General features: G+C 35.3%; 8 protein-coding genes across 12 annotated transcripts; 2 read left to right on the forward strand and 6 right to left on the reverse strand.

The window, feature by feature from the left end:
- Positions 1-3,087: 3,087 nt before the first annotated feature.
- On the forward strand, positions 3,088-12,773 carry LOC133309204 (vesicle transport v-SNARE 13-like). Of its 3 annotated transcripts, XM_061509953.1 has the most exons (7): positions 3,088-3,257; positions 3,465-3,582; positions 9,997-10,055; positions 10,150-10,338; positions 11,548-11,718; positions 12,050-12,126; positions 12,517-12,773. In XM_061509953.1, exons 2-7 carry the CDS (start codon positions 3,489-3,491, stop codon positions 12,518-12,520), a joined length of 594 nt encoding a protein of 197 aa, XP_061365937.1. In that variant the 5' UTR covers positions 3,088-3,257; positions 3,465-3,488; the 3' UTR covers positions 12,521-12,773. The 3 variants fall into 3 exon arrangements, with proteins under 3 accessions (XP_061365937.1, XP_061365936.1, XP_061365935.1); XM_061509952.1 differs by lacking the exon at positions 12,517-12,773 and having other exon boundaries at positions 3,465-3,585; positions 12,050-12,423; XM_061509951.1 differs by lacking the exon at positions 12,517-12,773 and having other exon boundaries at positions 12,050-12,412.
- Positions 12,774-13,317: 544 nt separating this feature from the next.
- LOC133309216 (pectinesterase 31-like) lies at positions 13,318-18,486 on the reverse strand. The gene is made up of 6 exons (XM_061509974.1): positions 18,128-18,486; positions 17,885-17,989; positions 17,341-17,418; positions 16,783-16,970; positions 14,124-14,297; positions 13,318-13,631 (listed from the first exon to the last, which is right to left on the reverse strand). The coding sequence occupies exons 1-6, from the start codon at positions 18,368-18,370 to the stop codon at positions 13,469-13,471; spliced, it is 951 nt and encodes a 316-aa protein (XP_061365958.1). The 5' UTR covers positions 18,371-18,486; the 3' UTR covers positions 13,318-13,468.
- An 837-nt stretch (positions 18,487-19,323) lies between these two features.
- Positions 19,324-27,159, forward strand: LOC133309210 (pentatricopeptide repeat-containing protein At2g26790, mitochondrial). 3 transcript variants are annotated; one of them, XM_061509961.1, is made up of 5 exons: positions 19,324-22,256; positions 22,358-22,410; positions 22,589-22,726; positions 23,762-23,835; positions 27,119-27,159. In XM_061509961.1, exon 1 carries the CDS (start codon positions 19,772-19,774, stop codon positions 22,184-22,186), a length of 2,415 nt encoding a protein of 804 aa, XP_061365945.1. In that variant the 5' UTR covers positions 19,324-19,771; the 3' UTR covers positions 22,187-22,256; positions 22,358-22,410; positions 22,589-22,726; positions 23,762-23,835; positions 27,119-27,159. The 3 variants fall into 3 exon arrangements, with proteins under 3 accessions (XP_061365945.1, XP_061365944.1, XP_061365946.1); XM_061509960.1 differs by lacking the exon at positions 27,119-27,159 and adding an exon at positions 24,300-24,446; XM_061509962.1 differs by lacking the exon at positions 27,119-27,159 and adding an exon at positions 24,300-24,446 and having other exon boundaries at positions 22,595-22,726.
- Positions 27,160-31,497: 4,338 nt separating this feature from the next.
- On the reverse strand, positions 31,498-32,560 carry LOC133309259 (uncharacterized). Its single transcript, XM_061510014.1, has 2 exons — positions 32,216-32,560; positions 31,498-32,109 (listed from the first exon to the last, which is right to left on the reverse strand). The coding sequence occupies exons 1-2, from the start codon at positions 32,558-32,560 to the stop codon at positions 31,498-31,500; spliced, it is 957 nt and encodes a 318-aa protein (XP_061365998.1).
- A 295-nt stretch (positions 32,561-32,855) lies between these two features.
- Positions 32,856-33,954, reverse strand: LOC133309260 (protein ALP1-like). Its single transcript, XM_061510015.1, has 3 exons — positions 33,739-33,954; positions 33,410-33,635; positions 32,856-33,265 (listed from the first exon to the last, which is right to left on the reverse strand). Exons 1-3 carry the CDS (start codon positions 33,952-33,954, stop codon positions 32,856-32,858), a joined length of 852 nt encoding a protein of 283 aa, XP_061365999.1.
- A 9,465-nt stretch (positions 33,955-43,419) lies between these two features.
- Positions 43,420-44,973, reverse strand: LOC133309211 (pentatricopeptide repeat-containing protein At2g20540-like). Its single transcript, XM_061509963.1, has one exon. It carries the CDS (start codon positions 44,931-44,933, stop codon positions 43,464-43,466), a length of 1,470 nt encoding a protein of 489 aa, XP_061365947.1. The 5' UTR covers positions 44,934-44,973; the 3' UTR covers positions 43,420-43,463.
- Positions 44,974-48,195: 3,222 nt separating this feature from the next.
- On the reverse strand, positions 48,196-51,304 carry LOC133309212 (transmembrane emp24 domain-containing protein p24delta9-like). Its single transcript, XM_061509964.1, has 4 exons — positions 50,932-51,304; positions 50,262-50,474; positions 49,298-49,374; positions 48,196-48,474 (listed from the first exon to the last, which is right to left on the reverse strand). The coding sequence occupies exons 1-4, from the start codon at positions 51,136-51,138 to the stop codon at positions 48,330-48,332; spliced, it is 642 nt and encodes a 213-aa protein (XP_061365948.1). The 5' UTR covers positions 51,139-51,304; the 3' UTR covers positions 48,196-48,329.
- Positions 51,305-64,910: 13,606 nt separating this feature from the next.
- LOC133309261 (transcription factor MYB1-like) lies at positions 64,911-66,929 on the reverse strand. Its single transcript, XM_061510016.1, has 3 exons — positions 66,812-66,929; positions 66,556-66,685; positions 64,911-65,409 (listed from the first exon to the last, which is right to left on the reverse strand). Exons 1-3 carry the CDS (start codon positions 66,927-66,929, stop codon positions 64,911-64,913), a joined length of 747 nt encoding a protein of 248 aa, XP_061366000.1.
- Positions 66,930-70,762: the final 3,833 nt, after the last annotated feature.

Genomic DNA, 70,762 nt, shown 5'->3' on the forward strand with positions numbered 1-70,762 from the left:
GCCTTAAGCTCGGCTCGTAAAGACTTGGGCTTACAGCTCTAAAATTGATTGTTGGAACCAGGATTGAACTTGTATAAAAGCTCGTTTAATAAAAAGGCCCTCAGGCTCTAATTGAAAAGCTCGGCCTCAAAGCCTTTCAGGCTGGCCTAGTATACTAACTTTTATTTTTATTTTATATTTTTTATACTATTCATAATAACTCTCTCTCCTCAACCCATTTCACCTCATTTTATTGATTAAACAATTTTTTCGAATATTTTTGTTCTATATTATGCTTTTTGGATATACATTGAATTTATGAATCTTTGTGAAGTTATTAGTGTTGTTGATCATATATTTTGTTTGAATAAATTTTTGTTATCTTATTTTTTTTAAACAGGCTAAATAAGACTTTATGTTTTTATAAATAAGACAGGCCACATGCCGATAATTATATTCATAACAGGTAACGGGCTAGGTCAGGTTGACACATTTAAACATAGGCTTAGCCTTTTAAGACCAAAGCTCAGCTCAGCTCGGCCTGTTAACACCACTAATGTTTATGATTCCTCAGCATTACTATGTCATGTTAAATAAGACATGAGAGTATCCACTCCCATTTTTATAAGACCTAACCTATAAGTTTATAGACCAGCTTATATTATATTATTTATATAAAATAAAATTATTATTTAAATAATATTTTTAATTTTTATTTTTAATTTTTATATGCTTTGAAGATTGGAAAGGCCTTATTCATTTATAAATATAGGTCAGATCAAATCTATAATTTAGCATATATCAAGTAATAGGTTATAAGACCCAAAATATATTACATAAATTTAATCTATTTAGATTAAAATCCAGCCTAATCCAACTCAACTCATTTATGCCTCTATAAAAAAATTATCTATTTTTAAAAGTATTTTTACATATATTGTTTGCTTATTTGATTTTCTGTCCTTTGGTTTAAGATTTTTTTAATATTAGATACTTGAAATTTTTATTTACATATTTTGCTATAACCAGTTTTTTTGTACTTCTATTGTCTATCAAATTGTTCAGTATATGTAGCATTATTGTCATTTTTAATAATAATACAATAATATACTAGCAGTAAGTATTTTGTGTATAAATAAATATTTTTAAATTAAAAATTTTAAAAATGTAAAATGAAATAATTTTTTTAAATTCATAAAATAAATACATATAACTAATGAACATGAAACTTAAAAAATTAGATTATAATTATTTGAAAATTATTAAAAATACATACGATTAATTAAAACATTTTAATCTTAATTTTTTGTAAAAAAGACAGAGATGGCACGTGTTATTTAAAAAAACAGAGATGTTACTTTTATGGGTAAATGATTTCTCGAGGAGATAAGTTCTCTCCTGAGTCTAAAATAATGTCGTTTTGAGACAAAAATTAAGGTATTTTTGTAATTGTAACATATTGTAGGGTTATATTAGTTTTCATTATTATAATTTTTTAATCTTATAACCTCAAAATGACGTCGTTTTGAGCTCACTGGAGATAACTTTATCTCCGGTGACGGGAGAAATACTTTTGCCTACTAATATATATATATATATATATATATATATATATATATATATGTCTATATATATATATATATATATGTGGCAAAATGATTTGTAATGTGACTGCACATAAACATTGGTGCAGTCACCTAAAAAATATGTCATTTTTTGTGGAATAAAAGAAGTTTCACGTTTAAAATTAACGGTAGAAAATAGAAATATTATTTTTTTTTTGGTGAAAAGAAATATTATATTTAATTCTACATTTGTATGGTTATGATTCTCATATTTAATATTTTATATTTATTTTTACTTTTGTATAATTATGATTTCCAATATTTAATGCTTTTACACTATAAAACCACCTAGTTTTATATGACTCCACCAATCCTTAGGTGCAGTCACTGTATAACCGCTAAATCCTATGTATATATATGGTATAGGATTTCTCCAGTCAATGGAGATAAGCTATCTCTAGTGAGCCCAAAACGACGTCGTTTTGGGACGAAAATCAAGGTATTTTTGTAATTATAATATATTGCAGAGTTATATTAGTCTTTATAATTATAATTTTTTAATCTTATAACCTCAAAACGACGTCGTTTTAAGCTCACTGGAGATAACTTTTTCTCCGGTAACTAGAGAAATACTTTTCCCATATATATATATGGGGAAAGATATTGTGACAACTAAGTTGTGTTACTACCAAGTAACTACCAATCAATCTCACCGTTAGATCGATTATGTGGATCCAACGGTTATATTTATTTTCATCTTTGTATGGTCATGATTTCCCATATTTAAAGTGAAAACATTAAATATGGGAAATCATGACCATACAAAGGTGAAAATAAATATAAAGTATTAAATTTGGGAAATCATGACCATAAAAAGATGGAAATAAATATAACCGTTGGATCAATATAATCGATCTAACGGTAAGATTGATTGGTAGTCACTTGGTAGTAACACAACTTGGTTGTCACAATATCCTTCCCTATATATATATATATATATATATATATATATATATATATAGGGCTTAACATTTCTGCAGCCGCCGTAGATAACACTCTCTACAGCTGACAGAGAAAAGTGGGCCGCACGGCGTTTTACAAAATAAAAATAAAAATAAAGATCCGTTGCCGTATCCTAAGATCCGCACACTGATCCTGGCTAGCTGTAGGTACAGCAGCTGCATAAATCATTTTGCCATACAGGGCTTAACATTTCTGCAGTCGCCGTAGATAACACTCTCTACAGCTGACACAGAAAAGTGGGCCTCACGGCGTTTTACAAAAAAAAAAAAAAAACAAGGATCCGTTGCCGTATCCTAAGATCCGCACACTGATCCTGGCTAGCTGTAGGTACAACAGCTGCAGAAATCATTTTGCCATATATATATATATATATATATATATATATATATATATATATATATATATATATATATATATATGAAATAATATTGTAAAAAAACGATACAACGTGGAGACATCAAATATTATTCGTGTCCTCTTGATATGCATTCACAGTGGAAAGCAGCGGGAATAATGCATATTTTGCCACAACGAAAGAACATGCAGTTATCAATATCATCGTCATCGTCCACTACATTGCCTGCGCTGTCGTTTTGATACTTTCAACCAAACGGAAAACAAAACGCCGCTCTTTTGTGTGACTTAGCCACCGTTCTCCGCTCAATTTTCCGGCTGCTCCGGCCATCTCAGGTGCATGCTCAATTTCACCTTTCTCTCTTGTTATTATTCGTGACCGATCATGCATGTGTCCTTATTTTATTCAACGAATTAGGGTTTATCTTTTGCTAATTTTCGATCAGAAGGTTCTAGATTCCTTTTTTCGTTTACTGAATTCGGTACATTTTTAATAATTTTGGTCAGCATTAAAATTTTCGTTGTTGATCGTGAATTGAACAGAGGGCGTAGAAGGTTCAGGAGAAGATGAGTAACGTGTTTGAGGGGTATGAACGCCAGTACTGTGAGCTTTCTGCTAATCTATCAAAAATATGCACTGCAGCTGGTGCTCTCAATGGAGGTAGTTGAAATTCTTCTTTATCTTTTTTTTTTGTACAATTTTAAATTTTCAATGAGATTGGTTATGTGTTGTTGGTGCTTCTCGGTTCAGTCATCTTCTTTCTTTATTTCTATTGTCTAATTCTTAATTTGATAAGCTATGTTGCATATTTAGTCAGTAATTATGATCATTTTCAAACTCATTAACGATGTGTCAGTACATGAGTGGAGAATAAAGTAAATGTTTTACTATGCATCAAAAGTAAATTATTTATTTATTGCGTTATTTAACCTATTTTTGGCTTCTTTTTTTTAAAATGGTCAAAATGTTTTCTATATAAGAGAAATTGATTAATGTTAGTAATCTAAATCATTAATGAGCCTTCATCTAGACAACTTCAGCTTTTGGGAGAGCTAGTATAGTTAAATTGCTCAAATTTGTTAATGCTCCTATGTCTACCATACGAATCAGTTCCCTTTCATCTAATGGCGCATTGCTCTTTTCTACGGAAAACACATTGATGTATCTAGCTCCTGGAGTAGAAATTTCCTTTAAAACATTTTTCCTCATGTACCAAATTAGATTTGGTATGTCAAGCAAGGTTCGGTTCCTCCTCTCCGACACACCATTCTGATGAGGTGTGTATGGAGCCATCAACTCTTAGTGAATCCCTGTTAATTTTCAATGACTCCCACCTCCTACTAGTTTTCTGTGGTCCTGTAGACACGAGTGTCAATTTCTTTTTGTTTTTTGTTGTTTTTTTCTTTAAAAGAAGAAAAGAAAAGGTTCCTGCTAGATGCCTATAAGCAAAAAGTATAAAGTTGGCATAGGAGGCAATGTCTTACTAATGTGTTAAAATTGGAATCTCTATTGTTCCATTTAGTAGTTCATGTAGTTGTTGCTCTTCTGAATTGGAGCAAAACTGAATTCTGTGGGCTTCTAACTTTGAGATATTATATAGGTTATTCTTTCAAATGCATGCTTCTTTTTCTTAATGTTTGATGCCCCTCCTCATTTTTATTCTTTTCGTTAGTTGAATGTGTTAGAATATTAGATATGATATGATTAGATATGATTGGATTCTGTCTTATCTCTAAATAGTCTGACTGTATTCTGACTGTATTAGGATTAGGTTTGGGCCTTACACTTAAGCCCATTAGGGTCTCTATATATTGTAACTCCCTGACACAGGTCAATACACAACGTATTCTTTTACATTTAACTTGGTACCAGAGCTATTTCGTTCTGGGAACCCTCGCTTCCGCTTAGACATCTTGTTCTTCGCTTTAAAACCAAGCCCACTGCTTAGGAGTCATCTTTTCTTTGCCGTGCGTCCTTCCGGCAAGACATCAAGGACTGTAAGTCCTCTCCAGGCATCTTCTGCACGTGTCCACATCCTCAAACAGTCACCGGAGCCACCATCAGCCACCGTCAGCCACTGTTCAGGCTGCCGGAGTACTTTTCCGGCGAGTTTTCAGTCTGGAACGAACGCGAACAGAACCCTCTCCTCCCGGCGACCTGCTCTGTGGAAGTCCGGCCACCATCGGAGTTGTCACGCGCTCTCACGCGCCTCCAGTCTTCTCTGCGCGTGGGCTTCACGCGCCACCTTCTGCCGGTGCGTGAGCACTATTCCGGCGGCTTTTTCCGGCCGGTCTTGGACAGAGAAGCTCGTCTTCTCCTCCTCTTTCTGGATCTGTGGTTGGTTCTTTGTGGGTCTGACTTTTTGTGCGCACCTCTTCTTGATTGGTGATCAGGTTCGTTTCTCTTTATTCGGTTTGTATCTTTGTGATTTAATACTATGGCAGCAAACCCTCCAATTCATTCGGAGGTCAAGTCTCCATCTCCTCCTGTGAGAAATTCTCCCAATATCATCTCTACCAATATTGGGTCCATTACCTCTTCAATATTGAAGGGATCTGTTAATTACAAGAACTGGGCCATCTCTGTTCGAGTTTGGTTATTTGGACAAGGATATGGGAACCATCTCACGACTAAGTCTACTGATGTCCCTAAGGAGGACAAGTCTGATTGGGAAAAGATTGACAACCAGCTTCTGAGTATCCTCTGGCAATCCATTGATCCGATCGTCTTGGATATCTTTTATTCCTTTCAAACTTGCACTGAAGTATGGGAGGAAGCAAAAACCTCTACACTAATGATGTTCAGCAACTCTATTTCATCATCTCCCAGTTTATGGAATTGAGCAAATCATCCAACATTCAGATGAAGACATATATTGGCAAGAGTCGCTCTTTGATGCAGGCATATTTGGATATGCTGCCTTACCCTACTGATGCTACTGCATATCGGAAACAGGTGGAACGTCTCTGTATGGTTGCCACACTTTCTGGCCTTCCCGAAGAATATGATAATGTCCGTGATACTATCTTGACTAGTGGGGAGCCTGATCTATCCATGACGTATCAGCGTCTTCTGAATTTGAATAAGAAATCTGCTCCTGCATCGTCTTCTGCTGTTGATTCTACTGCTCTAGTTTCCCGTACTGATTTTCGCGGGAATATTGGAGGTGGACGTGGTCGTGGTAGAGGCCCAGGAGGCCCAGGAGGTCCAGTCGAACGTGGTCAGCGACCTCGTTGTCATTACTGTCAGCAACTTGGTCATTATGAGGAACGCTGCTACACAAAGTATCCTCACATGCGACCTTCTTTTGCTGCTAATATAGCTCAATCGGATACTGCTTCAAATGGTACAGTCTCTCTCTCCTCTGAAGAATATGTAGCATTCCAAGCCCTTCTCAGGAAGTCTTCTCCTCAATCTCAGGCCTCCGCTTCAGAAACTGGTAATCCTGTTGCTTGTGTTTCTCATTCTGCATCACTTGGTCCTTGGATATTTGACTCATGTGCTACTGATCACCTCTGTGGTAATAAGGAACTCTTTTCTTCCCTTACATATTCTGAAAATTTACCCTCTTTTACTCTTGCTGATGGAACTAAGGCCCCCCCGTTCATGGGATTGGACAAATCTGTCCAACCTCCTCATTGACCTTGACATCTGTCTATTACATTCCTCACATCCCTTATAACTTAATATCGGTTAGTAAATTGATCAATTCTCTTAATTGTATTGTCACATTCTCAAACCAATCTGTTTTTGTGCAGGACCCGGGTACGGGGAAAATGATTGGAGAGGGCCGTGAGTCACGGGGTCTGTTCTACCTTGATGTGCCGAGTCCTTCAGTTGCTTGTTCTCTCACAGAATCTCCACAACTCATCCACAGTCGTCTTGGGCATCCTAGTCTTGCGAAATTGCAGAAGATGGTTCCTCTTTTATCCGGTCTTCAAACTTTAGATTGTCAGTCATGTCAGCAAGGAAAGCACATCCGCTCCTCCTTTGCTAATCGTGTCAATAAGCGAGCTGATGCTCCTTTTTCAATTATTCATTCAGATGTTTGGGGTCCTAGTCGAAGTGTGTCTGTTTTAGGGTTTCGGTATTTTGTTACCTTTATTGATGATTTCTCCCGTTGTACTTGGATTTATTTAATGAAAAACCGTTCTGAGTTGTTTTCTATTGATCAAAGGTTTTCTGCTGAAATTTATACTCAATTTGGTGCTTCTATTCGTATTTTACGTAGTGATAATGCTAAGGAATATATTTCTGTTGACTTTTCTCATTTCTTAGCCACACAGGGTACTTTACTCCAAACCACTTGTCCTCACACTCCACAACAAAATGGAGTAGCTGAACGTAAGAATAGACATCTCATTGAGATTGCCAGGACTCTTCTTATTCACATGCATGTTCCTCTTCACTTCTGGGCTGATGCAGTCCTTGCTTCTTGCTTTCTCATCAACCGCATGCCTTCATCTGTGCTTAATAATGATATTCCTCATAACTTATTGTTTCCGGATGTTCCTCTCTTTCCTCTATCCCCACATGTTTTTGGTTGTACCTGTTTTGTTCATGATCTCACTCCTGGTAAGGATAAGTTAACATCCAAAGCCTTTAAATGCATTTTTCTGGGTTATTCTCGTCTTCAAAAGGGTTATCGCTGTTACTCTCATGATCTCAAGCGTTACTTAGTTTCCGCTGATGTCACCTTTCTTGATCAACAACCCTTTAATTCTATCTCATCTCCATTGTCACAGGTTGATCATGTTCTTCGTGTTCCTTTTCTTAACTTGTCTTTGCCAGATGCAGGTGCTTCTACTCCAGATAAGCAATCACCTATTGCTCCAGTACCTGAGAACCGTCCACTTCTCACTTATCAGCGTCGTAACACAGTACCTCCAGTCGACTCGACCTCTGCTGACTCATTGCCCCCTGCAGTTGATTCTTCCCCTCCGGATCCTTCACCAGAGGCTCTTCCCATTGCTCAAAGAAAAGGTACACGTACTACTCGTAACCCTTATCCTCTTTATACCTTCTTGAGCTATGATCGTCTTTCTCCTCCTCATTTCACCTTTGTTTCTAGTCTTTCTTCTGTTTCTATTCCTAAGACCACAGGTGAAGCACTTTGCCATCCAGGATGGCGCCAAACGATGCTTGATGAGATGACCGCACTTCATACCAATGGCACTTGGGACCTTGTTTCTGCTCCTCCAGAGAAGTCTATAGTTGGTTGTCGCTGGGTGTTTACTGTGAAAGTTGGACCTGATGGCCATGTTGGTCGTCTCAAGGCACGCCTAGTTGCCAAGGGTTTTACTCAAATATTTGGTCTTGATTATAGCGATACATTCTCTCCAGTCGCTAAGATGGCGTCCGTCCGCCTATTTCTTGCCCTTGCTTCTGTTCGTCACTGACCACTCCTTCAACTTGACATCAAAAATGCCTTTCTTCATGGTGATTTACAAGAAGAAGTTTACATGGAGCAACCACCTGGTTTTGTTGCTCAGGGGGAGTCTGGGAAGGTATGTCGTCTTCGAAAATCCTTATATGGTCTCAAGCAGTCTCCTCGAGCATGGTTCAGTCGCTTTAGTTCTGCTGTACAGGCGTTTGGCCTAATTCGCAGTAAAGTTGACCATTATGTATTCTATAGGATTACATCTCCTAACAAGTGCATCTATTTGTTAGTCTATGTTGATGACATCATCATCACCGGAAGTGATCAAGACGGAATCCGTCAGTTAAAACAACATTTATTCAGTGCATTTCAAACAAAAGACCTTGGGAAGCTGCGTTACTTCTTGGGAATTGAGGTGGCGCAATCTAGACAGGGCATTTCTATCTGTCAAAGGAAGTATGCCTTGGATATCCTAGAAGAGACTGGTATGTTGGGGTGTAAACCAGTTGATACACCCATGGATCCTAATGTTAAGTTATTGCCCAGACAAGGGGAGCCGTTATCTGATCCTGGACGTTATCGAAGGCTGATTGGGAAGCTCAATTATCTTACTGTGACTAGGCCAGATATTTCTTTCGCTGTCAGCACGGCTAGTCAGTTCCTTGATTCCCCTTGTAATTCACATTGGGATGCTGCTGTGAGGATCCTCCGATACATCAAAGGAGCACCAGGAAAAGGTTTGTTGTATTCGGATCAGGGAAATACAGAAATTTGTGGTTACTCAGATGCCGATTGGGCAGGATCACCCTCGGACAGACGCTCTACTTCTGGTTATTGTGTCTTCTTCGGAGGAAACTTAATCTCATGGAAAAGCAAGAAACAACCTGTTGTTTCCCGATCTAGTGCAGAAGCTGAGTATCGTGCAATGGCAAATACTACCTGTGAGTTGATCTGGTTAAAGCAGTTGATTCAGGAGCTTCATCTTTGTGAACAGAAACAACCCATGACACTCATCTGTGATAATCAAGTTGCTCTACATATATCCTCTAATCCTGTTTGTCATGAGAGGACCAAACATATAGAGATTGATTGTCACTTCATTCGGGAAAAGATCCAGTCAGGAGAAATCAAGACAGCTTTTGTCAACTCGTCTAATCAACTAGCAGATGTTTTCACTAAAGCTCTTAGAGGTCCTCGGGTTGAATACATTTGTAACAAGCTTGGTGCTCATAATATATACGCACCAGCTTGAGGGGGAGTGTTAGAATATTAGATATGATATGATTAGATATGATTGGATTCTGTCTTATCTGTAAATAGTCTGACTGTATTCTGACTGTATTAGGATTATGTTTGGGCCTTACACTTAAGCCCATTAGGGTCTCTATATATTGTAACTCCCTGACACAGGTCAATACACAACGTATTCTTTTACATTTAACTGAATGGGTACTGGGTGGGGGAGTACTAATAATAATGGAATACTAATACTGATTTTATGAGACAAGGGCGGGCATTTGGCTTACTGGAAAATGCAATGGATCATTTAAATATTCGTCATAGAATGTCTAAACTTAAAAACAACAAACCATTTAATTTTTTATCAAGAAAAGAGAAATTATTGAAGCTTATGATTTCATGCTGGAGCAATATGTACTCTATTGTAATTTGTATCTTTTCTGTTCAAACTGCAGAACAAAAGAAGCAAAAAATTTCAGAAATAAAGGCTGGAATTGATGAGGCAGAAGCTATGGTACCCTCATTACTTTTTTTCTTCTTGTTGTAAAGCTGCCTTCCTTTCTTCTGTATTCTGGGGTTCTGATATGGTTGTGCTTTTTAATTTGTAGATTCGAAAAATGGACCTTGAGGCGAGAAGTTTGCAGCCAAACATTAAGGCTGTGCTTCTTGCTAAATTGCGGGAATACAAATCTGATCTTAACAATATTAAAAGCGAAGTTAAGAAAATTGTATCTGGTAACTTAAACCCTTCTGCACGGGATGAGTTGTTGGAATCAGGAATGGCAGATGCTATGACGGTACATTCAATTTTTATTTTAACAACCTTTACTGATGCTCAAGGACAATTCATTGTCCTGTGAAACCATTACGAGGCAAACATTTGATCTTTCTTTTTCTTTATAGTTATATACCCTTTTTCGTAAAACTAATTGGTTAAATAAAGGCTTACTGTTGCTGACGGAGCTTTTTCTTTTCAAGTAATCCGTGATGTTGCTACATTAACATTACTAATCCTTTAGCTATGGCTAACAAAAGTTCAGTTGAGATCACATTGTAGCTGTTCCATAAATTAAAGAACTGCTTTGAAGCTGTTTGAATGGGATGGACAGAGATGAAATCCAGATTAGAATATGTGGACTGAAATGATACTTAACCCTTATTGACAAATAAGCAATTTGTCCAAATTTATTTATTTTTATGTTTTACATTTTGTTTTTGTTTTTTTTATATTTTCATTTGTTGAATAGGTTGGTGAGTGTGGACTTGCTTGAAATCCAATCTTTATGGAGATACAGCAATATGGATCCCTTTCATTAAGGATGGAACAAAGTGAATGAAGCTTAGGCTATCATCTTCACTGAAATATAAATATAATGCTGTATGGTTTCAACTTTTAAGGCTATAATACCTTCGGAGAGAGAAATAGAAGCAATCTAGTAATGTATATAAATTGTAAATCGCTGGTTGCATTGTATTTTTGCTATTGGATATCTCCTAGTGAAGCAGACAGAACAAAAATATATACCTTTTTAAGGGTAAATGTAAGATTTATTGTCTGGAAAAGAGTATTGACATTTAAGAACAGTAGTCACGGATTAGAATAAATTTTTTGTCTTTTTGTGAATTATATTTAAGTAACTTAACAATTTAAATGAAGAATTACAGCTTAAATACAATTCTAATTTAGATGAGATTAGGATAAGGGTAGGTAGATGATTTTTTTAAATTAATCTTTTAAGAGATATTTCATTAGAAAACATTAAGAATTAAAGTTTTCATACGATGACACATATACCTTTCTGCCACCAACAATAACTGCAACAGGTGTCATTATTTGTTGCACAAAATGGTGATAACTTAAGCCCTAGTTTTGCAAATGGCATTTCTACTTCTGGTTTCCTGATTTTGAGATTGATTGAGTAGATTCAATCTTCATTTCTAAACACTCATGTTTCTTGGATTGTCACTGCCAAATCTGATGCCTACTGGTAATGTGACTACAATAGGCTTCAGCTGATCAAAGAGAAAGGTTAATGATGTCAACTGAGAGGTTGAACAAGTCTGGTGACAGAATCAAGGACAGTAGGAGAACAATGTTGGAAACAGAAGAGCTTGGGGTTTCGATTCTTCAAGATTTGCATTCTCAGCGACAATCTCTACTGCACGGACATGACACAGTAATGTTTTTCTCTTCCTTGCTTAACTTACGATTCACTTTCCTATAATCATAACTTCAGTATGCAGAATCTCTTTGACTTGTACCTTTGGACTTTTGAGTAATGCTGGAAATTGGTTATGGATTTTATCTTTCTAATTTTTCTATACTTTCCAACTCGTGTAGCATTTGTAGATTGTGTTTCTTCTATTTTATGCATTTTCAGCATTTGGGTTTATTGATATCAATTCATTTTGTTCTTGAAAATTTAAATGAAAATGTAAACTGTTTATAATGGTAGTGGTGAAAATATATGCTATTTGGTCTACTCATGGTTATGTTCCCTCATGCAGCTTCATGGAGTCGATGATAATATAGGCAAGAGCAAGAAAATTTTGTCCAACATGTCAAGAAGGATGAACAGGAACAAGTGCGTTACTATCATCATTGTTATGGTCCTAGTTCTTGCTATCATCTTGATTCTGTACTTCAAACTTTTTAAATAGCCAGTAGCAGATCTTTTCTCCTATTGGTTCATAAATATCGTCAAGATACAAGGCTTTTTATATTATTTTCCTTGTTTCCTTGCTTATTTTTTATTCTCTGGTTTGTGCAGTGATGCAAGCTAATTTGACAGTGTTTGCTTCTTTAAATGTGTGGTGTGTCTTATGCTGGCTTTGTTATGTATGAAAATTTGATTTCTTTCTTATGATCAGTTATTGCATGAAGTTTATATGAACTACACTGCCTAGTGGTTATGCTGTTCAATTTTAAATGAAAATTGGCTCTAATCCGTTGGTGTCTACAATCCTCTCTATAGGTAACCCAACTCATCCTTTGGGAACATTGATGTATGGAAATCGCTATCGTATTGTCGTGGACGAAACCTATAACTTCCTTACAGACCGAAAAACATGTTCGACTAAGCTTGGAAGTGTTTTTTATTTTTTATTATATTGTATAACGTTAATTTCATCATCATTTGAAGCCAACAACTTTTGTCTGTAACTTTTGAGACAGAATAGGTAACTGCATATAATTTGATTTCTATCACCTCACTTGCTATTTTCATTGTATGATCTGGTCTGTTATTTCAATACTCTTAAGAAATCTTCTGACAGCGCTAAGATAATGAATCTAACAGCAGTATTAGAATGACACTTTTCGAAAATGTCAAATTCCAAAGCTTATTTTTTCCTCCTTTGTTTCCTCAATTGCCAAATCTGTCCTACTCCTAATTGATACAAAAAAAAAAATGTGCAAAATTATGAAATTATTTTCACTTTCCATCACTTCTATTTTACTGCGTGATAATGTTTCTAGATATTAATACATGGTCACAAAGAAGTGGGTCACAGAATACTACGATGAAGGAAATATTGAATACTATTTCTAAAAACAGTTTTTTTGGTTTAAAATTAAATTTATAAAACATGTCTGAGTTTTTGTTTTACATTATGACTTTTAACTTTCAATTGTTTTACGTTTTGACTTTTAATTTTCAAAATAAAAAAACACAAAAAACACTTATTTCTATGACTATTCTACGAAACAGTCTTAAAAACAAAAAAATCAAAACACAATCAAACGGATCATAATCTCCTACGAAATTTCATACAGGAAAAAGTAAAATTTATTATTTGCGGTTCATCACAAGCATTTAACAGAGACACAAATATAACACCCTTTCATAAGCGGACAGAAAAGACATTAAGCATGGAGGCTGTGTGATTAACTGCATGGAACATTCTCACAAAGTGTCTCAGTAATTTCTAAGCAGAATATGGAATTCTCAAGGCCATTCTTTGAGCAAGCCAAGGTTTATCTGGTTCTGGGTCAATGAAAGGATGCATGAGGAACTGATCTGCTTCTTCATCCACCAATTCTCTAGACCATGTTACTCGTTTGGATGGACAGCAACCAGGTCCAAAACACCTGTAGTTATGATCAAGTTACTTCAAACTTCTTGAACTCAATAAACAGGAAATTTTTCTTGAAGGAAAGTAAAAAGTGTTTCTATTAAATATGTAGGCCAAAAACAGGATTATAAGCTAAACCAACCTGTATTCCTACCCCCAAGTGAAAATTTTAAGGGTAAAAAATGATTTTTTTTAATGGTTTATATATTTATTATTTTAATAGAATATTATTATTTTAATACAAAAAGTAGCACTTTGCTTAGGGGAAGATCAACACCTTGGGGTGGGATAGAAGCTACCACTTAGCATATTCATGATACTAGTACAATTGTAGAACACAATGCATTCAAATCAAACTTCTTAATTTTGTATCTTCTAGCAATATTGAAGCAGTTAAATATCTGAAATCAACCTACATTTTAATGGTTGCAGTAACCTAGAGCTATTTCATACAAAAAAACACCTGCAAAGCATTAAACAGTGAAAAATGGAATCTGACATGAAATACCTGTATTCATAAAAGCAAGCGCTTCTTTCATTCTCAATTTTCCCCCAGTTATCCCAGCCAACATGCCTTATACATGGATCCATATAAGTGTACGCAAAGATCACCCTTCCAAAAGGTCCCCATGGTCGTCCAAGATATGCATATGAATTTCCTCCATTACCTGTGATAACACATCTGCAAATGGCACCGGAGATCATTCAAACGTAAAATACTAAGAAAATAAGGAACCAAAAGGTCCAGAACATAAAGAAAGTTCCCCTGAACAAGGAGGACTACAACTATTAAGTTACAGGAAGTGAAGGCCTACATGATTTTATTTGTAAACCAATTTAAAAAGAAATATAAGAACAGCACATCTATTCATAACTCATAAGTATCCCTATATAACAAAATACCAAGTCTCACAGGACTTGTAAGTTGGAAAAGTATCATCGACACATCAAGCAGACAACATTATGCAAAGGTGAAAAATAAGAAATTGGCTAGGATGCAGTTATGTTGATTAAGAATAGAGAAACAAAATAAGGCAGTATTAAATGATACTAAGGGATTAGTAAGAGATTATAATTTATAAGACTTAAAGGGTGGGGTTATTGATTCTCTCATTTGCCTATTCACATTCTCCATTGACTACTTGTAATTTTAATTTCCTAATTTGCTCTCAATAAAAAAATTTATTCAAGTCAAACCCAATTTATATTCTTATTTATTTATTCACATTTAATTGAGGATAACTTAGAAAATAGAAATTAGAACTAGTCATGACGAGGAGTATGAATATGCTATTCAGAACACTAATAGGTTTGACTTATGCACATTGTTTCTCTTCTCCTCAATAAATTTCTGTTTTACTCTAAAAAAGATTTATTATAAGATTTCCAATAGGTTTCCTGATTTCTTAGATTTCATAAAGGATCAGATCCCTATGCTACGTGGAAAACTGATTCTTGTTCAGATTTATGAATTTTTCAAATTCCTATCTAGTAGAAATCCTCTCAATACAGATAAAAAGCTATGCACATTACTGAGCCTCCCCTCTTATTATCAGCATCAAAGCCACCTCTATTAACACCCACAGGCAGTGCTGCCACCACCGATCCCACCACCATCACCATTGCTGACCCTACACTCACCACCAAATATTGTGAATTCTGTCACTAACTATTTAGGCTATAGCAGTAAGTTCTTTTTGTTTGCATAGATTTATACATAAGACAAATTTGAAGAGAAAGAAATGGAATCCTGTAAGAAAACAAACTTCAGTCAGGATCTAGTAAACTAATCATAGCCCAATCCTAAACAATATTTCATTTTAGAAAGTAATTTTGTAACTTTTATCTCCAGCATCAATTTTTCAGATAAGATTTTTCCCCTCTTTTTCTCTTCCGTACAAAGTGTAACATCCCGAGCGCTGACGAGGGCGGAGAGTGATCGCCGGTGCAAAGAGGCACAGAGAAGGAGCGGCTCCTGACAGGCTTCCAGCGGGGGGTTACATGCACGAATGAATCGACACTCGAAAGAGAGGGATTCTAAAGGCTGAGCAGGTATAAGACTGCACAGTTTGGGATAGCTTATAAGAATTAATTGGTACTACCTATGCTAACAAGATGCATCTGCTTTTCGGTAGCTCGGATCGGAAGAACTCCACAGTTAAGTGTGCTTGACTTGGAGCAATTCTGGGATGGGTGACCTCCTGAGAAGTTTCCCCTGGAAGTGTGCGAGTGAGGAAAAAGCACACTGAAAAGTCTCGTGTTAGTATGTGGGGATAGTCATTGATTCTTGAAGTGGTCGGGCGTTACAAGTGGTATCAGAGCAGGGCCTCTCATCCAATACGGTGTGGTTCGAGGACGAACCAGGCGGAAGCTGGTGGGCATGTAACATCCCGAGCGCTGACAAGGGCGGGGAGTGATCGCCGGTGCAAAAAGGCACGGACAAGGAGCGGCTCCTGACAGGCTTCCAGCGGGGGGTTACATGAACGAATGAATCGAATCGACACCCGAAAGAGAATGATTCCAAAGACTGTGCAGGTATAAGACTGCACAGTTTGTGATAACTTATAAGAATTAATTGGTACTACCTATACTAACAAGATGCATCTGTTTTTCGGTAGCCCGGATCGAAAGAACTCCACAGTTAAGCGTGCTTGACTTGGAGCAATTCTGGGATGGGTGACCTCTTGGGAAGTTTTCTCGGGAAGTGTGCGAGTGAGGAAAAAGCACACTGAAAAGTCTCGTGTTAGTATGTGGGGATAGTCATTGATTCTTGAAGCGGTCGGGCGTTACACAAAGCTCAAGATAAGTTATTTCTTTCCACAGTCCCACCAAGTATGAGACAAGTAGATAAGAGCTACAAAACATATTCTTTAAAGAAAACTCATAAATATGTCAAGCAGCTATAATTGGCTATGGTCCAATTTCAGAAGCACCAAAAATCTTTCATTTCCTAGAAAAAGACATTCGTTTCTTAAGAACTTCTACAGTATTGGTAATTCAGAAAAAGGACAATTCAAATGCCAAACTTTGTATTTATTTTTCTATAAAAGAAATGCAAGAGAAGAAGTATCTTTCCTTGTTGGACATTTTAAGAACTCCTAATGACTAAAACACAGTAATAGCTGGTAGATGAGATCACCAACAATGGACTGTGGTCAGTTACACACCTCAAGAATACATAACCAGTTGTTTCCTGTGAAGATTTTCTTCCCTGTGCAGTTACGAACCCTGGAGACTTGCAGTGGATATGACAGTGTTCCAAAAGAGCAGTGCTATTGCCAAAGATAAAGTCTACACTTCCTTCAATATAGCAATCTTTCAAATATTGTTTTCCGTAATGTAAGTACAGTGTGTCCTGCACCATAATCATGAAAGAAATTTATCCCCTTGGTATCTCACGTAGAATGTCCTCAAATGAAACAGAAGCTGGGGATTGAACGTAAGACCAGCTAGCCTTCCAATCATGGCCCCATGTTAATTTAAGACACTTTTATTTTCAAGAGATCAGGCTAGAAAGGTAACCATCATATCTTATACAACAAACCAATCACTTAACCAATTCATTTTCAACGATCTTCAAAAGCAAAGATAAATTCTTTGAGAGTTTTCAAAAAAATTTGAGCAATTCAACATGCATTTATCACCAACATAAAAACTTTCAAGAAGCCTCAAGCCTATATACACGAATACACGAATACATCATAATGGTGGAGCACTGGAGCTACCTGCCATCCGAGGAACCTACAATTGTAGAAGGCACACCGATCTGCTGTTACTCTAATTGCCACTGCTTGCCCTGAACCCTGCCAGAAAGAGAAGGAAAACGGAAGAAGCACTATGTAAGGTATTTCACAGTTTGTGGCTGTAGATAAATTTTGTCTAAATCAAACTTACGGAGATACACATTGGGATGTTGATGCATAAAGCAATAATACCAAATCATCTAATGAATTTACAACCAGTTCATTGACTAACAACAGAATAAAGTCAATTGATCTCTATCTTCAGCAATCCGGCAGATCCAAAATACCTCAAAAAGGAAAAACTTCAAACTACAATTATTCTCTCAAATAAACACTACATTTGTAAGGCTATGATAGCCAACTACATGTATCAACATATCAACTATCGACAAAGAGAAGGGACCTATGAACTATCCAAATTGCATATGTATATATGAACACACAGAATCTTACAACACAATCGGTATTCTCTACCTACATGCACTTGTGCCCATTTACCAAAACACTGAAATTTTACAATCATTACCTCAGGGGAAGAATTTTCAAAAGTAATATTCTCAGCAATAAAGTCCTCCCCTTCCACAATGGTACTTCCACAACCAAAAGTCCCAGTCCCTATCAACCTAGCGGGCTGCAAAACAAAAATGAACAATTTTGACAAATACCCATTAACCCAAAAGAGGAAAAAATAAAAAAAAATGAACAATTTTGAGTTTTTGACTGATACCCATTAAACCAAAGGAGGAAAACATAAAGAGAATGTGCCTACTTGGTGGTGATCGATTTTGGTGGCAGTGTTGTTCCATGTAAGCACAGTGTCCTCACGGCTCAAACCAGCAAGGGTGATGAAGTTCTTGGTCTTGGGCACGTACACCGGCTGCCGGTAGATTCCAGGCGACACCCGAATCACCGTCCGGCGAGTGTTGCCGAGCGGCACAACGTCGATCGCTTCCTGCACCGTTTGGAAATCACCGGTTCCGTCCGGTGACACCGTGAATATGCAAGATGCCATTCTATAGAGGTGGTTTTGGTGTCAATAGCAAAGAAAACGCACCAAAAAAACAGGGTAGTCACATTCACAGACAATTATGTATCGGTTCGTGTTGCCGAGGTAACAACACATGGATTTGTCTCCGTGATCTTCACGTGTGCTGGTTGTACTTATTAGTTAACAGAACATTTTATCGTATTGTACGAATAATATATACATATTTTATATAAGGTCATATTTTCATATAAAAATATGTCAAACATATTTTTATATGTATAGAAAATAAATTTATTTCATACAATTAAAAAAATATTAAATCTATAAAAGAAGTCGTGTATTATTTTTAATTTAATTTAAAAATCCTAGAATTTAATGTTGAATATTCTCTTATTTACTTATCAAATATAAATTTTACAAATAAGTAACATACTTATCAAATTACAAGATCATAACATCTACATGTAACATGTTGATAAAATTAAGTCTTAATCAAAACAAACAAACAAATAATTTATTTATTTTAATATTATCCATCATTTCTTTAATTATTCGACAAGTCAATTCAAGTTGAGCAGGATCATATGACTGACAAAGCTCTCTTGTTTTTTCTATTACTTGAACCCAACATCACTGGTTAAGTTAAAATAATTCCTTAACAGTTGATCTAAAGTGGTATAATTTTATTTTTCTTTTAATTTCATCTTTAAATATTGATATGACTTATTTCGTATCATTTTTTGAGCATGACCGTAAATGCACAAGGTTCATTTTTTTGGAATATGAGCCCAGCCCAATTAGTTTCGAACCATGCGGGCCCAATCCAGTGTGAGGGAGAGAAAGTGGAGAAGAAATTAGGGTTTTGGGACTTTTGGCATTTCCTTTCTCCATCTAAACCATGAAAGTATTTTAAATAAAAATTTAAAAATTGAAATGAAAAAATTAACCATGTCTATTCTTTCTAAACCCTAAACCAATCATCCATACATAGTTTTGAATCTTCCCATTCCAATGCTGCAATTTGGATTCTGTGACACAATTCATCTCACCCCAGCGTATCAGCACTTGAAGAGATTTCAGAAAATCTTCAATCCCGAAATTTAGTAGAAATTTTTTCCAGTATAGGAGTTCTTCATAAACATTCATTGCCCAAATACTGAGTCACATCATCATCGTGCGGTAAAATCTTATTGTTGCTGAGTGTTAGTTAATAATAAGTTATTTGTTGTGTTTGCACACATCGAAGCTTGGAATTTGGGATGAAAGTTCTGTACTTGAGAACTACCTTCACTTATTTAATTTTTTATTTGTAAGGTAAATCTTTGGTGAAATTAGGGATTTCATTTGCTTTTATTTAAAGGACGAGGCGTGTTGCATTGCATTCTTGCAGTTTGTATGTGAGTATAAAGCCTTTTCTCAATTTCCATGTGGCTTGGATTCAAAATTCCCATCAACTTGTTCTCCAAAACCACACACACCTTAAGGTTTGCATCCACTTCACTTGCCCACTTCAATTCACCCACTTTCTCAGACAGTGAAGCTGAAGAAGAATCATCTTCATTTTGTACCAATAACACCCTTTTATCTAAGCCACACACTTTCCACGTGCTTCAAACACTGAACCGTTTGCACAATCACCCTGCTCTTGCACTCTCTTTTTTCACTCAAGTCAAGCAACAAGGGTTCACTCACAACATCTCAACCTATGCTGCTATCATCAGGATCTTGTGCTACTGGGGCTTGGATAGGAGGTTGGATTCTCTGTTCCTTGATCTCATTGCTCTTTCAAAACAATACCCTTCATTTGAAATCCATGACTTGTTTGAGGCACTCTTGGAGGGTGTTGATGGGAATCACCACTTGCTTAGAGCGTTTGATGTGTTTGTTAAAACTTGTGTTAGTCTTAACATGTTTGATGAGGCTATTGATTTCCTGTTTCAAACTAGAAGGCGTGGGATTGTGCCAAATATCTTTGCTTGTAACTTTCTCATCAACCGGTTGGTTGAACATGGTAAAGTGGATATGGCATTGGCCATTTACAAGCAACTCAAGAGGCTTGGTTTGAGCCCCAATCATTACACGTATGCCATTGTTATCAAGGCACTTTGTAGGAAGGGTGAATTGGAAGAGGTGGTTTATGTGTTTAAAGAAATGGAGGAAACTGGGGTGACTCCTCATTCCTATTGTTACGCAGCTTATATTGAAGGGCTCTGCAACCATCATAGGTCTGATTTGGGATATGAGGTGCTCCAAGAATGCAGAATGAAAAATGCCCCTATAGAGGTTTATGCGTACACTGCTGTTATTCGTGGATTTTGTAATGAAATGAAATTAGATGAAGCTGAGAGTGTCTTTTTTGACATGGAAAGGCAGGGGCTGGTTCCTGATGTGTATATTTATTCGGCATTGATCTATGGGTACTGTAAGAGTCTTAAGAGTCATAATCTGCTTAAAGCTTTAGCCCTACATGATGACATGATTTCGAGGGGCATAAAAACAAATTGTGTGATTGCTAGCTACATCCTCCACTGCTTGGGTGAGATGGGCATGACTTTGGAAGTGATAAATCAGTTTAAAGAATTCAAGGATTCTGGCATGTTTCTTGATGGGGTAACCTACAATATTGTATTTGATGCTTTATGTAAAATGGGTAAAGTGGATGATGCAACAGAAATGCTAGAAGACATGAAAGGTAACCGTATGGTTTTAGATATTAAACACTACACAACCCTTATTAGGGGGTACTGCCTTCAGGGAAAACTTATTAATGCCTCTAGTATGTTTGAAGAAATGAAGGGAAAGGGTTTAAAACCTGATATTGTCTTGTATAATGTACTAGCTGCCGAGTTGTCTAGAAATGGCCATGCTTGTGAGGACCTTTTGGATTATATGGAGTATCAAGGTGTTAAGCCAAACTCTACTACACACAAGATGATCATTGAAGGTTTATGTTCAGGAAGCAAGGTTGTAGAAGCAGAGGAATATTTTAACAGTTTGGAAGATAGGAGTGTTGAAGTCTATTCTGCCATGATGAATGGTTATTGTGAAGCAGGCCTTATCAAAAAATCATATAAACTTTTTCTTAAGCTGTCAAAACAAGGAGATATTGCAAAAGAAGCTTCCTGTTTGAAGCTAATTAGTAAACTCTGTGAGGAAGGTGACATTGACAAAGCTATGGTCTTGCTGAAGACAATGTTGTCGTTGAATGTGGAACCTAGCAAAATAATGTATTCTAAAGTATTGGCTGCTTTGTGCCAGGCTGGGAATATGAAAAGTGCTCGCTCTTTGTTTGATTTTTTCATTGGGAGAGGAATTACACCTGATGCTGTAACTTACACAATTATGATAAATAGTTATTGTAGGATGAATTGCATGCAAGAGGCCCATGATCTCTTCCAGGATATGAACAGGATAGGAATCAAACCTGATGTCATTACCTACACAGTTTTACTTGATGGGAACTTAAAAGAAAATTTAAGAAGGCATTTCTCCCCTCCACATAGTAAAGGAAAGACAGCAACATTGGATGTTTCCACTATCTGGAGAGATATGAAGCAAATGGAAATAAGTCCAGATGTTGTTTGTTACACTGTTTTGATTGATGGACACATAAAGACAGATAACTTTCAAGATGCAATTAGCCTCTTTGATGAAATGATTGATAGAGGACTAGAACCAGATACTGTAACATACACCGCTCTGATTTCTGGCTTGTATAACAGAGGGAACATGGGGAAAGCTGTTATGCTGTTTAATGAAATGTCTTCCAAGGGAATGACACCAAACTCAGCTTTGAAACGTCGTATTCTAAAAGCTAGAAAGATGCAATTTCATAAGTAGTTAGTCAGTTTAGACTGTTAGCGCTTGGATTTATCCCAAGTTCTAAAATCTATACGGTCAATACCTAAAGGTAAAGCATAATCATATATGCTATTGACTAATTTGCTAAGACTTAAGACTGAAACAATGTTATTTAATTATTGCATTGAAAGATTGTGTTTGATTCTACAGGTTGGAAAAAGAAGAGCTATGCAGATTGATGACCAGGATGTTGTTGTATGTAGGTATGGATCTGTGTCACACTGAGTTAAAATGATATGTAATTATGAAAGTGTAACAAGGATAATTGAGCTGACTTCAAGAAAGTTTTTCTTGTTTCTATGTAGAGTAGTTTGAGTTTGTTGTAAAATAAATTTGGTTTGACATCTTTTGTTCTTCTTTTGGTTTATCTACAAAACACAGTAACAGAAGTACCTGCTCGCAAAGCTAGCCATTCCCTATCGGTGGCACTTTCCAGACTTGCCATTTTTCATCCTGATGTGGCCCTGTCTTTGCAATGTAGTATACACATTGTTTTTCTTCTCTCAGAGGATGCCCAAGGTTCGCCACTCAATCCTTACCTACCAAGTAGTGAATATCAAGTAACTGTGCTATATCTTGGATAACCATGTCAAATCAAGAGCTTTCAGTGAATCTGATTTATATTGCACATGATCGTAGCTTCTTTCCCAGCAAAGGGGCAAACCACATCTAATAGACATAACTTATGCAAGAATGTTTGACGCAATGCCTACGAACCCTAAGAAATCAACAATCCAATTATGATCCACACATCAAATTAAACCTCCCATTCCATCTCTTCCTGAATTATAAAAAGCTTTGCCATTAACGTTGAGTTTAATAAAGCCAGGATATGGAGGAGTCCGGACCACCCATCCTATCTCTGTCCCTGGTTGGTTCCACTCTATTAGGACAGGATTATTTGGAATTTTCCAATAAGATTGGGTGAGGTATTAAATCATGGGTCTGCTGGTCTCATTTGTTTGGTTAATGAAATATGTTGACAATACCTTGAAGTTGTATCAATGGAAGAAAAGATGAGAGAATCAGAGAACATAAATTGAGACAGTTTGAATATATTCTTCAAAGACCCTTAGATACTTAGGTAAGAACAAAAAATTGTTAGCGACATAAAGAAAGGAAGAGGTCAACTGAAACTTACTTGAAAAAGTAGTAAAACAAGATTTAATGAAGAAGGAAATAGATACGGTTTGTCTTGGGATGGAGTGGAGGAAAGTCATTTGCATTGGAGGGGTAGATTTCTTTCTATGTTTTTATATATTTATATATATATATATATATTATTTCTTTTCCCTCGATTTTTTCTTGGTTTTAATTTGGTTTATCAGCCACAAACCCCTAACTAGTTTGGGATAAAGGTTATGTTGATGTTATTGCCATACTTCATATGCTTGTCATGGATTGGAGATCTTGACATTGAGATGTTTCTCCTAAAGAACAATCTGGTTTTAGGAGGGAAATAATTGTAATATGACACAGAAATGTATTGAAGTATAACATTATATGGTGCCTTTCTTTTCTCCCCTAACTGTTAGCCGTGTCTGCTTTCTTTAGGTTTATTCTACATCAATGGCAATGCTGCTGACATATTATCAATATTTCTCTTAAACTTCAAACCTACATTGCAGGTAAATTTCCAACTTTGCATTTGTAGCCAATTGTACCTTGGTCTCCCCTCATGCCTAGCTTTTAGGTCAAATCAATTTGTTGTAGAGCATTTTATATTTTAGACACACATATGGACATAATTTTATTATGTTTTTCTATAGAATATGGAAAGATATTTTGCTGTTTCCCTAGTTTAAGAGTCTGTTGGTCTTAAATGTTGTGGAATACTGGAATGTTTATTTTAATTGTTCTTTATAAAAAGTTATTTTGATTTCAAGTGATTTTCAAATGCCTTTTATCTGGATATATTGTATATGATAATATGACATTTCTTCCTCAAGACTATATTGGCCATTCCTTCGTTTTCTACTTTTTCACCAGACTCATGTTCAAGTTAAGTATTGATATGATTGCTTACAACCTTTCACGCTCTTGTTATCAGGCTGTAACTGGATATTAATCCCCTGTTTCTTATTGTATGCAGCTTTTCATGGGCATTATTATTTTAATGATGTCTCTGCAAATGTATTTTGTCCAAGCAAATATACTTGTAGATATGCCATTAACAGTTAAATCATATAAAGAGTAACTCCACAGTATCCATTGATTGAAGAACACATTAATGATGTTATTTGAATTCAATTTTTTGGTATTCAAGTTGGTTTAATCTGGTTTGAGCCCTGTTGGACTCGTATTGGGGACAGCTCTCCCCTATCATTTTTTTTCATTCCCATGACTTGAATTTAAGATTTTTGATTAAGGCAAACAAGTTCCTGGTAGCTTGATGCAATGGTTGTTAGAATATTTTTATTCCTTATATTTAGCAATAACTTAATGAAAAGAAGTTGAAAATGAATAATTTTTGTCCTTCTAATGTACACTGATGTATATTAAACCAATCAAAAGGGAAGGGTAAATGAAAAAGAGGGAGAAGAAACTTTGATAGAGATCCAGGCTCAAACAATATTTAATTATTTTTGGATTAAGAAATCCAAGGACGAGGCGTCTAATATTTTTAAAGGACAAAAAATGAATGGAACTGCCGGATAAAACATGGAAACAGGTTCCGATTATTTGCATTAACGTACAGTTGGAGGTAAATAGGAATGCTACAAAATCTGTTTTTAACACAGAAAATGGACATGAAATTTTAGAAGACACAGCTAAGAGTAAAATGAGAACTTGGATTTTGGCCATTTATGTAGAAGAGAGACCATAGCAAAACTCATTTCCCACAAAATCATCTTTGTTGAGTACACAGTTGCAGATTGTTGATAACGATTACACTTTAACACAACATACTTGCCTGTTCATTGTCCAAGCATCGTACAAGTTGCTTGCACAAATTTCAATTGCAGTGCTTGATGTTAAGATTCAACCTACTACAAAACTCAAACTAACTAGTAATGCTAATTGCATATTTTAGTCACCTGCATACCACATGTTGGTCCGAAATCGTGCTTACTGAAAATATAAATGATTTGCTAACAGGGTGAACACAATTGATTAAGGATTAGGCTCATACCCCACATTTAAGTTTAATTCAAAAATAATAAAATTAAATCAATATTAATAGTATCTGACATTAATTTTAAACCCCGAGTGGTGGACGATTTGTAATATCTTTCAGAAATTCTCAAAGAAAAATTCTCAAAGAGATTGAGAGGTCTGCCTTAATTCTACTTAAACTTTTTATGTACTAAAAATAAATAAATGATCTTATATAAGAAATTAATTTCTTGATAAATTCAGTTAAGACATACATAACAATCACAACTTTAATGCTGTCAAACAGAAATAATAACGGGTTCCGTCTGAGTAAAGAAATACTTGTTAGATCTTGTGTTTGTGAGACAAAATAAAAATAAAAATAGAAACATGGTTTACCCCCCCAAAAAAAAAAAAAAAATAGAAACTGACCAACATGATAAACACTAATTAACGATTTACACCTATCCACCTGGATTATAATAATACATTAAATCAGAATTTAACACATAATAATTGCCATAAAATTGGGACACTGCAATTCAACGGTAATGCATCAGATCAGAATTCAATACATATTTGGCACAAAATGTTATTAGAAAATAATATAAATCATTAAAAAAGTCATCACTTAATATCTTAGAATTTTGGGTTGAAATATTCTTTACATGTTATCATAACTTTAGGGGGCGTTTGGTAGAGGAGATAAATTTTGTTACCAGGGAAATATAATTAGTGGAGAAATGGTCGAAAAATTATATTAGTAGAGAAATATAAAAAAAAGTTGTTTAGTAGATCAGAATATTACTAGGAAAATTAACAAATATTTACTAGACTATGTTTGGTTGTAAGTAAAAGACTTTGTTTATTCAATAGAGCCCTTGTTGCAGTATCGTTGGACACCTGTGATGCAACCAACGTTCGTCATCGTCCATTTCTCTGTTAGTCGCTCCTGTAGAAGTCCATATTGCATCACAAGGTTTTCGTTTTCATGGTTGGGGGGTGGATCCATATTTTATTTTTTTTTATATTTATGGTAAATATGTTTGAAATGTTGAAACACTGGACTTGTAATTAAAAAAAAAAATTGGAAACCTTTTGGTTGTTTTTTTTTTTTCCTCGCACGAATTTTTCTTTTTTAAGTGAATCATTTTCTTTTGCTGGAATCAAATACGTGAATAGGAATGAAAATGACAAAAAATGAAGTGTTGTTGTCCACCAAGGCACTTGATACGAAGTCTCAATTATAAAGATAAGGTCATACAATAGCTTACTTGGCCTACTCTACATGCATGCAACATTCAATTATAATGGACCAGTTTTGCTTGTTTAGACCCCTGACTTTATTAGAAGAAGATATCCTTCTGCCAAATATTGATATGAAGAACAAATATACCAGTCAATTGAAGTTCTAAATTAAGGAAGGCGGGGCTGAGGTAGGTATAAGTTACGTAATAAAAATTGTATTTATTACTTATCATATTATTTACAGAAAAAAAAAATATGAATTTATTTTATCTATATTTAAGATATGAATTTTCTGCATCAAAATTTCAACATAAGACAACAGTTCTCAACATCTTATATCTAAAAGTTGTTTTTGTTCTATAGAACACAGGAGACATGTTCTATAAGATTAGTGTAACTTTTTAAGCTAACAAATATACATATCATTGTACTATTATTTTGGATTTTATCTGTTTATATTTATTATGGTATTAAACTTAGTTATGCTGTATGCTGTTTGCTGTTGAGCCTCCAATTCTTTGCATGTTCTTCACTATACTACTTAGTTATGCCTTGGTTATGCTACAGGGACTACGATTGCAAGTGATGTTGCACATGAAAAGTGGTGGAAGGTGCATGATGCAATGCCTGAGCTCCCTGAAGTTTTGCATGTTCATGTCAAAGCAGAAGGCACAGTTACATTGGCACCCTCGACTGACTAAGATAGCAAAGTACACATCTGGGCATATGAGAACTTGGAAAGTTAAAGATAGGTGCTTGAAGAAATGTATAGATAGCTTGTGGAATTGGAAAAGCATGTTGAGGCATTGGGGAGAGAAAAATTGGACAGATGATGTGTCTTACACGCCAACCAAAAAATTCCAACCAAAAAAGTATAATCAATTGGAAACATCTTTGGAAATGGAAAGGGCCCCTCCGCATAACTATGTTCATGTGGTTAACTCTACATAACAAGCTACCAACTAGAGAATGGGGTAGCAATTGGAGTGGGGGATCAAACTCGTGCCCAGTTTGTCATATTGAAAGAGAATCTACCTTGCATGTCCTTCGAGATTGCAAATATGCTACTTCATTGTGGAAATACTGGTTCAGAAATAGGACCCCTGCAAACTTCTTCATTAACCCCTTAGAAACCTGGATCTGCAATAATATGCTTCGTGGTTACAAGAACCACCAACAGAACTACTGCACCTCCTTCAATGGGATATGGCACATGAAGAGTAGGGTGGGATCAGCCTGGAAAAGGATTCCCATCCTGACTAGAAAATATTTGACTTTTCTGTTTTCTTGGTAGTTTATTTCTGTTTTTTTTTTTTTTTTCCTTCCTTGGGCTTTTAATGCCCTCCAGTTGTACCAAAATAAATAAATAATGATTTTAAGCCATGATGACAGTATGGTTTCTCGTACAAAATTGTTGTCAAAGACAAAATAAAAAATTAAAGCAAATCTATAGACAAATATGAAGAACAATGAATAATTCTCCTTGTATTACTTGAAGGGAAACACTAGTACATAATATATATATATCTCTTACTGAGAAATCCTACATTGCCAAACTAAACCATACTCAAATTAAATGTACCCAGCATATTGAAACTAAACCATTCTTTGCCAACCAAAATCCACTTAATTAACTGAAATCCATATAACCATAGCTCAGTCTAAAAAGTGCCATAATATTCCTTTCTTCGTTTATCTGTAAAAGTCAATCATCATGTGCGTTGTCCAAGCATCACTCCACAAGGTCTCCAATCTCAACCCGGGGAGCAATGATTTTATATACATTAGATGCCTACTGATCACTCCACAAAGTTGTTAGAACTTGGACAGTACTTAGCAAGGCTATTGGTTTTAAGCCAGGAACAGTGCTCCCAATGATCCTTATGATGCAACACTTTTTGTAATATTTCGTTGCAAAAAAATTTAATTAATGCTTTTTAATAAAATAATTACTCATTTATTACAGTTTTGAGAATAATTACAGATTTATTCTACAATGTGACGTCTCTTTTGGGCGTCACATGAGACGCCTCATTTGGTCGACTCACCCTAAGAGAGACGCCCCAATGGGACGTCTCTCATGAGGTGTTGACACGTGTCATTTTTAAAAAAAAATAATAATAATTTAATTATAAAACTTCTGAAGGCCATAACTTTTGACTCGGGTATTCAAATCAGGTAATTCTTTTTTTGATTCCACATAACTTTTCGAGTTCTACGCAATGACATGTCATTTGACATATTTTATTTCTCACAAATACAATTTTAATTTGCAAGAATGGTATTATAAGAGCGGTTAAACTCAGAAGCCTCTGAGTTCTGAGTTTGTGATTTAATATAAAAAAATAAATAAAATTTTGATTTGTGATTTAATTTTTTTTATAATAATTTTTTTTTATAATAATTTTTTTTATTATAACCAAAATTTGGTTTGTGATTTAAATTAAAAATAAAAATCATTATTAATAAGGAAAACAAAATAAAGATTTGATTTGTGATTTAAACTAAAAAATCAATTTGAAAAATCTGTAGAAATAAAGAAAATAATTAAATAAATATTCTAAATCTTTAAGGAGGAAGGATATTATTTTTGAAATTAATGATTAATGCTATGAACTTCTGGATTATTATTTGTGGTCTGAAATTAATGATGGCTTATGAATGTTTTTCAAAAATAAAATTACCTAAATTAAGCGTAATTGCCTCTTGATTGAAACTCAATTTAGACGTGATTGGTAATGTGTCAGGTGTTGACACGTGTCACATTTTTAAACTCAGAAGCCTCTGAGTTCTGCGTTTGTGATTTAATATAAAAAATAAATCAAGATTTGATGTGTGATTTAATTTAAAAAATAATTTTTTATTTTTATTATAAAAAAAATTTAGTTTGTGATTTAAATTAAAAGTTACAATTATTATTAATAAGGAAAACAAAATAAAGATTTGATTTGTGATTTAAACTCAAAAATCAATTTAAAAAACCTGTATTAATAAAGGAAATAATTAAATAAATATTCTAAATCTCTAAGGAAGAAGGATTACCTGATTTAAATTTAAATTATGTTTGTGAGAAATAAAATATATCAAATTAGATGTCATTGCGTAGATCTCGAAAAATTATGTGAAATCAAAAAAAGAATTACCTGAATTGGATACCCGAGTCAAAAGTTATGGCCTTCAGAAGTTTTATGATTAAATTTTTATTTTTTTGAAAAAAAAATGACACGTGTCAACACCTCATGAGAGACGCCCCATTGGGGCGTCTCCCCTTAGGTTGAGACGCCCAAATGAGGCGTCACATTGTGTAATAGATCCGTAATTATTTTTAAAACTGTAATAAATGAGTAATTATTTTATTAAAAAGCATTAATTAAATTTTTTTGCCCATACTTTCTTGTTACTGAAGAGTGGGAGCAGAAATTCTTCCTGCAAAAACATATGAGTACAGTTAAAGGTTAACCATTGTATAAGAAATAGCTGAATGAAACTGGTATACAATTTGACCTCCCTGGTAGACCATTTATAATAACTGAATTGTAGAATTTGCCACACACCTCTTACAAGGCATCTACCTCACTGACTGCAGCAGTACAAAAGCTAAACAGGTATCTGAGTGATATAATCCAGTAACATGTCAAAATATTACTAATTGATATATTAGATGATTTCAATTTAAAAAAAGGGCATTAGGAATAGCATGCCTTACCCCTCCTTATAGACTAAAGTAAAGACTAGGATATATTACCAAAAAAACACTTACACCAACCCACATCAGGTAACAGAACCTTATATTAACTGATATGAAGGGTTAGTACAAGTATGATTGGCAGCCACATGGCGTATAACACAAAAAGTTACATACAAAAAAGGAATCAGCCACAAAGGATTAGGCATATATGCTCCACTTTGGCAGCCTACCCCTGATCTAATATTAACAGTATGGTGGTTACAATTCTGAAAAAGATACCTAACAGAACACAAGAAAAAAACAAAACATTAATAACATTATATGCAGTGTAAAACTTAAAAATAGCAAGACTAATATGTATTGGTGATGTTGTGCCTTCATATTCTCATCCAAAAATAATCCAGCCTTCGTAGGTACAGGTCCTGTAGACATGGTAGCATACACAGATGGCAACCAAAATACATTAACACAACAAATCTTTATATAAACACAAAAAATAAATATGTGACCTAGTATCCTTTGTGGTGTAAGTCACAGACAGCATCCATATAACAGAAAACCGATTGCAGGTGTCACTCCTCCAAATGAACTGAAATATTTTACAAATAAGGTAAGGACAGCATTTTGTCAATTGAATATATATATTAATGGAATCATTGCTGTGGTACTCCTTCTACTGTTATATTGGGTCAGTTGTCACCAGCTATTATCCTTTACATCTGACAACACATTTGCCAATTCACAAAGTTTACAAGCACAATTGAAAGACATTAACTTTCAGGATATACAATGTTCCCATGGACTGCATAATAACTCAATCTTGGTGAAACTTTACCACATGTGTCAACTCAATCATAAACAAAAAAATTTGACACTCCAAGACCCCCTTTCTGCGCCCAAAGCACTAAGATTTGTTAAATCTTGGAGAGTGGCCGTATGAAATGCATCCTGCAAGTATACATGATGATTTAAAAATCAAATAAATCAACTTTACAGATTAACAAAGAAACTGATAGTTGTTTGAAATCACAGATTACCTTCACATTCAGGAACATGTATACTTTGAAGACTAATATATTGGCATCCACAAAAAGGCAAGCAGCCACACTTCTGAAGCATTTACATGAAGGATATACATTGGCAGGAGACCCGACTTCTAATATTAACATCATTGTGGTTACAATTCACAAAAGATAACCATATGCTACAAAAAAATGCCTATCTATCCGCACAACCAAAAAAAGTGATATTGTGTCAGTCACTGATGAGTAGCCAACAATCCAGCCACTATAACAGCTCGTTGCGCGTGACTGCATTGCATGAAGACATCTGTGAGATTGCTATCCCTGCCCAATTGCACAGCAACATCAACCTGTTGTTGCACCGTCAATTCTTCAAATTTCTCCAGTTTAGTCACAATTGACATTCGCCTATGGCTACCCTCAGCTTGATGTTGAAAGCAACCTACCAACTTATCAATACTATCATTTGACTTCCTGTAATTATGACTAAGATCCTTCATAACATCAACAACTTCCACAAGCAATGGATCTTCACTTCTCTGACGTTTTTTACCCCTCGTTGTAGTAGCAGTTGATACAGGAGATGGTGGCATCACCTTCTCTTGTGGGACATCGGGCATTGTAGTATCAACACAAGGTGTGGGGATATAGTCCCCAGTCAGGTCAAGGTAATCGTCAAAACCAGTCCTACTCTCTGCATACATACCACCCTCTTGCTCCATTTGGTTAACCGTATATGTTGGCCCCTCTGCATTAAGTCCAGATGCAACATCTTTTCCTAAGACTGCTCCTAAGCTGTCGTAGTGTGGAAATGGTTTATTGAACAGACCCTTAGCGTTAGGATGGCTCTGCAACAACATTAAACAAAAAGGTTACTGAATATGCAAATAAAATTATTGAATATCACACCCTACATAAATGATACAAGTACAGTAAGTAAGAATCAAAGCTTACCTTCACCCAGTCATTGAATATCTCCCTCTCCACCTCTATCATTTTTTTGGTATCATTCCATCCAAACCCACTTGCACCATTTGGACTGATCATTTCAGCGATCGCATTGTAGTGTTTTTTTAACAACTTAACCCGGGATGTGATGTGAGGGATACCTTTGAGGGTACAACCAGGTATCCTTTGATGCATGAGCTTCTCTATAGCACCGGAAAAACCAGGTTTAAAACCATTATCTCCTTTCCATCTCGACCCTATGTCAATGAGACATTTCACAAGCACTTTATCCTCTTCGGCTATCCACGTATGATTATTCCGTTTTGTTGACTGCTGGCTGTCTTCGGCCATTATGTTCAATGATGAACTAAAAAAATTGCACAATGAGTAAATATACATGGAAGTAATATGTTAAATAAATGTTATATCATCCCTATTAAACAAATCTAACATGAATATACCATGTCGTGATTTGTGTAATACACATGAAGAGCAAACTATAATGACAAAGAAGATATCGAAAAATAAGCCAGCATTCAACATTATTACAAGATAAGAGTTTACTGATCCAGGTTTGTAGTGAAATCTAAGGCGAACCCTAAACAAACATAAACTTTGGACATTTTGAATTGTTACATAGTCCAAATCAAACACGTCTCCTCCAGTTGTTAAACATCTGTTGGGCCATATCGTCCCTAAATTGTGACCATGCATTGGATGACTCCACGTGAGTGATCATATCATTTGCTGCAATCTCGTCTTGAACCGGTAGACCATCCACTTCACGCTCCTCTAATGGGTCAAAGGCCATCTCTCTTCTGATATGATTATGTAGCAAGCAACATGCAGTTTTAATCCTGATTTGTGTTTTAACCGGATAGAATGACTTCGACCTAACAATCGCCCAACGCCCCTTCAACAACCCAAAACAACGTTCTATGACATTCCTTGCAGAAGAATGTTTCATGTTAAAAAATTCCTGTGCTGTTGTTGGTTGTGCCCCGTGTCTCCACTCACTAAGATGATATCTTTGGCCCCTATAAGGTGTCAGGAAACCTTCCCCATTCATGTAACCAGCATCACACAAATAATAGTAACATGAAACAATAAAGATGCCAAACATTAGACATAAATTATCATGTATTCAAGTAAGTGAACAGTAGACGAAATAGGGAAGATAAAGCCAAAAGTTTGAGGTACCTTTTGGAACCCTTAAACCATTACTACGAGATATGGCATCTCTTAGGACCCTCGAATCTACAGCTAATCCTTCCCATTCAGGCAAAACATAAATAAACTGAGCATCTTGTGAACAAACCCCTAGCACATTGGTTGCTATGTCTCCCTTCCGAGTGAGGTATCTCGCCTTATCAACAATCAAAGGATTAACTTTGATGTGTGTCCCATCCAGAGCTCCCAAACAATTCTTAAAAATCAAACCAAAATAATTTTCGTATCAGAGGTGAGTTGCATAGATCTCAATTTCAACAAATATATATTTGTAACAGTAAAATCCAGTGTCAAGTTACCTTGAACCACTTCCACTTTTCATCAGTTGAGTTCTGAGGGACTGGTTCAGGTCGTTTCAGTAAAACTGTATGACAGCGTACGACAGCCAACAGCACATTGGTGAACTGCCTGCTAACTGTTTCACCGGACCTCATGAATTGTCTTTTAATTATCCTATTCTTCACATCATGTGCCAAAATGTGAAGAAATATTGCAACCATCTCTTCTACACCCATATGCTTCGTCGGTTCAAGCCCCCCAACAGTTTTCACTAACTCACACAATTTAAAAAAACACCTTCTATCCATCTTTGTATTCTCTATACAAGCAGTGTCACTTAAGTAAATTATTCTATGGAAATTTACTTCCCTTACCCTAACCCTATTACAAAACTGCCATGTTACTGTCCTCCTTTTGCTTCTCTTTTTTAGAATATCGCGTAATAACAAAGCACACAAACTCATTAACAACATTGTCATTTGATTAATACACTGCAAATGAGTGATGAGTACAACAATGACACTAAACTCCATTCCATTGTTCATTGCAACGATCTAACACAAAGAAGGACAAAACAATTCAGCTTAAACAAAAAAAACAACATATATCAAACCAAATTTCTGCATGCCTTTGATGACATGCAGAAATAAGGAAACTATCTGTACAACCCAAATGAGTTAATGAACATGACTTTCAGGATTAAAAATAACACAATAACAGTTCCCATCAATGTCACATGTGGGAATGGACATACATAACCAAGTAATGCAACCTTTCCCCCTTGAACAGTGAGATTGTTTTAACAAATCAAACCAGTGACAATAAGGCACCAATGTTTACAACTTCACCAAGCTGGTGCTCTAAAAGGAACCCTATTAATAATCCAAGATGTAAGCGTAGCAAAAATTTTCAGCATGATTATTCTTTCATTTTTCAATAAAACAATACAGTGAACTACAAGGAAGAACAGAGTGAGATGAAATTATATAAAATATTATATTGCTTACATACTCAAACCAGTTGCTTACCAAACCACTGATTTAGCTCTTTTAGACAAGATGAGGCTCAAAGCAAGAAATGGTTGAAATCTGAGTAAGCCAAATATATACCATGTACTGCATAAAAAATGACTGAATGCGTCAATGGCAAAACAAATTTAAGAGAAAAAATACAAATAAACTGAAATTAAGAACACAATATAAAAAAAAATATTGCTATGAAAGCATGCAGCACTAAAGTGTAGGGTGTATGTTGTTAACCACCATTTTAAGTCCCTAAGGATAACATGTCCGGTGTGCCCCGCTCAACAAAAACAACCAAGGATTTTTCGGCTAGTTGAAGACGGTTACATGTACCACATCACAACATTTGTGCTATATCAATAAAATATTTTTCTGCACAATGAAATTTTAGAAAAATAGAACGAAATGTTGGAGCTGCTTCAGTAAAAACTCTTTTGTCCTTTTTTTAAGCAAATCAACAACCACAAACGACCATGAGCATGAACACATCCCAAAACAACATATACCGGACACGACATGGGCAGGGGAAAGTCATTAGCACATCTGTTTGCTAAAACCAAGGCTACCGGAAACGACCATGAGCAAATCAACAACATCAATTCCATTCTTTACAGGGGAAAGTAACGCAAATGACTTACCGGAATTGTGAGGTAATTGTGAGGTACAGAGGCGGACCAAAACCTGTAGCAGATGACTCGTCTTTGCTTCAGCTACACTCGTCAATCAGTTCAAGGATGCTACCATGGAGTAATCACGAACACAAAGAAATAGAAAATCACTGGTAGATAGGTTTTCAACCACATGCATGACCCATGGAGCTGTTTAGGAGAGAAGAGCAAAACTCACCAATACTTTCTTCATTCTGTATCGTTCTTGCAAGCGAATACGGACCACAGGTATTAGAGGAGAGAGGTGATTGCAGAGGGGCATTTGCGTAACTAAGTTGGCGTCAAAATCATGACTTTCCTAGCTTTCTCCGGATACCACCTCGAAGAAGGTCTTCCCCAACAGTGCAGAGTGTCCCATTTTACACTGAAACCAGCTTTTGATGGGGAAACGTCATGCTCTCCTTTGTTTCTGAAAAACCTGTATCAAACACGTCATTCTCATTTCCCCACTCTTGCTTACCCATCTATCTCCTCAAAAACCACCTGCCAAACACATCTTTAGTGACCACAAGGTATCCTCGTCACCTCCTCACTTTCTAATGAAATTAAATAAAAAAACACAAAAGATAAACCAAAATATGAGCCTGTGCAATATTCAAGTCCCTGTTGCTTGAGGGGATATGTTAAAAAATAATATAAACTATTAAAAGACCATCATCCAATAGTTTAAAATTTTAAATCGAAATAGTTTTTTAAAAGGAACTATTTGTTGTTACTCAAACCATATCAATTCCTATTTTATTTAAGGGCTTTGCAAAGTCACAGGACAACAAAAGTTTTTCTTACAGACCCAAATAAACGTGGGGTCCACACTTGTTTTTTTTTTCTTTTACTTTTTTCACTGGGATCCATGAATTATTTCTCTCAGTGGCAGGAGGAATCCAGTTTCATGTCACATAATACTTATAAATCTCTTTATTTAATTGAAAGTTTACATCTTTTAGAGAGCCTTGTGCATAAGGATAATTCTTTGATCATTTTGAGCTCCTCCTGTTGATTTGCTTGACATTAATTCTCATGGACCGTAAAAGTCCTGCATTCGGCATAATATATCTTGCAAATTGAAACTCACCTTTTGAACCTGTATAATTATGAATTAGGCATGGTTTAAGGTGCAATGAAATGGATTTAGGGACAGATTGTGGGCATGGCCATTCTCGTCCTTCTTCATATTCTTCAAAGTAGTCGCAATGAAAGAAGTCACAATAAGCCCATTAACAATAGACACTAAATAAAATTAACAAAAATATGTGGAGAAGATAACAACAGAAATCATCCTTAAACTCAGCAAACCTGAAAAATGACAAGTCTTCGAAGCTTGGGACAATGGTTGGTCACTTCTACAACGTAAAACCAATCCTTAACATACTTAAAATAACGGAAAACTTAAAAAAAAAAACCCAAGTTTCCTCAAAATCACTTAACCCCCTCCCCAAAATTTTTAATCATTTATTCCACTACTTAAATTTTTTTTATCACTTACCCCCTAATTTGATTTTACATCCAAAATTTTGTTAACAGAGTTAAATTTTTAAAAAAAATACCAAAATTACCCTTAATAGAAAAAAGAAAAACATAATTTCTTCACCAACGCAATTTTAGACGAACTCACGGAACGTTTTCTTTAAGGTAGCCTTGTTAGAATTAGTAATTATTAAAATTATTTCCTACAAATTCCATTGCTATTAAACACCGCACTCATAATTGTTGGTGTCGTTGATAAAATAAAATGATTAAAAATTTCAGGGAGGGGATTAAGTGATTTTGAGAAAACTTGTAGGAGTTTTTTTTGAAGTTTGTCCTTAAAACTATTACTTTTAAGAGGTGGCAAGTTTTTTTCGTTTTGATAATATTTGATATTGTGAATGATTTACATCTTATGAAATTATTAGTGGACGATTCTATTGAGTATCATGTTGGTTTCTTTGTAATCAACTCGTTGATATTTTTAGCCCATGTATTTGAACAACGACACCACCAATTGTGAGTGCGGTGTTTAATAGCAATGGAATTTGTAGGAAATAATTTTAATAATTACTAATTCTAACAAGGCTACCTTAAAGAAAACATTCTGTGAGTTCGTCTAAAATTGTGTTGGTGAAGAAATTATGTTTTTCTTTTTTCTATTAAGGGTAATTTTGGTATTTTTAAAAAATTTAACTCTGTTAACAAGATTTTGGATGAAAAATCAAATTAGGGGGATAAGTGATAAAAAAAATTTAAGTAGGAGGTAAATGATTAAAAATTTCGGAGATGGGGTTAAGTGATTTTGAGGAAAGTTGTAAAGAGTTTTTTGAAGTTTTCCCTTCAAATAAATGAGTTTAATATAGGTCAAATTGTGAAACACGAGAATAAGATCTTTGACACAGGGTTCTGCTTCCTCTTCATTAATCATATTCATATCCATCTCTTCGTCATTAACCAAATATTCTTCCAGTTGCAAGAGTTACACAATAACAAAATATCAGAAATCTCATTTTTCTCAAAAATAAAAAGTAATCACATATAAATCACATTTTCAGTACATTTTGTATGCACATAAACTCTACAAAGCAAGAATACTTGTCTTCCTTATTGGCATAGACATGATCATCGAAGTCGAGAGTGGGGACAGAGAGAGGATTCCACTTCTTGGAGAGAACACTATGGCAACAACTTGTTTTTTTTTTTGGTACATAACAGGGGCACGCCCCAAAAACAGAAAAATAAACAGAAAGCAAAAAACAAAAGGAAAGGAAACTAGTCAGGAACCCTAGCAAAAGAGGGGACATCAGCATCCTGAAGGACTAACAGAAGCAGCTTTTAAAGATCTTCAGGAGGGGAGGAGAAAAAGGAGAGACCTAGAGGCTTGTCCAAAGCATGTTTGGCCAACCAATCAGCACAAGAATTAAGCTCTCTTTTAGCAAAAACAAACTCAGTAACCCAATTCTTAGTAAGATGTGCTCGAATCCTAACTACCAGGGGCAGTTTTCGAGCGTCATAGGAGGTAAGTAAGTTAATAGCTTGAGAAGAATCACTCTCAACTATAACCTTAGGAAGACCAAGGCTCCAAGCATACTCTATCCCATGAAGGATTTCCCAGAGCTCTGCTTGAAGAGGGGAACAGGATCCCAGAAACACTTGGAACCCACCAATCCAGTTCCCAGAAGAATTTCGGATGAGGCCCCCACCAGCAGCCTTGTTTAGGGAAACAATCCCATCAACATTAACTTTAATCCAGCCACCAGGGGATCGTGTCCAATGATCTTTGAAGGAAATCTGGTTGCTAATTTCAGAACAATTTAAAGGTCTATGGATGGTTAAGTACATGTCTTCAATAACTTTTTCAATCACCTTAATGACACTCTCCGACCTTTTAAGGTCACTGTCATGGATGACATTATTCCTCCACAGCCGAATGAACCATCAAGAGAGAATGTGGCAAAGGACAGCCTCAGTCAAATTGCTAATCCTACCATCAGCCATGGTTATATAACAACAAAAACGCAAAAAATAGAAAAGCAATTTTACAATCATAAGGTAGGTTCTTAAGTAGTGCCTTCCACCAACTCAACAAAATCATTGATAGCCTCTTCAGCTGCTTAAAACAATAACTCACCTCCCATCATGCCCAGTTGGCTGCTGAGCTCACCATCCAATGTGAAGAATTAATGCTCTACTATGTAGCTTGGTTTTCTAGATTCTCCAAAAGTGGAAGAAGAATAACAGGCCAATGGTGAGTTTGTATGAACTCGCCATTCCAATGTGACAGTTACTGATCTTTTGTTAATCACGTGATAATTAAAACTCAAAATTTAAATTATCTTGGAATGACCTTCACACATGAAATTTTTTAGTTTTCAGCAACAACTTTATTTGAAAGAATAATGTGTTATCATTTTTCAAGATATTTCTTTGGTAAATGTTAAGAACATTTTTCCCAATAAGGGAAAAACATTTGATACAGAAATTTTTTCTCGGTCACTCACATAAAAGTGTGGAGACCCCATTTTGAAAAGGAGAGAAAGAAAAAATTAGCAGAATCGATTTACTTTTATATGAGTACAGCAGAAAAAATTTTTACATCTGAAACAAAAATATTAAACCCATTTTTTATTGAAAAAAATATTCCTGCTCAGATTAAAGTGAGTGGATCATATTGTAAAAAAAACAAGAGAGAAAATATTAATAGAACTCTCTCGCATTTACATATGTATATGTGTGTGTGCATTAAAGTGAGTGGATCATATTGTAAATATATATATATATATATATATATATATATATATATATATATATATTAGTAGTCCCTCGCGTTTACGTGTGTGAGTGTGTGTATTAAAGTGAGTGGATCATATTGTAAAAAAAAAAGAGAGAAAATATTAGTAATCTCTCGCGTGCGTGCGTATTAAAGTGAGTGGATCATATTATAAAAAAAGAAAAAGAAAATATTAACAGTCCCTCGCGTTTTCGTGTGTGTGTTAAAGTGAGTGGATCATATTGTAAAAAAAGAAGAAGAAAATATTAGTAGTCCCTTGCATTTACGTGCATGAGTGTGTGTGCGCGTGCAGTTGTGTGTTGGGGGAAGGGGGGCAGATAAACCCTTTTTTATTTGTATTTAACAATAACTTAATGGATTGGAAATGAATACATCTTTGGTTTTTCTAGTGTATATCAAACCAATCACAAGGGAAGGCTAAAAGAAAATGAGTATAGAGATCCAGGGTGAAACAATATTTGGTTTAGACACACATACGAAAATTAGAACATTAATGCTATCAAAAAAATTACAAAGCGTCCTTTTGAGCAAACAACTACTTGTTAGATCTGTGTTTTTGGGCTGTTGAGTGTGGCAGAGAAGAAACAAAAACTGACCAACATGATATTATGATAAACACAACTTCCTGCGCTGGTGGGAATGCATAATAAGATCAGAATTTAACAATTGCCACAAAATGGGTTCAGAACAACACAACTTACAATCATGGATAAAGAAATGAGTCGGATGAATTTGAAAAATTAAAAAAAGTATATGTTCTTAAATAAAGCTACTAATGAAAAGGATGACATCAAAGAAACGTTTGCAGCTACTCAAATCCCATCAAAATATCATTTCATTTAAATGAAAGTTTGCATTTTGCTGAACGCCTTCTGCACAAGCATAATTTTTTGATCATTTTAAGCTTTCGTTGTCGATTTGCAGCAGCATGAGAACAGATTGTCATGTTCTGTAACATTCTTGCATTTCGCATAATATAACTTGCGAATCGAAACTCACCATTAGAACCTTTATAATTATTAACACGACATGTTTTAAGTTGCAATGACACTGATTTAGGAACAGATTGTGGGCATGCCCAATCTCCTCCTTCGTCTTCTTCAAAGAAATCACGATAATCCTATTAACAATAGACGTATAATAAAAATTAATAAAAATATCAGAAGAAAAGATAAAAACAAAATCATCCTTAAAAGGCTTAAACTTAGCACACCTGATTAATGATAAGATTTTGAAGCTTGGGACTATGTCTGAGCACTTCTACGAGATGAAGCCAATCCTTAACATAATCAAAATAGATGAGTTCAATATAGATTAAATTGTGAAACACAGGAATAAAGTTCTTGACACAGTGTTTCGCATCCTCCTCATTAACCATATTCATCTCTTCGTCACCAAACTCATCTTCCACCTGCAAGAGTTACAATAACAAAATATTAGAAATCTCATCTTCCTTAAAAATAAAAAGTAATCACATATAAAATCACATTTCCAGTACCTTAATTATGCGCAGAAATTCTACGTTACTAACTACATCCAATGGAATACGACGCGTAAAAATATATGCTCTGAGCAAATTGGGTAACCTTTTAAACTCTCCCTTAGGTAGAGAGTTTTCAAAATACAAAGCATTTGCTTCCAAATCCTCAAGAACTGGACACCCAGAAAGAAGTTCCGCGAGATATCTGGGTTCTAAGAAACGGATGGAATTCAAATGCAGGATTTTAAGTGAGGGCAAATCAATAGAACAAAGTGTTTTGAGTACTAATCCCCTCAACTTGAGAACAACAAGGGTCTTGTGGCTGAGAATGGCAGAAGGCAAGTTGATGTCCGGTTCATACCTAAACAACGTCAAAGGCGGCAGACAAAGTTCGAGGTGCTCAACTCTGCGATGTAGTGCAGCATTAACCCATATGTTGATATTGGTCGATTCACAAAGAGAAGATTGACAGCAGAGGCGAAATGTTTGGATCGGTTGGTGCAAATGCCGGGAGAGGATAACTGCGTACACTGACTGTACAAAGCGGTAATATGACAGTTTGTTTTTGGGGTAGGTTTTATCGTCGAAGTCAAGAGTGGGGACAGACAGCCAAAGAGGTTTCCACCTCTTTGAGAGAAGACTGGTGGCAACAACTTGTTTGGTTGGAAGAAAAGAGAGAATATGGCATAGGACAGCCTCTGGCAAAGTACTAATCCTATCAGCCATTTGAACATAAACCAATTTTATGTTACAACTATAAAAATAAGTGTATGTTACAAACGCTAAAAACCACCACTAAGATCATCAGACAGAAAGAAGATGATGCTCAGAGAGTTTACCACGACAACGCTCATGAAGAAAATGGAAAAACTATAATGTTTTGTTAACAACCTTATGTTATGTTATGGACTAAATCCATATTCTAATCATATCTCCAATCGAATATCACGATATATTCAAAGAATATCTGAGAGAATCTCAACAATATGATATAAAAAGAATCAAGAGATAAGAACCCTTAATTCCATCAAACAAAGCAGATATAATACTAATTGAAAGATTTTGTGCGGCCCAAGTCCAAGAAATAATTTTTATAAATAAGAGAGCAGGATATATTTATCACTTAAAAAATTTATTACTTTTATAACGAACCTAATCAATTTCCGTCAATCTAACGGTTATAATTTATTAGATTTATTGAGAATTAATAATTAATTAATAAATACGATCCAATAATTTCTAATAAATTATAACCGTTAGATTGACAAAAATCAACGGTTATTAAGTTGGTTGTAAAGATGGTAAACTTTTTTAATGGTAAGTATATTCTTCACCCATAAATAAAAGGCTAAAAATTCCGTGTACATACTTTTAACCTTGACTATATGCCTAATGCGTGCAGTGATTGAAACTTTGGTTTTACGCCAATAAAGTATATCTCTCTCATATACCACTTATGATATATAGATCTACGGTTGTTTAGCACCGAACACCTCCCACAAATCTTCAGATACACAGTCCCAATGCAACCTTGAAAAGCCACCCACTGCCCAAAGCCGCGTCCGATCAATCCAACTTCGCCAATAATCTGGGCCTTGACGACAAAAGCAGACCCAACAGCAACAAGGATCCAACGTCAGAAGAAAAGGCCCAGTTACTTGAAGGATTACAAAAGTTAGAAGGAGAAAGCAGGCCCAACTAGGATTTACTGCAGTAGGATAAGTTGAATTTCAATCATTACATCTTAAGATAAGAATAAAGATGTTTTTGGTGACTAACAAAAAAGACACCATACCCAGTTTCGTTTCTTACAAAAAAAAAAAATCAACTTTTGATCCCTTTACAATTCGAATTCTTTCAAAATGTGATTCTTTAGAAATTCAAAGAAGATCCAATTTAGTCTCTAGAAAAAGATTAATATGAGTATTCTTTTTGTAAGGGACGAAAGTGAGGACCGTACTTTTTTGTTAGGTCGCAAAAGTTCTTTACTCTAAGATCAGATTGCATACTCATCTACTATGGTTAGCATCTATCTTTTATCCTTTGCTTTTTCCGTTATTTTGAATTACGGTAGGATTGTTATAAATTTGGGGAAAATGACCGAATAACACAGGAATTATTTGGTCGCCATCTTGTCCCTATCTTTCTCTTCTCCCCTCCTTTTCATCCCAATTCCCCTGCTGCACCTATCTCCTTCAAATATAGTGACAAAAATCAGAGTTTCCTTGCTGAGAACTCTACAGAAGAAGAGCACAGCCTACACTGAGGGCATAACAATTGCATTGAATGATGATTATTGCGGATGCATGACTAAACTTCATGCTTCCACCCAACTACATCCAGGAGTTTTTCTTGCTCCACTAGCTAACATGGCTTGCCTCATCTCATTGGCTTCTACAGTCCGGCCTGCAGCAACATAGATGTCACGGAGGAGAATATAGTATCCCCCTTCATCTGGTTTCAACTCCAACAACTTCTTTATTACCCTTTCCCCCATGTCAACATCACCATGAATCCTACAGGCTCCAAGAAGTGCTCCCCAAATAACATCATTGCTTGGAATTGGAATGCTTGTGAGCAGATCATACGCCTCCTGTAATCGCCCTGAGCGTCCCAACATATCTACTACGGCACCATAATGCTCAATCCTGGGTTCAACTCCATAGTCCCTTTGCATGCTCTCAAACAATCTAATTCCTTCATCAACCAACCCCTTATGAGCATATGCAACCAGAAGTGCCAGAAGTGTCACCCCATCAGGCACAACCCCACAACGAATCATCCATTCAAACAAATATAATGCATCATCAGCATTCCCATGGTTAGCACAGGCAGTCATCATCGTGTTCCACGTGATCAAGCACTTCCTCCTCATGCCATTGAACACGTGCCATGCCTCCTCCAAGCATCCACACTTCCCATACATGTCAATGAGAGCATTGCACAGTGCAACCATCCATCCAAACCCATTTTTCTCTACATACCGGTGAACCATCCTACCAGTTTCCACATCTCCCAAATTGGCACAAGCCGAGATCACAATCAACATTGTAACCTCATCCGGCCTCACCCCAGCATGCATCATCTCCCCAAACAACTCCAACGCCTCTCTGGGCTGCTTTGCCCGGGTATACCCGGACAACATGGCTGTCCATGAAACCACATCCCTCTGGGGCATTTCATCAAACACCCTTCTTGCAATGTCCAACTCGCCAGCTCTTACGTGTGCAACAAGCAACCCCGACCAGGACACAACATCAATCTCCAAACCCATTTTCACAACATCCTCAAAAACCCTGCGAGCCAACAGGGTCACTCCCCAAGCGGCATACAAGTGTATCAACGCGTTTTGGACATGTAAGTGGTAACAAAACCCGAACTTGAAAACGGCACCGTGTATCTCATCGACCAGTTGTGTGGTCGTTGACCTTGACCGTGATTTGAGCAAGAAGGTGAAGGAATATTCATCCGGGGCGACGCCGTTTTGCCTCATGCGGTTGAACAAGTGGGTGGAGTGGGAAGCGGAGGTGGTGCTTTGAGAGTGTGCACGGATGAGGATGTTGTAGAAGAAGGTGGTTGGATGGGGCATTTGGTCGAACATGCGGTGGGCGTATGGTAAGTCGCCGAAGGGGGATACGGCGGCGAAGCGGAAGAGTTTGCCGAGGACCACCGTGTGTTGGTGGAGGCACGTGCGGAACGCGTGGGCGTGGATAAGCTTCAGGTCTCGCATGGAACTGCACCTCTCGGCGATGTAGACAAGTGTTGATGCAACAGTGGCTGTTCCCATTGGAATCCGAGCAACAAATTTTGAATGAATAAAGTAAAAACATGTCTTTCATTCCATGTTATTAAACCCACCCGTCATTCACCCAATCTAGGACAAGTGACCTTTCATCCACTTTTTTATCTAAAGCCAATAGTATTATTTTTAGAGCAAGTTTGCTACACTCTCCGGTGAATTTGATTTGTTGATGTGGCACGTTTATACTGGACAACAAGTTTGTTAGCGAACTATGTTACAATAAATGCTGACACATTGGAGAAATTTGTTGCCACATGCAGCGAACTAGGTGTACCACTAAGGGTGAAAGTGGGCTGGGCTGAGCCGAGCTTTGCCCCAAAAAGCCCAAGCCTACGTCAAAAAATTTCAATTTGGCCCGGCCCAAGCCTAGTATGAGTCTAACTGTTAGCCTGGTTTGACCCGTTTATGAAAAATAAAAAGGCCTGACTTGGCCCGTTAGCCTGTTAATTTTTAACTTCCAAGCAGAACCATGAATCAACTTTACAAAGTCCTCAAATTCTGTTGCTACACCAAAAATCACAATTTCAACGTCCAAACAGAATCCTGAATCATAACAAAACTAATACAATATGCATTTCAGTCATTTTCAAAAGCAAAATGCTCAAATTAAATAACATATATTTCATCAGATCCAACAAACAAATCCATACTATGTGAATTAAAATAACTACATGAATGTTATCAAAAAAAAAATAACTACATGAATCCAACAACCACATCATGATGCTTGTAGTAAGTATAACCTCTGCCAAAATCTTTTAATATATTCATATACACAATCTAACATGTTGAGATGTTGATTCCTCCTATATAAGAAATAAAGTAAGATTTCTATTAAAATATAATCGAATATGTTTAAGTTATAAATAATTACAATTGATTAAATTTATATCTTTTTTTTCTTCAAGGCATACTTACACTATTTTATTTTATTTGATTTAAAATAAACAATGCAACATAGGCCGGCCTGTAGGCTTATAGGCCCGGCCTTTTTATTAAACAGGTTTTTTTAAGGCTCAAGCCCGGCCTATTATACAAAATATACTAGGTCAGGTCTAGCCTGAAGCAGGCCGAGCCGTAGGCCCCTGTAGGCCGGCCCGTCCCAGTTTCACCCCTATGCAAGGAAGCACGGACACTTGTAAAAACAGGAAGAGTCGGATCTGACACGCTCCGACACGGCAACACGCTCCGACACGGAGTCGGACACGCGGTTGACTTTTTTCGACACGCTCCGACACGGTGTCGGACACACGGTTGACTTTTTTTGACACGTTGACCATTCCGACACGCGAATTTGACCGTGCCCGACACGGTCAAACGGCATTTTCGTAATTTTTTTAATTTTTTTTTAACTTTTTTTTAAAAAAAAATTATTTTTTTAAAAGTTAAAATATATTAATAAAGCTTCCACCTGATCATATCAATTTTATCTTTTTTGTCTTTTTTCCCCTTAAGTAGATAAGAGATCATCTCAGCATCATTGTTGTCAATTCCTATCTCGCTCTTGTTGTACCTCCTTCTCTCTGATCTCTCTCTAATATGATTTGATCTCTCTATCTGATATTATATCTTTCTCATCCCAGTTCTTATTTTTTTATTAAAGCTTTTATCTTTATAACGTGTTGATGTGTATTATTAATTTAGTTTCATTTTGTTGTTAAAGTATTAAATATTAAATGAAATAAACACTATATAAATTAAAAATATTATTTAATATTAAAATGTGTCCCAACGTGTCGAAATCCATAATTTTTTAGGATTGACGTGTCGGAGTGTCGTGTCGTGTCATGTCACGTGTCGCGTGTCGTATCGGTGCTACATAGCCCCTATGTACCACGTGTTTGACATGCACCAAGTTTGCTGAAGGTCCAAGCGAACTAGATGCCACGTGGCACAATCTTGTTGTCTGATCAGAATTAATGTACCAATCACAATTAAAAAAACGAAGAAAAATAGCTATTTAATTAATGTATCAATCAAAATTAATGTAGCAATCATCAATTACAATTAATGTACCAATTACCAATCACATTTAATGTACCAATGGGAATAACTTTTGATTGTACCAATCACAATTAATATATCAATCACCAATCACTTCAGAGGACCATAACTTTTGATTCGGATATCCAAATCAGATATTTTTTATTTTATTTTATATAACTTTTCGAGATCTACTGAATGACACTTCATTTGACATATTTTATCTCTCACAAATATCTTTCGAATTTGTAACAATGGTATCACAAACAATTAATGTATCAATCACCAATCACAGTTAATGTACCAATCAAAATTAATTATGATTGGTACATTAATTATGATTCGTGATTGATACATTAATCGTGATCAGAATTAATCGTGATCGGTGATTAATACATTAATTGTGATTGGTGATTGATATATTAATTGTGATTAGTATATTAATTAAATAGTTATTTTTCTTCGTTTTCTTTTTTGATTGTGATAGGTACATTAATTCTGATCGGTTAAAGAGATTGCGCCACGTCGGACACGAAGTTCGCTACCACTTCCTTCAGTCAACTTTTTATGGGACAATGTGCCACCTTTCACGAAATCATTGGCTACCAAGTTCGCTATCAGTGGTAGCGAACTTTGACATGTAGCAGTCATCTTTTCTTGCGAAAGTGTGCCACGTGTCAAGAAATTATTGACTACTAAGTTCGCTAGTGGTAGCGAACTTCAAAGCGTGACAGTCTAGTAAATTTTACTGTTCGCGTGGCATTTCGGTAAAAAAGTCAATGAACAGTGACATATTAGTCATTGTTCCCCCGATCTAGGTATCTTGTTATTGGATTATTGATTTCAACTAGCAATTAAAAAATTATAACGGAAAGACTGTTATAATTATTAAAATGTTTAATTTTTTGTCCCAAAACAATGTTATTTTAGAGTCAACGTAGATAACTTATCTACATTAACAACAAAAAAAATGAGCCCATAATTTATATTAAAAAAAAATTGTTACTTACTCCTCAATTTTATGTATTTATTCTTGTTGTCTTTTTATAAAGTCCTCACAATCGCATGCTTTTAAGGCCTAACTTTGAATATAAACCTAGCCGAAAAAGAGATTTGAATTTTGCTGTAGAGAAATTTTATGCATGTACCTTGATATGAGCCAAGCACAAGTGTTCATGTTATATAATATATACATGCTGGAATTGCAAGTCTGTTTATTTACTTTCAATTTTTGCAGTTCCATCAATATAATCTATAATTGGCAGCGAGTTCTAATTATCATTATAAATTATCAAAGAAAAACATTATCTAAATCACGTATGAGATACATTAGGAACAGCCGATCAACTGGAAATAAGAACCGAGCTAACCAAATGAACAAAATTGGGGTGAAGGATCTTAGAGGAGCTTCTTCCTCTCAAAGAAAGTCTTCAAATGCCATAGTTGCAAACCAGCCACAGACAAGCAAACCAAAATTGAAAGGAAAGTGAAGGTAAACATCTTGGTGTTAGTCGCTCTGTTAAGATCTTGCATCTCTTCCTCCCTATGTCAGCCCCATGGAGAAAAGGTCATCAAAATTCAGCAAAAACTCTAATTAGATTGGATAAAATTCTAGGCTCCAATAGAGTGCATGATCATGTGAAGTCAAACCTTTCAAAATTTAAACATAAAATAGAACTCTGTCACCAGTCAACTACACCCTTTCCTCCAAGGCTTATCACATTCATGACCCGTACAGAATAACATGTGAGTAAAGAAGTTGATTCACAAAGGTGGAGAACAAGAGAGAAGGACGTTGGTAGCATAAAATATGGAAAACTTCTGATGAACACCAACCCACTGAATGATTAGGGTTATGACATGTTAAAGAAAGACCACGGAATAATCTTTGTTATCCCATGGGAATTAAAAAACCTGTGTCACAAATTTTCTAGAAAGTTTTTTAATTTCTGTTTTGTTGGTTAGGCGTAAGGGTAATTGGTTAAGTGATTTCATTGCTACCTCTCTTTTGGGGATAATAAGACAACAAAATAAACAGTTTTCCATGGCAACATGGATCAGATCACTCATACACGGATTAGAGAATAGCAAAAGTTGATGCAAGGCATTGATATGAGTAAATAACCTATATTCTTTCTTAGTGTGTATGAAAATGCTGGCAAGGACATGCCATAGCCAAACACAGAGATCCGTCTCAAAAAAGTATTCCAATTTCATCTGAGCCAACAAGGATATGTTCCATATATGTTGTATTTAAAAGAAATTTTGAATGAACCTAGTAAAACACCGTTCCCATCAGAAGATCACATGGAGAAACATTGTATATTAAATCAAAGATGCCAACTACGCAGGAAAAACTTTTATACCTTCCACGAAGATAAAACATCTCGTCATGGATTGATGTGACAGTTTCATACAACTTCTTTAACTCAAATTCCATTACCTAAGATGGAAAGAAACAACACTTTAATTAGAATATACACCAGACTAATAATTAGATTTATAAATAAAAAATCCCTGCAGCTTACAAAGGGGAAAGAAATTAGGTTGATGTTTTAGAATCACCTTATAAGTCGTTCATGTTTATCAACTTCTTTCACAAAAAATCTTTCAGGAGTTAGACAGGGAAATATAAAATGACAGACTGGAATTTAGCAATGATATTAAAACATGTGTTCGTGGTTCATACTTTTGGGATTTGACATCTTAATTTAGCAAGAAAGATACATATTCATACGTAAAGAATGGGCTAGCTAAGGTAAAAATTTGGATTAAAAACCACGGCGTAACATTAAATCTGAGTAAATAACCTATATTCTTTCTTATACAGGTTCTGCCAGTTCCTCATTTTCCCTATCCATACAACGTAAATTATTGTCAGAAGTTCCACTGACTTAACCTTTTAGACAAGCATAATTTGTAATTCTATCACAGGAAAAATGGTGAACAAAGAACTAAGATTCTAGAAGAGGATCAAGGAAGGTCCTATTGAAACAAGAAACAGAAATTCAAAAGCTACCGAGTCAGATTATTAACTTCAAAATTCAAGTTAATTCCAGACTTATGAAATATGAATTTAGTAAAAGCTCATAGTGACTCCTCTTCCTCCCTGCATCTTCAAGCCAAGACAAAGCTACTCTTTGTAAGTGCATTCCCATAGAATGAAATTACAGCAGCAGCTAGATCTACATTGCTTAGTTTAATCAGTCATAATATCACAACGAACTAATTATGGTGAATTCCTAGGACTCCAAAGCGCTCCTCCAATGATACCAATCATACACATATAAATGTTAAGTCAAGGAACATTATAATACTACTCAGACTTACTTCAATCTGCCCTTTCTTGGCAACCATAGACAAGTCCTTGGCAGCAACCCCAGTTCTCCAATCAAAATCAATGACCACATTAAACGTAGGATTGTGATCAGTTTGTACCGAAAAACAAGCTGTGTAGTCACCACCCTCAGCTGCAGTAAATGCAAAAGTTCCAGAACCCACATTATCTCCAAAGTGATAATTGTTCCCATAAGGCGAACGCACCTGGCAACCAATCACATTATACACACGCCAATAGATGCCATAAAAGTGTGAGCCATTTCAAATTCAGAAAACTTAAAATTCAAAGCCAAAATAAAAAAACGAAAATAATAATAATAACATTTTAGTTAAAATTAATGTTTTTCATTTAAAATTCAAATTAAAAAAAAATTACTCACTTTTTCCCTGTGATTTTCATTGTGTATATCTCTTTCTCTTGTTTAAAAAGACAAAGTACAAACATCAAACCCTAATAATAATTACAAAACCTTCTAACAAGTAGACAACAGCTAACCCATTGGGGATCCAAATGTTCTTGTTCTCATACATTTTCTACCACAAAGATTTTGAAAAAAAATGCACATTTTTATGTTAATTCATAATAATAAAAGAAAATAATAGAAATAAAAAAACCCAAATTTCCTAATTTGAGATTGAAAGGGTGCAATCCAAAACATACCCTGACAGTGATCTTGTGAGAATCAGGAATCGGGTACCCTTCGTTGGGATTAATGACGGAGTACTTGCCGACGGTCATGGCATTGCTCTTGATGTCCTCGGACATGCACTTGGCTTGACCAGATTTCAGCTCGAACCGCATTGAATTCACGAAGCTACACATCAATGCAGGGTAAAGAACTAGAAGAAGAAGAATCGAATTGGACATTGCGTCAATGGAATCTTGTCAATTTGGCCGAATTGGGATTTGAGGGATTATTTTAGGGTTTGTATGGGAATGAAGAAGGGGAACGACGACGGGAATCAAAACGGCAAGCGACAATAGCTGCACCGAAATCAAAACAGAGAAATGCATAATTAACGGTTAACTACCAGGATACAGTTGATGTTTCGGCCATAGCATGAGAATTTTTATTTTTTTATTTTTTTTTATATTCGCGTGAAATGAGTTATTTTAATAAAGGGAATAACGTTTATAATTTTTGTCTTGCACACACATATAGGGTCCCGTGGAACCAAATGAAGAGAAGAGAGAAAAAAAAAAAAAATGAGTCTCACACATTTTAATGTGTGTATAGGGTGTACATGATAATCATTATTTTTACTAACACTATTTCAGACAAGAAACAATTTTTGTTTATTTCTGTGCTTTGGAACAGTTTCTTCAAAAAAAAGTGTTTGATAACATGTTCTATTTTTATTCCGAGAATGAGAATTGTGTTTGATAACACAACAAATAAGAGAATAAAAAATCATTCCCATTAAGTATAAAAAGTTTTCGGATCATCACTTTAATTTTCTTTTAATATGGTGTGGTGGTGGTGGCGTCGGAGGCGGCGGAGGTGCCATGATGGTGGTGGTGGCGTGGTGATAATAATGGTGGCGGTGGCGGTGGGTGGTGATGGTAATAGTGGTGGTGATTATTGTTGCGAACACGGCAAGTATACCGTTAGTTTCAAGTAATAAAGTGATAAGTAGAGTATCGTTCCCACCAGGATTAATGCACTAAGTACTAGTTTAACTATTCCCCTTAAGTTGAAAAATAAGAATTGGTTTGATTTGTGAAAGTAATTTAAAAACAATTAAATTTAAAACAGAAAAGTAATAACAATTAATTTTGAATGCATGCAAGAAAAGATCAAGAACGTAAAAAAATAGTGATGAAAAATTTATAAAAAGGATGTAGCCAGGATGCACTTCACCTCCGATTAGGGGTGATAATAAGGCCAGGGGCCTATCAGGGGCCTTAGGCCCGGCCCGTTTTGGCTCGGCTCGGCTCGGCTTTTTTTATTATTAAGCCCAGACTTATACTCGTGCAAAAGCCTTTTTATTTAAAAGGCCTCAGGCTTCCATAGCCAAGCCCGGCCTTGAAGCCTTGGAGGCTGGCCCGTATACATTAAATTTATTTATTTTTTATATTTTTATATTAATCATTTCAACATCCTTTTCTCAGTTTTCTGTCTGTGCTCTATCTCTTCTCCCCGATCTAAGTCATCGTCCCACCAACTGGTAAATGAAGTCATGTTCAACATCTATTTTTATAAGCCATGCAGATTCCACGGCTTATAACGATGCTTATGGCGGCGACCGTGGAAGAAAATTTAATATAAAATGTGGAAGAAAATTTATTGGTTGAGTTTCAAATCTAGTGTAAAAAATCTAGAATATTAAGGAATGTGGAAGAAAATTTAATGTAAAAAATCTAGAATGTGGAAGAAAATTAAGGAAAAGCAACGTAAAATAAAGTAAAAGTGTTGTTGTTATTTTGATTTTTTAATATTAATTTTTTTTATTATAAAAGAAACAACTATTATTTTCTTACAAAAAAATACATATCAGTACATGATTAATGGGCTAAATACTGCTACAAATTGGAAGGTAAGGTTTTTATTTTTAATAAATAAACAGGCCACAGGCTTGAGACAGGCTTTTATTTTTTGTAAACGAACCAGACCACAGGCTAATATTATATTCGTAACAGGTAACAGGCTAAGGCCAGTTTGACACGTTTAAATACAGGCTTGGCCCGTTAAGATCAAAGCTCGGCTCGGCTCGGCTCGGCCCGTTAACACCCCTACCTCCGATCCTCCCTTATATTCCTATATTATATTTTATAATTAATTAAAATTTTCTCAGACAATTTATTATTTCCCTATAAAATAGTTGAATCATAATGTCTTAGTGATTTCAAACATTTAACCTAATTAGAATCCTAATGTCTTAATAATTTCTCTTGAATCAAACATTAAGCAAATGAATTATGAGTCTGCAATCTATGTAAGCCTATATCTAGATCATACACAAATTGTTATTCTATCCTTGTCCAGATTAAAACCCCAATATGTCTATTGTGAAATCTAACGCTCAAAGCCCTATAATTTAGAGTGGCCAATTCTAAACAGGATATGGAAAAATTAACACAGGTAGAATAAAACTAACTAACTAATTAAATTATAAAAACAATATAGAAAATATAAAGGATTCACATCGGTCTGTAATCCCAACTACAAAAAAAAACTAGCCAGACATAGCTGGCTTAAACAAAATAAAATAATAAAAAGAACTCATAAAAGCAATAAAGAAAAAAAGAAGAAGATGAAGGATCAATGATCTCCAGTCTTCAACTTCGGTGGAATCCTGATCTCCAGCGTGAGCCTCCAAGAATTCATTCCAGTCAAAGATTGTTTGTCTCTGAGGTCTGAGTCTCTATTTATAGAGTTTATGCCTTGCTTAGAAATCCTGATCATATCTTCAATGGAATCTTCACTATAATCTTTAATCATATCTTTGATCAAATCCTTCAAATCTTTCTCTTTTTAATTTAATGGAAAACTTTTCTTAAAAATATTCAAAGGAATATTTGATAAAATCTTCAATGATTCAGAAATCCAAAGCAACTCTATTTGATATCTCCAATTATCTTTTTATTGAGCTGAAATTACTGCAAAATATCAGAAATCTTATGAGAATATTATTGAGAATAAAATAACAATTTAATTACAATTCTCATAACGTTTAATTACTTTTAATTCAATTTCATACTCATATTGACCCTTAAAACATAGTAAATTGAAGATTCATCAGTGGTGACGACAATGGTTACAGTGATGGTAGTAGCACGATGATGGTGGCGTTGGTTATACAAAGGGAAAAATATTTTTCCTTTTAAAATATGGTTATTTTAGTTAAAATTTGTGTTTTTATTTAAAATTTAAATTAAAAAACACTCACTTTCTCCTCCATAATTTTCATTGTATATCTTTTTTTTTTTGGATATTTTTCATTATATATCTCTTTCTCTCACTTAAAAAAACACAATTCTGGGTTTGTGCTAGGGTTTCATCGTTGTGCGTGCCTAGCCATGCATTCGAGGTTTGGATTCAAAAGAAAAAGATAATCTTCATCGAAGCCAAAAGAAAGTTAAAGGAGGTAATGCAGAATTCTCGAATTAACATTCCATGGTTCCTAGAGAGGAGGACTGGATGGCTGGACATAAAAGTTTCAAGGAAATATTAATGAGACATAATGGAGAGTGGGTGTCGGATGAGGAGGACGATCCAGGCGAGGAGGACGAAATGCAGGTTGAAAGAAATCGAGAGGAAGAACAAGGAAATCAGGATAGCGTCCCGAAGGTAATGATGGAAACTAGGGTTGATGGGAGAATTAACTTTAGAGTTTAAGAAGAAGGCGTGGAGACCTTGGAGACAAACTCTAATTGTTAAGCTTCTGGGGAAAATAGTTTCAGTTTTGTACATGAAGAAAAGACTTGATAATATGTGGGCAAGAGAGGGTAGGATTTACGTAACTGATATTGAGAATGACTATTTTTTAGTCAGATTTGAGAAGAAAGAAGATATGGAGTTTTCTTTGCTGGCTAGTCCATGGAGTATATTCGATCACTATCTGGTTGTTAGATTATGGGAACCGGATTTTCAGGCAACACACGCTTCAATCAATAAGGTTAACGTCTGGGTGAGATTGCCAGGGTTCCCTTTGAAGTATGTGAACACCCCTCTGATGAAAACCGTTGGAGATTGGATTGGAAAATTTGTTAGACTAGATTCAGCAGCTACAAATCTTGCTAGGGGTAAGTTCGCAAGGATTAGTGTTGAGTTGGATCTTAGCAAACCTTTGAAGAATGAATATTATATTGAAGGAAGATATAAACAAATAGAATATGAGGGTCTCCATCTAATTTGTTTTAGTTGTGGAAAATATGGTCATAATTCATGAGTATGTCCTATTGCTCAATATTCTCATAATGATACTCAAGAGAAGGAGGCTATAGGGATTAATAATGAATAAATACCGTCTGACAGAAACAAGGGTGGGGGAGATGATGGCTTAAATAATTTCGGTCCGTGGATGGTGGTTACAAGAGCTCGTAGATCAAGACCTCAGAATGGTAGAGGGGGAAACACACAAACAAATAATCAGAAAGAGGAGCAGCCGATGAAAAATTCTAATACTAAGGGTATCTCAAAAAGCCAACAAGAAGATAGGGTGGATCAGATTGAAGAGAATTCGGAGAAAGTCAGTCAAGGGCCAATAAAGCATTTACAGAAAAACACAAAAGGAGAAGCTAAGGACAAATTGCAGATAGTGGAGACTGATTCTGCCTTTAAGCTGTTTGTAGAAGGTAAAGATGGAGTGTTATATGAACTGAAAGATCAGGAAAGGATGAATAAAAATGTTCAAGCTGTTTCAGGTCTCAGAGTGGGGAATAAGGTTGATAAAGACAACCAAGTCTTGGGTGATAATAATATGGAGGTGGATGGAATCAGGATAGAGTCCAATAGCCAGATTAAAAAGCTTTCGTTAGCTTCGAGTTCATTAGCTCATGAGGATCATCAAGAAATAAATTCTAGGAGGGTTATAGAGAAAGCACCTAAACCTCCAGATCCAATTGTTGCTGGTAATATGATGGAAGTTTATAAAGAAAGAGGAAACTCTCATAGAGAAGATACAACAAAAATGTTGATGAACCCCATGTTGCAGGTGCAATCTCATCTTGCAATATCAAACACTTTTTAATGTCTTTAATTTTCTGGAGTTGTAGAGGGGCGGCTAAGAGAAATTTAGGCCGAACCCTTAAATAATTAGTTGGAAAATATAAGGTTTGTTTGGTTGTTCTTATGGAAACTCGGACGAGTGGAAGAATATGCAATAAGTTAATGAGGAAAATTAACTTTGATAAGGTTTTTGTTGAGGAAGCAATCGGATTTTCTGGTGGCATATGGGTGTTTTGGGATTCCAGAAAAGTCTCGGTTCAGGTTATTAATCATTCTAATCAGTTTATTCACATGAAGGCGAGTATTGATCAAAGCACAAGCTTCCTTTGTACGGCTGTTTATGCCAGCCCTCAAGAGGATAGAAGGCATCTATTATGGGAAGAAGTCATTCAAATGAGTCAGCACATCAACGAACCTTGGATATTGGCTGGTGATTTTAATGATATTAGGAGTAGTAGAGAGAAGAAAGAAGGGTCTAGCACGAACCTTGCAAAGTGTGGCAGATTTCAAAACTTCTTAGATAGTTGTCATGTTGAAGGTTTGGAGGCCAAATTCACATGGCAGGATCCCAAATGGAATCATTTAGATAGGTATATAAAAAGCTCAGTAGAGTGTGTGCAAATGTGAGCTGGAAGATCAGTTTTGAAGATGCAGAGGTTAGAGCTCTTCCCAGGTTCCTTTCTGACCACAACCCGTTGCTGCTTAACTTGGAAAAGAGTATGCATCAGTGGAATGATAGGCCGTTTAGATTCTTATCAACTTGGATGGATCATCCAGGCTTTGGGGGATTTATAGAGGAGAAGTGGAGATAAGATGTAGAAGTAAATATTATGCTAGCTATCTTTATTCTTCTTCTTCTGAAGTGGAACAATGAAGTTTTTGGGAATATTACTCAGAGGATTAGAACTCTTACTCAAAGCATTGCTGATATTCAAGTGGAACGGGAACATGCTGATAGCCTAAGACTACAGAATCTAGAGGAACAGCTCCATAACAACCTCAATTTGACTCTGGATCAGGAGGAACTCTTATGGTTTCCGAAATCTCGTCATAATTGGATAATAGATGATGATAAGAATACAAGATTTTATCATCTCAAAACAGTAATCCGTAGGTCTAGTAACAGGATCAGTAAGTCTAGCAACAGGATCAGTAGACTACGTAACAATGCTAATAGTTGGATGGAAGACCCTAATGAGCTGAAAGTGCATGTTTGTAATTATTATAAAGATTTGTTCTCAGAGGAGGTGTGTGATCGCAGATGGATTACATCAAAGAATTTATGGCCTACCTTAGAGCAGAATGAAATCCAAGCGATGTTGATCCCTCCGAGTGATTATGAAATCTGGCAAAATTTATCCTCCATTGGGGTCGCTTAAAGCTTCGGGAAATGATGGCTATCCCCCTATTTTCTTTCAGGGACAGTGGAAAAAAGTGAAAACGCAGGTTTGTAGTGCTATTAAAAGAATATGGCAGCATCCAGAAATGGTTGAAGACATTAATTCTACTCTATTGGTTTTAATACCTAAGACCAAGAAGCTAGAGTATATTAGCCAGTTTCGACCGATTTCTTTATGTACAGTTATTTATAAGCTGTTATCGAAGACCATTGTGTCTAGGATTAAACGGGTTATGGGGAAAATCATCTCCCCTTATCAAGCTAGTTTCGTTCCTCATAGGCAAATCCAAGATAATATCACTATTGTTCAAGAGCTTATTCATTCCATGAGCAAAATGAAAGGAAGAAAGGCCTTTATGGCTATCAAAATTGATTTGGTAAAGGCCTATGATAGGGTGAGTTGGCAGTTTATGAGGAGAATTCTTGAGGAAATACAGTTCCCTGAGGCTTTCATTAATATCATCATGAAGTGTTTATCTACTTCCCGAATTAATGTACTGTGGAATGGGGATAGAACTGTGGACTTTGCACCATCGAGGGGTTTACGACAAGGGGATCCTCTTTCTCCTTGCTTATTTGTTATGGCATTGGAGAAGCTGACCCATATTATTACAACTGCTACTGATGGTGATTTGTGGAAACCAATCCGTGCTGGTAGAGGGGGACCACAGATTTCCCATCTTGCGTTTGCTGAGGATCTAATGGTTTTCATGGAGGCTAAGGAAGATCAAATTCACACTCTTATGAAATGGCTGAATTTGTTTGAAGAGGTTTCAGGTCAAAGGCTCAGTATAGATAAGACAAGTGTGTTTTTCTCGAAGAACACTTCGAGTGATATTATAGAAAAGGTAGTTCAGGTTAGCGGTTTCAAACACGTTAAGAACATGGGGAGGTATCTTGGTGTCATGATGCAGCATGGAAGAGTTACTAAGGCATTGTATGAAAATATTATAAACAAAGTTAAGGAAAAGATTAGCAACTGGCAACAACAGAGCCTTTCTCAGGCAGGTAGAATCACGTTGGCTCAATCAGTTTTGGCTTCGATTCCAGCTTTCCATATGCAAAGCTGCAAGCTGCCTTTGTCGGTGTGCAAACAAGTTGAGAAGATGCAAAAGGATTTCATTTGGGGTGATAAAGTGAATCAGCGTAAACACCATGCTATTAGTTGGGAGGTTATCACAACTCCTAAGATAAACGGTGGCCTGGGTACGAAGAATTTGGAGCTTATGAATGATGCATATATAGCAAACAAAAAAAGCATGGAAGATGTACCCTGATCCTAATAGCCTATGGGTGCAAGTTCTCCAATCCAAGTATAAATCAGGAAAAAGGAGTGATTCTCTGTTTGCAGTTAGGAGAGGTGATTCAAACCTTTGGAAGAATATGTGCAGGATGTGGCATACGTTGGAAGGCAAGTTGAGATGGGAACTGGGCAACGATTTAGATGTCAGGTTTTGGAAGGATAAGTGGCTTCTACTGGAGAATACGCTAGAAGAACTGAAATGGTGAAGTGTTTTCGGATAATAGAGAGCACTTAAGGGTTGCTGATGTGGTTACACCTTCTGGAGCTTGGAATTTTGATTTAAGAAACGCTTGGTTGCCTGATCATTTAACCGTTTTATTTCGTCGTATCCCTCCTCCTCATGCAGATGATGGTCCGGATAGAAAGTTATGGCATTTGTGTGATTCAAATTCAATATCGGTTGGAGCAATTTATAAGCGTTTAATTGATAGAGGGAATGTGGAAGATGACATGACGAAACTGTCGAAGCGGGTATGGGATTGGAAAGGACCACAGAAGGCGAAATTTTTTGGCTGGAAGACGCTCCACCAAGTCTACTTACGAAAGATAAGATTGTTGAATGGAGTAGTGGAGATAGTCTTTGTCCTTGTTGTAAGACTGTTCCTGAATCTTTTATCCACGCCTTGAGGGACTGCACCAATGCAAAACCGTTATGGGAGAATCTTATTCCAACTGGCAAGTGCGCATTAAGCTTCTACGCACAGGAGGTGAATCAGTGGCTTGCGAGTAATATGAATGAAACCTTTAAGTGTGATAATCAAGTGAGTTGGTTAACCATTTTCCTAGTGACTTGTTGGAAAATTTGGTATTGGAGGAATATGGTGAATCAGGATGAAGAGATCCCTGCTGTTGAGAAGAAGTGCGTGATTATTAAAAGGTTAGTAAGGGACGTTGAGGGTGCTGCTCTTGGCTTACAGAACCTAAGTACTACAAATGGTCTAAATCACATAAATATTTCATGGCTATTTCATGAAGAGGGTTACGTGAAGATAAATACAGATGGAGCAGTGCATGGCAACTCTGGTCTGGCTGCTTGTGGGGTGTGCTAAGAAATGATCAAGGTCATTGGCTAAGAGGTTTTGCTATTAGGTTGGGAATATGCACAGCTTTTAGAGCTAAACTTTGGGGTATCTTGCATGGATTAGAGGAGACATGGAATGCAGGCTATAGAAAAGTTATTGTTGAAAGCGATTCATTAGTGGCAATAACTAAGCTCACCAAGGGAGGTGGAGCAGTTCGTGAGATGCGTTTGTTATCTCGTATACGAACATAGATTGACAGAGATTGGGAGATACATCTTCATCATACTTACAGAGAAGGAAATATGTGTGCAGATTGGATGGCTAATTTTCTGCTAGACCATACAGATCAAGCTGACCAACTGTATTTTGAGGCAAGCAAGGAAAGACCATTTGAACTAAAATTGATAGCGGTAAGACTTCTTTGCAACCCACGTAAGTTATGTCATTAATAGCGGTAAGACCACATCTTCATCTCTTGTATTTTGAGGATCAAGAACTCAATGTGTGTTAGCTTACTTTATGCTCCAAATGATTTTTTAAAATTATTTTATTCTAAAAAAATAAAAAAATAAATATATACCATTATCAAATTGGCAATTGGATAATAAGTGAAGAATACAATTTCTAAAATTATACAAAGTTATAATACTTTGATGAAAATATAAGAAAGTGTCACAATAGCGCATAAAAAAAATCTATTTAAAAATAAATAAATTTAATACTTGCTCAGGGCTTACCCAGCTCGCTTATAAACCGAGCATACTTTGCATTTTCTATTTCAACTTTGGCCAAAACCATGCTAGAACTAATAAAAATTTCAAACAAATTTATAATTACTAGTATAAGGAAGTTTTGCATTTTTTTTTAACTCATTATTAATAATAAGGACAAAAATAGACGGACTCAAATGTTATAAAGAACTATTTCAACCCAAAATCTTAGGAGTTGTGTGACGACCTTTGTAATGGTTATATTATTCTTTAACAAACGCGGTAAATTTATTATTCAGAAATAAAATTGATATGCCGTTATAAACTTTTACACAGATATTAGGTGTGAGCCTTTTTAATGGTTATTAATGGTTATATTATTCTTTAACACATCCCCTCACGCGAGAGCCTTTTTAATGGTTATATTATTCTCTAACACACCCCCTCACATAAGAGCCCTTTGAGCTTAGAGTGTGGATTATTGTATACGCCCAATTTTTGATTTACTTTATGCTTTATTTAATTCCACAAGTGAGAGGTGGTGAGGATTGAACCCGTGGCCTTGTGGAGTTATGGTCACTGAAGTTTTGATGTAAAGAACCATTTTGACCCAAAACCTTAAGGGCCTGTTTGGAGCACCTGATAAGGAAGATAGGATAGGATAACTTATCATATCTTACTTTTATCTCTTGTTTGGTGGGTCAATAGGATATGATTAGCTTATCCTATTGTCTCATTTTATCCTATCCAATACATGATTTCTTATCCTACGGGGGGAGCTGGGTTAGGATTCAACAGGATAGGATAATAATATTTAATACCCAATATATCCTCACGTTACCCAATATCATCACTCTACCCAATATATTTTTATTTATTGCAATATATTTTTATTTATTGCAATATATTTTATTTATTATTTTTTCTTTCTCTTTTTACATAATTTTATCAGATTCCTAATCAGGTGCTCAACAAACACAGGATATGATATAGGCTTATCAGCCTCATATCATATCTTACCCTTATCAGCCTCATATCATATCTTACCCTTATTCTATTATGTCCACCAAACAAACCCTAAAGGTGTTGTGTGACGGACTTTGTAATGGTTATATTATTCTTTAACAAAAGCTGTAAATTTATTATTCAGAAATAAAATTGATATGCGCCGTTATAAACTTTTGCACAAATAATAATATTATTATCATTTTTATATTATTCATCAATTTATTAATTATTTAACTAATTTGATTTGTGCCGAATAGAGCCATGTAGGGCAAAGTTTTCTCTGCCAAGTTTTATGGGTTAAGTTTGAACAATCAGAATTGATCAAATGTGCTTAATTGGTTGTAATATTATCATTTTTTTTTCTCTTCAAAACCCATCACATAACCGTCATTGAGACTCGCGTGGAATTACATTTTACACATACAAGATGCTTATATGAACAAAACGACTCCATATTACTAATTATAATTATTTAAGTTTTTTTGTAATTAAATTTTATCAGTAATATTAATTGTTTTTTTTTTTAATTTACCTTTAGACGTTTGGTTCAGGAAAATTTTTTGGAATAGTAGAAAAATGAGATAGATAGAGAAATGATTGGAAAGATAGATAAAGTGAGATAGGTAGAAAAATGTAAAAAATAATTGTTTGGTGGGGAAAAACTTTACTGAGAAAATTAGATAACTTTATGAAATCAACAGTGCATTAAAAGCCAGATAATCGGTTTTCCGAAAAATCTCACCTTCAAATTGGGTTTCTAAACAGTGCGGATATCTATGTTTCTCATAAATCCAGACAAATTGGATAGATGGGTTTTTGGTGAAAAACGTTGAAACAAACATAGTGTTTCTAAAAGCCATACTTGAGAAAGATAGATATCCGCTGAAAAGCTTCTAACCAAACACCACCTTAACTTTTCTAGATGTGATGAATGATTAGGAAGTGGTTAACGTTCGCTGGCAGTTGTCCACAGAACAAAGCATAGCTAGGAGGCAGCAAGTACTATTCTTGAGGTCCCTGGTCTGTATGAATATATGGAGTATTGGGACCAACAAATTGTGGAGATATATTTTACACGACACGAAGGTGATGTTTAGTTGGGAGCTTTTCAGTGGATATCTATATTTCTCAAGTATGACTTTTAGAAACACCATGTTTGTTTCAACGTTTTTCACCAAAAACTCATCTATTCAATTTGTCTGGATTTATGAGAAACATAGATATCCGCACTGTTTAGAAACCCAATTTGAAGGTGAGATTTTTCAGAAAACCGGTTATCTGGCTTTTAATGCACTGTTGATTTCATAAAGTTATCTAAATTTTCCCAGTAAAGTTTTTCCCCACTCAACAATTTTTTTTTTACATTTTTCTACCTATCTCACTTTATCTATCTTTCCAATCATTTCTCTATCTATTACATTTCCTTACTATTCCAAAAAAATTTCCTCAACCAAACGACGCGAAGATATTTCTCATATTCTTGTTATTGAACATGAATCGCTAAGGTATAATATAATATAATCAAAATAAATAACTGTAATGCCTTATAATATAATAGAAATAGTATATACAATAATAATAATAATAATAATACAAAGTAAAATATTATTTTCGAAAAATGTCTTAAATGATAAACAAGTTCAAACTTATACCATTTTAGGTGATTCTCAAAACAACGAAATAACTCGAATACTCCTTAAGTTAATGATTAGTGATCCTTTAATACTTAATTAACAATAAGTTTTACATTTAAACAATGTGAAAAAACCATATAATATAAAAAATGGAAAGTACTACATATATAGTACTAGTAGATAAGGAAGAAAGTATGTATATGGGTTAACTGTTAAGTACTTCTCCTTGACATAAAATTATTTCGGAGGTCTCAAAACGGAGCGAATTTTTTTTTATAATTTTAATTTTTTTCAGAATATATTAATTTTTATTACCAAAAATAAATAAATTCCCACAACGAAATAGTTTTAGATATGAGATATGCGTTCTATCATAAAGACTATGTATTATTGAAGATATATATATATATATATATATATGCAAAAAAAAAAAAAAAAATTACACGGGTGTAAAAATAAGAAATTTTACATTAAATCTTGATCATTAATTTGCTAACATCCAATGGCTCACCAACCTAATAAATTTGAACTGTTAGAAATAAATAGGATCAATGACCAATATTAAAAGTGTAATTTACACCAGTACATAAAATGATCATGACTCATATATATATATATATATATATATATATATATATATATATATATATAGGGATATGATCCTTTAACATCGGTGTCAAATTTAAAATTTGATACTTCATCTAGAGCCGTTAGATCAAAAAAGATCAATGGTGTCATATACTTACAAATCAGAGTCGTTGATCTTTTTTGATCTAACGGCTCTCAGATTAGGTGTCAAACTTTAAATTTGACACTGATGTCAAAAGATCTTACCTCGTATATATATATATATATATATATATATATATATATATATATATATCAAACATTTTACTTATTTAATTATTATGATAAATTATATATAAATTTCGTGTGAGTGAAATATGCATTGGAATGTGTATGTTCAAGTCGTGCAACACTCCATACGTGAATTATTCAAAACTCGGCACGAGCATGTTATATGTCATATGTCATGCTCTGCAAGACGTGCATCCTTGCAGTGCCGAGCACTTCCCTATGTGCATCTTGCATGCATGAAACCTATTAGGCGCGCATTGAATTTTGTATAAAGTATGTATGGTCTATGTAGCACCGATACTGACACGGGACACCTGATACGATACGACACAACACTCTGACACGTTAATTCTAAAAAATGTTAGATTTCGACACGTTAGGACACGTCTTGATATTAAATAATATTTTTAATTTATATAGTATATATTATATTTAATATTCAATAATTTAACAAAAAAATGAATCTAAACTTATAATATTCATAAATTTTACAAAGAAACATAAGATGTCCAAAATATTTATATTAAACTCGATAAAATGATAATCATAATTCAACGAATTTAATTGTTGGAACTAAAAACTCAACGCAACGTATCCTTTGAACTTTTTTTGAATTTCTATAACGCGTGTTGGAGTGTCGGGGAGTGTCGGAGTGTCCGAGAGTGTCTTGAAGTGTCGGACACGACACGTCAGGATTTTTGAAGTGTCGGTGCTTCATAGTATGAGGTGATGTGTGACTTGAACACGTATTGTCAGGATATGCGTCTTTTCATACATCAAATTGATAAATAATTTGCTAAAATAATTACGGGTTTCATAAGAGTTATGTTGTAGGAAAAGTGATTGTATAATGTTATAGAGATTCGTTTTGCGTGTCGTAATTCCTTTTTTTTTTCTTCAAAAAGTGTGGGCCCACAAAATGTTGTTTGTGTAAGAAAGTTTGTTGTGTCATGTTAAATGATAAAATGCAAACCCAATAATTAAACCCGTGAAATGTTTGACATTTTATATTGTATGATTCAAGAAGTCATATATTATTCTCCTACATTTAAGATTTCCATGTCCCACAAACTAACGTCAAGAAAAAAATCACTACGAGTTTGACCTTGTGTAAAAAGGTCACAAGCTTTGGTTGTTGTTGAGGTAAACTCTTCATCCCGAAGGTTCGTCATAAACCTCCCATCTTCCATAGCCATGGGGCATGTGTTGTTATCTTCATTGTCACTCATTTCGTCTAGCAAAGTTTCCCACCAATTCGTGGTCCCTGATGAAACTGCACAAACTGATTGAGTAATACCAACTTTGGTACTACTATGATCTAAGGTAATGAATTTCCCTTGCAACCAGGGGGATGTCTTTGAGAAAGTAAGAGGTAGAGGCTTTATCACTTCGTGGGGTCTCGCTATTTCGGCATCTTGCTTTATGCTCTTTCCTTTCTCGTGATAGTTCACTTTCCTCCGCATGTTGGTGTTCCAGTAATTTTTCACATCATTTGGAGTTCTTCCGGGAAGTCTTCCTGCAATTAGAGACCATCTACACATAGACAAACATTTTAACCAAATTAAAGGCTAATATATTGAAGTTTATTGCTTATATAATATCGTCCAGGTAATAAATTTGTAAAAGTTATTTGTCTCTAGTTTTCTTTTAGTCTCTAATAAAGAACTTTACGTCTACAGCATACAAATCAACTTGCTTTTTTGTTAATGAATAGTTTATACATCTTATAATCCAATAACTTAGAAATATAGTGTTAGAGAGATATAATATAGGGAAAATATAGTCTCTTGTTGCTTGAGAAGGAATTATCAAAAGTTGTGCTACCCTTTTTTTTTTACCCTAGTGAGCCCCACGGTTCTTGTCTCTCTGCTAGAGAAAAAAAGTCTCGTGTTACAAGAGAGACCCCTATAATTTGAAATCATTGGAGGCTCATTATTTACAAGTTTAAAGTGTTGAAATGGTTATTTATATAGTATTAGAGCTAAAGCTTGTATGTCATGATATCATGTGAAGAATTATTTCAACTTAAAAACTTAAGTTTGTAGGTGATGAGTCTTCAATAATTTTATATTATATCTCTCTAATGTATGGCATATTTGATTTTGTTTTTCCTCCTTTCACTTACAATAGAGGTGTCCCAACGCAGGTCCGTTTTATTTGTTTAAAGATAAGGGACAACATAAAAATAAAAAAAAAAATTGTTCAAATAGTGTAAGTATAGAGTAAAACGCGACATATATAAGTGACAAAATCAGGTTATAACATTTTGTCTACACAGAAAACAAAGATCAATAACTAATATCTCTTCATTATTCTAATTTTATCGTGCGTAAAACAATATTAAATATAAATGATATTATATTAAACCATTCTATCACAATGATCTTATCCGTTACTTGTCAATTAGCTAATTACATAAAAAAATGTTATGAGACTCAATTTTCTATATATACTATATTGTTATGTTTGTATAATCTTCTTTCTAGTATATATTAAACGCAAGCTCAAAGTTTGTGAAAGTAATCGTTTCCCACCCCATGATCACATTATGTTTCCATTGAGATTTGAATTAGAACATGTAATTAAGCATGTAACTCGCGTTGCCAATAGTGTCAAACCACTTGGCTACAATATTAGCATATTTCTGAGATACATGTATATATATATATATAAACAGACCTGTTTCCCAAAAGCTTATGCAATCTGATCATCAAATCAACCTCATCATGCGCAAATTCTCCCCGGTTGATATCTGGTCTTAGATAGTTCAACCACCTCAATCTACAACTCTTGCGGCATCTGTTCAAGCCTACCAAACGGAACAAGATTTACATGTTATTACAATATTTTGGAGGTCTCAGTTATATCTCTGCCAAAACCAATTAAAAGAATAAAAAACATTATAAAAAAGAAAAAGAAAAAAAAAAAAAAGAACCAGCTCTTTGAGGAACAAGGTGCCATTTTCCCTGCCCATATAGTTGGACGCATGCTCTGAGAAGGTCATCTTCTGATTTACTCCATGCACCTTTCCTCACACCGGATGATCCTTCCATAGCACACGAGTAAACTAGGCTCTATTTGTTGCACATTATCTTTAAAGCAACATAAGTATATATAAACACACTCATATCTGACCAGATCCATGCATGTATCATATACGTGCCCTGATTACTGTCCACAAAATCTAATTCCTTACACTTATCCTCTACACGTACGTTGCCTTTATGGGAAAATGGAAGAGATAAATGAGGGGAAAAAAGTATACTCCTTTTCTTAGAGGCATGAAGCAAAAATGTAGGAACAAGATCTCGCAAAAGTATATATATATTGTCCCATGAAAAATACGGTCTTCCATTAATTGTTAAACGATGCATGCACGACAAAATGAGTTCATCATAGATATATATCGTTATTCATAAGTCTTCATATAAAAAGTTTAAGTTTTGATTATCGTTAAATTTTATTAGATCGTTAATATTTAAAATGATCAATGTTTAAATCGCCAAATGATTATATAAAAATTTAATTATTAGACTTTTTTATAAATATAAAAATTTTAGTATAGAATACAATTGATGAGCCTTTATGTGTGACAGTAGGATTTTTTTATTGTGCTCCAAGTGCATAATAAAAATTGATGGTCCTTTATTAAATAGAAAAAAATTTCTTCTATTTATACCCTTTTTATTTAAATTTCTTCCTAATCTTTTCCCTTTCTATTTTTGGAAAAGGTCCACGGGGCCGACTGATAATAAATGAGCTCGTGACAGTATATGAGATAAAAAAATCATTTGCGTGGCAAGAGTCAAGACTGAGAAGTTATTTGGAACTTTTCTTGAATTGACAATTCTCCATGTGATAGTTGTCTTAAGTGGATCCCACCGATGGTAATCATTGGTATATAGTCATTATTGTAATAATACGGATGCAGTTCAAGATACTATGTTTTTAATGTTGAATATAATTCAAATAATAATTAATATGATTAAAAAAATAGTGTTAATTAATAAAATTTTAAAAAATATTAAAAATATCAACAACTAGATAAGATTTTAATCTTTTTTATTATTTCAGGTTATTTCATACTAGAAATAACAAATCACTAATCTAAATAAAAAGACAGTTGAGATCAGTTGTGTAAGAACTCGTCCGTTAATTAAGGAAGTTAATTAATTAATTATGAGAAATTAGGAAATAATTCCATAATTGACCCTAATAATTATTATAAGGCTTTAATAATTATGGTAAGTAATTAATAATGCTGAAAGTCGCTTTTCTGACGAAAAGCGCAGATACCGGTTCTGTTACTCGGTATAAATGCATACCGATGAAGTATCCCGGAAAATTACGAAAAGTGTGTATATGTCACTAGAATAATATATAGGACTTGTAAAACAAGTTTCAAGTTAAAATAATAAGAACTGGTTCCAGAACTGATACTGGCTATGTAAAAGCGCGTACCGGAAAGGTGCTGCAAAAAATAAAATAAAAATGTGATAAATCTTAGAAAAATGAGTAGGTTCTGATTCCAAAGTTTGGGATTATTTGGCTAAGCGTAGCTATTAGCGCTAATACAGTGCGATTAAGACTTAAGTGACTATATATACTCATCTAACACACAACCCTAGGCCATATTGGCTTCCTACGTGAGTTTTGCTGAAGGGTCAGCTGCTGCCCTCCATTCCTTGGCCTCCCTTGCATGAAAAACTCTCCAAGATACCTCTTTTCTTTGATTTCTTCACCTCTAAACAAGTAAACACTTGGGTGTGAGCATGGGTAAGTGTGAAAAGTGTCATCTTCTGAGTTGAGGGTGTTGTGTGTGTGTTGGGAAGGGGCTGTTTCTGAGTTGTGTGCTTTGGGAGTCTTCCTTTGGTTGTTGAAGCACCAAGAAGCACTCTTTATGAAGAAAGAACCTTGCTTGAGTGGTATTTTCGTGTACCTTTGGAGTCAGCACCTTGGAGCTGACTTGTGAGCTCCAAGAGCACCTTTGGTTTGCTGTTCGGAACCTTGGGTAAGTGTCACCACCTTTGATCATGATTTTCCTAGCTAAAAATGGAGTCTTGACATGTTTAATAAGTTTAACAAGTAACCCACCAGAACATGAGCCTAAAAATAATTAAAGATGCATGCTTGGACGTAGTAATGGGTTAAAAACCCAACCTTTGGAGTGATATCTCGCGAAATGCAGAAACTGCATTCTGTCGCGAAATATTCGGATATTGATATCCGAATACGATATCCAGATATTGATATCCGGATATGGGGTTCTGTGATATCCGGATATGCATATCCGGATATCGTAGCCGGATATGGACCCGACATATATCCGGATATTCTGAGTTTTTGAGAACAGTAAGGGTACTGTTATACAGAACTGAGCTATGGGTTTGTGGACCCTGGATTGATGAAGTTGGACTTCTGTAATGATTAAGTTAAGTCAGAATCAAGGGATTAAGGGCTTGTGGCTTTGTGAGAAGCCTTAAGACTTAGAAACGCAAAGGAAAAGCGTTGTCTTTATATCGTATGCTTGTAGAGTATGAATATTGATATTATTATTGGTCCAAACAAATTGTGATTGTGTTGTGTGTGGACTTTGAGCTTGGTTGGACTATTGGTTTGGATTGTTAGCTTGCAAGATAAGCTTTCGTGTCCTCGGTTTAGCCATTGTTGGTTCCACCATGTCCCATGGGGGATGGTTTATATGGATGATGTGTTTTCATGTATTGTTTTATTGAAATGCGATTGAGCTGTTAAGTGCATATTTCTTATGATATGTATGTGGTGTTCGCCTAGACGGGCTATAATCCTGTGGGCAGGTACATCATGGGCGCGTACTGTGTGGGTAATAGATGTATTCCTGCACTTCTCTGATCAGTAGAATAGTTATAACACACATGACATGATTATCTGCTGCATTGCACTGATTTTGGAACTGATATTGAATTACTTCTTTTAGAACTTATATTGCACATGTAAGTGAGCTTGGGGTGGAAGATCATTGAGGACCCCTTGTCTTACTGAGATTTCTGTTTAGAGATCTCTCCCCACGTTTGGGGCACATATTTCAGGTTCAGGTAATGCGGGGGTTGAGACCTCTAGCGGCAGGAGGCCGGAGCTTAGCTGATATTGTTGTTTATATGATGATATGTTTGGATGCTGGATTATATCTGCTGATGATATGCCTTTAGCTTGTTATTATTGTGTTGTTGTTGTTGAGACTATGTTTGGCTTTGTTGCCTTATTTGGTGAGCATGAGGATTGTCCATGCCACATTGATTGACTGTCTTTTAGTTTAGATCTGAGATGTAATAATGTATCAGGATTATGTCCGGGCTACGTGTTGTAGTTCCGTGATTTTAGAGACTCGCAGTTAATTATATATTAAGGTATTTCAGTTAGCTGTCTTTTGCAATTTACATACAGACGATGTTTTTATGAAATAAATTAAGTAATTCAACTTGGCTAATGATAATGACGTCATAATTGAAAAGAAAAAGATATTCCGCATTTTTAAATTAAGCGTGGCTTAATACGATGATATGATAACAAACTGGATATATACGAGGTGTTACAAGTTGCAAAGGATAGAGATCAAGAAAAATAAAGAATTAATCAAAATTAATCCTCAGCGAGCCTGGTCTAAATTAAAAAGCGCATTTTTATTTATATAAAAACGAATGTTAGGGCTTATTTTATTATTGGGAAGACGAGGAAAAGGAGCGCATTCAGAAGGCAGAGGAGCGGAGGAACGGTCAAAGCTTCCTCGTTTGGATCTTGAATGTGATTATAAGAATAGGTAAACTAGTTTGGAAACCTTTGGGGAAGATAAGTTCTAGCTACATCTTTTATAAAAACTTAAAACCAATTTCTAGCATTTATTAATTCT

This window comes from Gastrolobium bilobum, unplaced genomic scaffold (genome assembly GCF_033153095.1).
Source record: "Gastrolobium bilobum isolate Gb01-03AN ecotype WA unplaced genomic scaffold, APGP_CSIRO_Gbil_v1 utg7600, whole genome shotgun sequence".
In the NCBI taxonomy this organism is placed as follows: Eukaryota; Viridiplantae; Streptophyta; class Magnoliopsida; order Fabales; family Fabaceae; genus Gastrolobium; species Gastrolobium bilobum.

What these genes read in the sequence shown, in the direction of transcription:
- LOC133309204 (XM_061509952.1), top strand. Translation starts at nt 3,489, where the DNA reads ATGAGTAACGTGTTTGAGGGGTATGAACGCCAGTACTGTGAGCTTTCT. An exon ending in TGGTGCTCTCAATGGAGGTA is followed by an intron (nt 3,586 to 9,996) that starts GTTGAAATTCTT and finishes TTCAAACTGCAG; the next exon opens with AACAAAAGAAGCAAAAAATT. An exon ending in GAATGGCAGATGCTATGACG is followed by an intron (nt 10,339 to 11,547) that starts GTACATTCAATT and finishes TGACTACAATAG; the next exon opens with GCTTCAGCTGATCAAAGAGA.
- LOC133309216 (XM_061509974.1), bottom strand. Translation starts at nt 18,370, where the DNA reads ATGGCATCTTGCATATTCACGGTGTCACCGGACGGAACCGGTGATTTC. An exon ending in CCAAAATCGATCACCACCAA is followed by an intron (nt 17,990 to 18,127) that starts GTAGGCACATTC and finishes TTTGTTTTGCAG; the next exon opens with CCCGCTAGGTTGATAGGGAC. An exon ending in TTGAAAATTCTTCCCCTGAG is followed by an intron (nt 17,419 to 17,884) that starts GTAATGATTGTA and finishes TCTTTCTGGCAG; the next exon opens with GGTTCAGGGCAAGCAGTGGC.
- LOC133309210 (XM_061509961.1), top strand. Translation starts at nt 19,772, where the DNA reads ATGTGGCTTGGATTCAAAATTCCCATCAACTTGTTCTCCAAAACCACA.
- LOC133309259 (XM_061510014.1), bottom strand. Translation starts at nt 32,560, where the DNA reads ATGGCCGAAGACAGCCAGCAGTCAACAAAACGGAATAATCATACGTGG. An exon ending in TATTCAATGACTGGGTGAAG is followed by an intron (nt 32,110 to 32,215) that starts GTAAGCTTTGAT and finishes ATGTTGTTGCAG; the next exon opens with AGCCATCCTAACGCTAAGGG.
- LOC133309260 (XM_061510015.1), bottom strand. Translation starts at nt 33,954, where the DNA reads ATGGGTGTAGAAGAGATGGTTGCAATATTTCTTCACATTTTGGCACAT. An exon ending in AAAAGTGGAAGTGGTTCAAG is followed by an intron (nt 33,636 to 33,738) that starts GTAACTTGACAC and finishes TTGATTTTTAAG; the next exon opens with AATTGTTTGGGAGCTCTGGA. An exon ending in TGGTTTAAGGGTTCCAAAAG is followed by an intron (nt 33,266 to 33,409) that starts GTACCTCAAACT and finishes TGAATGGGGAAG; the next exon opens with GTTTCCTGACACCTTATAGG.
- LOC133309211 (XM_061509963.1), bottom strand. Translation starts at nt 44,933, where the DNA reads ATGGGAACAGCCACTGTTGCATCAACACTTGTCTACATCGCCGAGAGG.
- LOC133309212 (XM_061509964.1), bottom strand. Translation starts at nt 51,138, where the DNA reads ATGTCCAATTCGATTCTTCTTCTTCTAGTTCTTTACCCTGCATTGATG. An exon ending in CTCACAAGATCACTGTCAGG is followed by an intron (nt 50,475 to 50,931) that starts GTATGTTTTGGA and finishes ATTGGTTGCCAG; the next exon opens with GTGCGTTCGCCTTATGGGAA. An exon ending in CCAAGAAAGGGCAGATTGAA is followed by an intron (nt 49,375 to 50,261) that starts GTAAGTCTGAGT and finishes TTTCCATCTTAG; the next exon opens with GTAATGGAATTTGAGTTAAA.
- LOC133309261 (XM_061510016.1), bottom strand. Translation starts at nt 66,929, where the DNA reads ATGGAAGGATCATCCGGTGTGAGGAAAGGTGCATGGAGTAAATCAGAA. An exon ending in CCTTGTTCCTCAAAGAGCTG is followed by an intron (nt 66,686 to 66,811) that starts GTTCTTTTTTTT and finishes TCCGTTTGGTAG; the next exon opens with GCTTGAACAGATGCCGCAAG. An exon ending in CATAAGCTTTTGGGAAACAG is followed by an intron (nt 65,410 to 66,555) that starts GTCTGTTTATAT and finishes GTCTATGTGTAG; the next exon opens with ATGGTCTCTAATTGCAGGAA.